The sequence below is a fragment of the Haliotis cracherodii genome, unplaced genomic scaffold (genome assembly GCF_022045235.1).
Source record: "Haliotis cracherodii isolate W230 unplaced genomic scaffold, xgHalCrac1.p SCAF_17, whole genome shotgun sequence".
NCBI classification, from domain to species: domain Eukaryota; kingdom Metazoa; phylum Mollusca; class Gastropoda; order Lepetellida; family Haliotidae; genus Haliotis; species Haliotis cracherodii.
Window position 1 is genome coordinate 12,643,827 of NW_027266272.1, and position 60,948 is coordinate 12,704,774.

At 41.4% G+C, this 60,948-nt stretch overlaps 2 protein-coding genes across 2 annotated transcripts in view; one reads left to right on the forward strand and one right to left on the reverse strand.

The window, feature by feature from the left end:
• The window catches only part of LOC139464796 (uncharacterized), an 18,230-nt gene extending 9,605 nt beyond the window's left edge, over window positions 1–8,625 (forward strand). The window contains exons 7-10 of the mRNA XM_071246304.1: window positions 4,302–4,793; window positions 5,866–6,077; window positions 7,504–7,591; window positions 8,195–8,625. Of these exons, the coding sequence (XP_071102405.1) occupies window positions 4,302–4,793; window positions 5,866–6,077; window positions 7,504–7,591; window positions 8,195–8,625 (1,223 nt within the window). The remainder of the gene's footprint in view (window positions 1–4,301; window positions 4,794–5,865; window positions 6,078–7,503; window positions 7,592–8,194) is intronic.
• A 3,574-nt stretch (window positions 8,626–12,199) lies between these two features.
• On the reverse strand, window positions 12,200–59,525 carry LOC139464902 (integrin beta-PS-like). The gene is made up of 22 exons (XM_071246481.1): window positions 59,297–59,525; window positions 48,221–48,297; window positions 44,056–44,160; window positions 43,094–43,175; window positions 39,100–39,231; window positions 36,852–36,948; window positions 33,184–33,283; window positions 32,044–32,130; window positions 31,239–31,322; window positions 30,576–30,653; window positions 29,254–29,442; window positions 28,148–28,224; window positions 27,267–27,318; window positions 25,948–26,103; window positions 24,850–24,989; window positions 23,371–23,507; window positions 22,597–22,706; window positions 21,511–21,597; window positions 19,793–19,916; window positions 19,197–19,307; window positions 17,618–17,784; window positions 12,200–17,283 (listed from the first exon to the last, which is right to left on the reverse strand). Exons 1-22 carry the CDS (start codon window positions 59,364–59,366, stop codon window positions 17,203–17,205), a joined length of 2,343 nt encoding a protein of 780 aa, XP_071102582.1. The 5' UTR covers window positions 59,367–59,525; the 3' UTR covers window positions 12,200–17,202.
• Window positions 59,526–60,948: the final 1,423 nt, after the last annotated feature.

Consider the following 60,948-nt stretch of genomic DNA (forward strand, 5'->3'; position numbering starts at 1 on the left):
GACACAATTTGGTCTTACGTCTAAATCTTAAGAGTTAAGACTAAATATGGTCTTAAGTTAGTTTCATGATCCCGGGGCCTGGTGTCATCACTGATTTTCACCACCGTTTTGCCTTTTGCCCAATGGTATCTGTTTCGGTAGATAATCGAGACTGGTTATTCTCTGGCATTGACGTTTTATATTTCTGTCATGGTTACACGGTTAACTTGATGCATGATATTTTTATTATTATCATGCTGTATGTTTACATTGTTTTAAATCTGATCATCATTTTCTGTGGTCATTTACTGTTTCCACGTCTATTGTTCGTAAACCACTGAACTTAAAATTGCAAAAATGGAAGTTTTCGTTCTCTTGTCGCATTATCCACTACGACAACATAACTGAAGGGAACGTCTGAAGTGTTAACAGAAAAGTGCAGTATACAATTAAACACTAGTGGTATACATACTGCTCAACTGGATAATTTATCATCCATGGAGGACTTCCCATGGTATTCGATATTGCCATGAAACTGACGCATTTTCAGCTTCCGTTCAAGCTACAATAAACAGAAGTTTATATATTAATTGGTTTCTGAGTGTCACAAAAGGATTAAATACCCCAGTGCTAGTATTAAACAAACAATACATTTTTATTCGATGGAAATGTATTTGATACGACTGTAAGAGTTACATTGTATGTTTTGGATCTTAAGTTTGCAGTGTTTCGGCGACTGTTTTCAGCATCGGGATCATACGTACTGATTTCACCTTCCGACAAATTTACTGATGTGCTTCTTTAGGGATATAAGCTTATGCGGCTAGGCACATCATCAGCTGTCAGATAATTACAAAACTCGAATTGATTTAACCTAATCCTTTGTGTAGGCGACTTGGACGCGTAGGCCCCAGAATGGGTTGATCCCGAACGTCTTAGAGTTCCTTTTTCAAGTAATTTAGTCAGTGAGAGAGTGAATCTTATTTAAAGCCACATCGAAAGTCTTTCTTTAATATAACGTCGTGTCAGCTTGTGTTAGAGGATAGCCGAGGTTGTGTAGGTCTTAGACGTTTATCAGGGGCGGTACTGTAGCCTAGTGATTAAATCGTTCGCTCTTCACGCCGAAGACCCGGGGTCGATTTCCCACGTCTGTACCACGTGTGAAGCCATTTATGGTGTTCCCTCCCGTGATATTAGTCGAATATTGCAAAAAGCGGCTAAAACCATACTCACTCACTCATTAGACGTTTACCAGTAAATGAAATATATTTGGTTCCCTTGGAATGTCCTTCTACGTTAAACTGACGTTCCAATATAAGAGAAATTATATTTAAAGTGGCGTTAAACCAGACTCTCTCGTATAATTTAATGTTGCTGTTCGCAAATCAACAAATGTTTCAGTTCGACATTGATGTTTGTTGAACCAGTTTTCACCCTTTGTAACGCCTAGTTTTTCAGCATAGCGCGAATTCCTGTCTGAGTAAACATATTCGACGCATTTTGCATTGAAAGGGCAAGGCAAGTGAGAACACTGACGGCAATGACCTTTGTTGACCTTTGTTCCAGGGTACGCGGTGCCCGTATGGCACTGGAAACAGTGGTCGTGCACATATGTCAGCATGCATTGTAGGACAAAGCAGGAATGTCAAACAGGATTTCATCCCAGATAAACTGCCAGCCAACAGAAAGAATACTCTTAAAAAATAGATTTCATTTGTTATCTGCATTACATCATTAAGGCTTCATCACTTGTTACCATGACAACATAAAACATGATTAACAGTAACCATGACAACATAAAACATCACTCCAATGACGACATAAATGAAAGTGTAGACTTGGAAATTGGATTTGTTCAAAGAATGGCAAACGTTATTCAGACATTACTAGGCTGAAAACAGTCATTGACTGACCTTACAAACCTTAGGTTTAAAACACAACTATGACACCCGTATCAAATACATCCAACGAATAACCATTTCTTGTTTTGTTCTATTCTAGCCGATATCAGACATAGCTGATACTTTCCTTCCCGCTGCATATGCTCGACCTTCATGAAAATATTTTATCAAGAGATAGCAGTTTTTATTTCACAAAACGATCAAATGTGTATGTTTGAAATCACCTTGTATCGTGAAATGTCTTATTGCTTATCATTCTGTTGAAAAGCGGCATAAAACCAAGCTCACTCAGCCACTATCGTCTTTTATATATATAAAGAATTTATGTATAATAATGTCCACGCCCACTTCAATAACATTATTGTAAGATGTTCACAAGCAATTCAAACATGTTAACTTAACGTCGTCATAAATTGACTGGTGTGTTACGGTTGCCACCGGTGGGGCGGGAAACAATCACCTTTTCTCGAACACCTGGGCCCACTTGCACAAAGCGATCTTAGCGTTAAGACTATTGTAAGACTATGCTAAAGTATGGGAGTTACGATCATCTTAGCCTTAAGATCGCTTTGTGCAAGTGGGCCCTGGTGTCATTAGTACCTGTATTCATCAACACATGCTTATGATATATTCGGAGTCTTACAAGGGATTCTGCATTTAGTATATATTTCTATGAATATGGAAATGGTATTGTAGTTATTTGTAAAAAAAATGGTTGGTCCACTATTACTTCAAGTGTCCCGATAGCAGTTATGTCTCTCAAGCCGTCACACATGGCGTATGATAAATTGTGTATACAAGAAGGAAGTTTAAGTGCAGTATTTCTTGTTTACATGAGCTATTCCGCTTAAAACAAAAGTAAGAAGGTACATTTGTGTATGGGCGTTGAGAGTGTCAGCACAGCCCCCACTGGGCATTCCACGTGGATGTCTAACGTACATCAGTTAATCTTTCACAGAGGTCGCGATGCATCGTAGGCCGGCTCCGAGAGTGTCACGGCCAACTCCACGTTTAAACACCGACGTGCTGATACGTCTTCTACGTCAGGGAGGGGGAGAGAGAACGCAGGGGGTTAGAGAAGAAAGCCCAACCTGCTTTTGAAGTCCACGCTGACCCTAGTGACGGGCAGGTGTTAAGAGACGTGTTGGTATAGGAATTCTGTGGAGGTGTGAAAAATATATTACTGTAGAATGACGAGTGATGGAGGGGGCGATAGAGCTTTGGCTTCAAATATGATACATTGTTGGTCAAATAGTGGACAGTTAAATCTCTATTGTTTTTAGACTTTTGTTATAATGAGTGAGCGAATATGGTTTTAAGCGGATTTTGATAATATTCCAGCAATGTTATGGATGGGATCGCACATGGTTCCTATATTAATAGTAGCTAGTGTATATGGTGGGGTGTTGTATGTATGTACATTAAGGACCAGAGATAATGAGGAGTTGGATAGTTTCTCTAACTGCTAACATAGGAATTATTTGGAGTTACCTTTCCTGTGACTTGAGCTGAGCCTTGTAGCACTGTGACACACTAATCGTAGATTGATTAAACCCATTACACCATAGATACAGTCACAAATGGAGCCATGGTTGTATGGATTGGTGCCATAACGATTGAATAATTGAATGAAAGGATGGTTGAATGATTGCGGTAGAGATACATGAAATAGATGAACAGATAAAATGGTGAGTGAGTGACCTGGGTTTAAAGCCGCTTTTAAAAGTATTCCTGTTATATCACGGCGTGTCAGCTTAATGTGGGAGGAAAGCCCGAAGTGATGCAGGTCTCAGACGTTTACCACTTCTGTGAAACCCATGAGTACGGTATGGTGCTGACAAACCTAGAAACATAATCAGGGCGAACCGGGATTCGAACACACAATCATAGGTTTCTGGCGTGCCCAAGGGACGCAACTCTGCACAGCGAATCACGGCGCCTTAGACGACTGGGCCACCCGTGCCCCCGCACCATTCTATTGAATTCTGTTTGCATTTCTTCTTAAAAGCCTCGATGTATAGCGCTGTTTACTGTTTACTGTCACCCCCACACACACACAAACACAAAACCAGACACACACACACACACACTTCTGTTCCTAAAGACGTTAAAAGAGGTTCTTGTTGTTACCCTGCCTTGCGCTCGCCATTAATGGACTAAAACAAGGACTGGTCGGCTCGGAGTTAGTTTATACTGAGTGGGGTACGTTATTCATGATAAACTGCGTCATGGTATCTCAGTGGGCTAGCAATATAAAATCGGCATTAGTCCGGACGAGTACAAGCAGCCACACACACACACACACACACACACACACACACACACACGCGCACACACGCGCACACACACACGCGCACACACACACACACACACACACACACACGGCACGGTCTTATATAACATTATCTGCTTGTCTTGAAGGCGAGGACAGATGGATGGCCACACTGATGATGATCAACGGATGGCGTCTTCGCTTCTCCGCCTTCGCCGACAACACCACCTACTGCCCCGACACATTCGAGGAATTCTTCAAACAACGACGTCGTTGGATCCTCTCCGACATCGCCAACGCTCTCCTCGTGGTCCAGAACCTTGTACGCCTCGTCCGCAACAACGACTGCTTTACCTTCGTCTACGTCAGCTACCTCGTCAACATGTTCGTCAACAACGTCATCACCCCCGGCACCGCTATTGTCATGATCACTGCTGGTCTGGAGCTGGTGTTCGACGTCCCCTACATATACACGACTGTGCCCATGGCTGTTATTGTATACGCCTATGCAATATTCTGCACCAAGGCCAGCACTCGATGGCAGACCATTGCGACATCGGTGTTGACCTTCTTTATGGGAATAGTGTTCTTTGCGGTTGCAGTGTGGGGGTCGTATAAGATCGTTGCTACAATGGTCAACGGTAGGTCGAACTTGTTAAATGTTGGATATATAAAGTAACACCTCTTTAAGTCGGAGTCCATTGGGCCAACAAAATATGTCCTGTTATTCGAAGTTCGAGACCAACAGAATGTTGAGTTTGGACCAAAGTGACCACGAAGATCTCAAACACAGAATCCAGACTATACAATTATATTTTAAGCGGTATCTCGAGTAAAAGGACTTCGATTTGACGATTATTTTGACAATGGGAATATGGGGCAATTGTGGCGGATTTACATTGTATATTCCTCCTGATGTCCGATGACGTAATTCTCTGTTTTGACTTTACCATATGTTCCCGTGTTTGTTCACTGAACAATTGACTTGCCTTTGCATGTGTTGCGCATACCCTGTTCACTTGTTTATTATACAATCGGAATCGGACAATTGGTTATGAAAAGAGTTTCATCGCTTTTTATATTAATCAACTCATCAACTGCAAATTGTGCTGAATGTAACTATTGATCTGTAAGTCATATAGAGCGTGATCAATCAGATTCAGTTGACACTTCAATTTCAGTTTTTTAAATGCGTTGATGTAATTTTACTTCAGCAATCATTTATCCTAAGAATAAGCTTGACACAATGTTACCAAACCGACAATCCAACTCAGTTTTCGGCCTGGCGAGTGAATGTTGTAACCACTAGTCGATGTCCCCATTCAGTTGATGAAAATCTGAGACGGCGATAGAAACGTCTGTCCGGAGGACGGAAGATCGGGGGTTCGATCCCTGGCTGTATCTACCAAAATGTGTTTAAAGATGGTGCTTGTGTCCCTGCCTGGCGCTCGGCATTAAGGGAATACGACAAGGGCTGCTCGACTCGGAGTGTACCGTGTCTGAGTTGGTTCTTCAGTGGGCGTTATAAAACCGGCATTAGCCTGGACAAGCAGCTGCCAATAATCCTGAACACAGTACATCTTCAATCGAAAGGTTCGACAGCGAATAATGACATGTTTCCAAATCCTTGTCGATACCACCTCGTACTGCTAGATCATGCATTTCGTAGCTATATAAATATATCAAATCTTACGCAGTTCTGTTATGTTTCAGAAATTTTCATCGGTCACTTCCGATTTCAACAACATTACGTCATTCTCATGTTGACCCTGAGTCTGGTATACGCCGCTCTGGCCCATCCCAGGGAAAGCTACCAGATTGTGTACGGCTTCGCCTACCTGTTCATCTTCCCCGCCATGCACGTCCTTCTTCCCATCTACAGCATCGCCAACATCATCGACCAGAGTTGGGGCACCCGAGACTCGGTATGTCAAGCGTAGCAAGTCCTAGATTTACTGATTACATCTCGTCAGGCTCGATGACTTGGTTGGGGCGTTGTTCATTATATCAATCACTGTTTTGTGATTTTGTGTGACTCGAGTATTAAGAGACTGATATAACTGGAATACGGTTTACAATTCATGTACTTTTCACCGCAATTTTACCTTTTACGCCCAATGGATTCTGTTTCGGTGGATAATCGAGACTGTTTATTCTCTGGCGTTGACGTTTTATACGGTTATAACGAACTAAAAGGGACCACTAATTTGAGTTCGTAAAAAAACGTAGTTCGCTATAGGCACATATGCACCCAATATACAACAAATCGACAAGACCCAACAACAGTTCGTACAAGCGGTATAAGCGTGTTCGCTATAAACGTAGTTGACTGTTGTTGAGAATGCAACGTTCTAATTTCACCTCAAATCTATGCAGCGTGAGAAGGTTCATAGTTACGTATACAGTAAACTATGGTTATAACGAACTCAAAGGGACCACTAATTGCAATTCGTTATAACCGTAGTTCGTTTTAAGCATATATACAGCAAATGGACGGGATCAAAAACAGTTCGTTACATCCGGTACAGTTTGTTATAAGTGTGTTCGTTATAAAGTTTTATGCAGCTAATAATAGTTTTATGAGAATAATTAATGTTCACATGTCTGAATGCATTTTGTGAAGAAAATAAATACATGTGTATCAACTTTAGGTTTATTATATTGAATGGGTATATGGAGGATTATTCCACTTCCAAAGTATTGAATTCAACCTTCCGTGCTGGTATAGTGAATGGGTATATGGAGGATTATTCCACTTCCACAGTATTGAATTCAACCTTCCGTGCTGGTATAGTGAATGGGTATATGGAGGATTATTCCACTTCCACAGTATTGAATTCAACCTTCCGTGCTGGTATAGTGAATGGGTATATGGAGGATTATTCCACTTCCACAGTATTGAATTCAACCTTCCGTGCTGGTATAGTGAATGGGTATATGGAGGATTATTCCACTTCCACAGTATTGAATTCAACCTTCCGCGCTGGTATAGTGAATGGGTATATGGAGGATTATTCCACCACAGTATTGAATTCAACCTTCCGTGCTGGTATAGTGAATGGGTATATGGAGGATTATTCCACCACAGTATTGAATTCAACCTTCCGTGCTGGTATAGTGAATGGGTATAGAGAGGATTATTCCACCACAGTATTGAATTCAACCTTCCGTGCTGGTATAGTGAATGGGTATATGGAGGATTATTCCACCAAAGTATTGAATTCAACCTTCCGTGCTGGTATAGTGAATGGGTATATGGAGGATTATTCCACCACAGTATTGAATTCAACCTTCCGTGCTGGTATAGTATTCAGTTTGAATCGTTCTGTAATGGCCTGTTCACTTTTTCAGACGAAGGCTAAAATACCGAAGCTGACTTGTCTGGCGCCCTTGAAGAAGTTCAGAAGGAAGAAGAAAAACAAAGGTGGACGGAACGAGGGTATGTTGTGGCTTTAACGGACCGCCTCCGTGGTCTAGTGGTAGAATGTCCGCCCTGAGAGCGGAAGGTCGTGGGTTCGATCCCCGGCCGCGTCATACCAAAAGATGGTTTAAAGATGGTTCTTGTTACCCTGGCTGGCGCTCGGCATTAAGGGGCTAAAACAAGGACTGGTCGGCTCGGAGTCAGTTTACTGTGTCTGAGTGGGGTATTCATGTTAAACTGCGGTAGGTATCTCAGTTGGCTAGCACTATAAATCGGCATCAGTTCGGACTAGTACAAGCAGCCACACACACGTGTATGCACGTCGCTATATTAGTGCAATAATCTCGGACACGACGTTAAACCTCATTTCACCTCACCTTTCACCCCGTAAGAACGCAATCATAGAAATCAAAACGCAACTTTCGCGAATACCTAGTGCCATCACTGATTTTTTGTGATTCATGCATAAAATATTTATTACTATTTTGCCTTTTTTATATAGAATCAGTTTCTACTGATAATCGAGTCTGGTTAATATCTGGCAATGCGGTTGAACACATTTTTTAATATTCCATTATATTTTCCTATAAAATTCAATCTAATATATATATTTTTTATTAGATGACAATGAACTTTTGAAAGAAACTGTGGCTTCACAAATTACCAATATGACGGACGGAAATGAAGAAGACCGGAACGAAAATGCATTCTGGGAAAACCTGCGCGGTTCTCTTCTCGGAAATGACGTCAACCTTGGACTAGAGAAAGAGGAACTGGCAGAACGCTTGCGGATAATGAGGAACAGAAGCTTGACGGCCGTGTTGGTCATAAACGCTTTATGGCTGGCCCTACTGTCGTTTTTCTATATGGGAGTGTCATCGCCTCTGTCCCGTCTTAACGTCTATGGCGTCATTAGTGGCGCCCTCTATGGTTTCACTTTGACGATACAAGTTATCGGACTTACAGTGTGCAGAGTGAACTATCTACTCCGCAAGCTCGCTAGGTGTTTATACGGTGACGTCCGGCCGATGTGGGTATGTGAGAAGAAGTGAATAGTCGATGGACATAATTCACCTGTCCTTTGTTGTCCATATGTTTAAGAATTTTGTCTGGACATCCTTACTGGTACTGCAAAAATGGACATTGTGTATATGGTCTGTGTAAATGGTCAAACGGTAAATCAAAAATCAAACTGTCTTGGACTTACGGAAGCTAATCCTAGATACAGCCCACAGCTATCTGACCGTGTGTACGTCTGTACGGGACCGTCTTGTCTAACTGTATTGTTAAAGTGTTCTTAGGGGTGTTGTTACAGCTGTCTACATCCAAAAACTTAATGACCTTAAAATGGCAAACGATTCGTGGGTCCAAATGGTCCTAAGGTTCAGCATATTGAAAAAGAACTATGAATAATATACATTGTATTATAAAGATAAGTGTTATTCCATCAATGAGATATTAACCCCAGCCAGGAGGAAATATATGTAATATTGTTTGTTTGTTGTTTAACGCCGCACTCATCAATTAACTATGAGTCTTATATTAACAGTATTTTTTTATTTCAAAAAAGCAAAACAAACAAAAGTCATGAAAACTAAATCTTTGGAGACCCAAATATTTCGACATATTGTTTGAAATACATTCGGTCCAACAAGTTAATCTTCTAATCGGTTAAAGTCATTGTTGATAAATAAAATATACCGAAGTCAGGGATCATGAATATATTTTGGGTTTATATTTATGATATTGTGTCCTCAGTCTTCACAATAAAAAATATCCTCCAAAACTTCATGACTCCTAACACTTTTTGTTCAGTTGATGTTGATGGTGATGATGAGTACAATGATGATGATACTGTCTATAATACTGTATATATTAGCTGTATTTGTATTTATATAATTGTACATTTTTATAATAAATATGATAACCAATTTTTCTTTCTTGATATTTTCTTTCTGAATATGCTATCAGATGAACTGATGCTTTGTGGATGAATGAATTCAGCGTTGTTTTGAACATTGTTTTAACTGTTGCGTCTTATGAATGGATTTGTAAAAATGTAGGTACCTACAACGTGAATGAAAACAAGTGGTGGGGAAGACTTGATTACAACCAGAGCTATCCTGCTACAGCAAAGGGAGGTAACTAAGGGATCGCGTGTTTCACGTTTAAAAAAGTCAACTTGAATTATATCTTGGTTTATGTAAGTTAGAGCATACCCAATATAACTTTGATTATGTAAGTTATAGAATACCACGACATAAGGTGTAGGTTTATAATGCGGGAAATACGGTTTGAAGGCGGATTCACTGAAAGCAGCATGATCTGCAGATATTTCTGCGATTCTTTAAATATGTTTTACCACGTGGGGCAGGATAGGTCCGCCTGTGCCAAAATACACGCATACACACATATACACAGACACTCACAGATACACAACACAGACACACACAGACACACATTTGAATACAGAATGCGTTTTATACACACACATACAGTAAACTACGTTTATAACGAACACGCTTATATGGAACTGACGGATATAAGGAACTGTTTTTCGGTCCCGTTCATTTGCTGTATATATGCTCATAACACACTGCGGTTTTAACGAACTAAAATAAGTGATCGCTTTGAGTTCGTTTGAGTTTGTCACACACACACACACACACACACACACACACACACACACACACACACACACACACACACGCACACATAGTTTGACCAGAGAAAAATGAGAATAATAAAATTGTGTATTATAGATTTATTAAGTCACAGACCAAGAGATAAGTTTGTCCAACAAACACAGCTTACCTAAAGCTACAAAACATCAAACTGTTTACTATTTTGGCAGACCATGTGTTTTCCTAATACATGCTTCAGCTTGGCATATAGCCTATCCAGAAGGTTAGAAAATCGCGAGTCATACTGTTCCAATATCCCACCACTTCTGCTTTCATATCACAAATATATTTAAGATTTTTTTTATTGATATTGTACTTCATGATTCCCAAAACATTTCAGTTGGGTTCAGCTTCGGACTGTAGCTGGGCCATTCCAGGAGTGTAATATTTTGCTCGTTAAACCATTCCCGAGAGTGCTTCGCTCTATGATTTGGATCATCGTCTTGCTGGTATACCCATTGGTCACCATACAGAACTTGTTCTGTTTGAAAGAGTTGTCCCTGTATAATATCAGTGTACACTGCACTAGTCATGTTACCTTCAAACACACATAACGGTGTGGCACCCAACACAGACACCCTACTCCACACTTGAAATTTAGGACTGTACTTTTGACACTTGTAAATTGTTTTTTTTTCTGTGCCCTTTGTCAACATTTTTATGCAGTTTGGTTAGAGCCACACTGTACTTTCATCTGAGAACATAACATTGTCCTAACTGGAATTTCTATGCTCCAAACACAAGTTTGCCGTTCAGGTTTCAAGAGTGGTGATGCGATTCCTAGTAATGTCTGCCAATCCACTGCATGGAAATGCGTTCTTATTGTCTCTTTAGAAACATGAACTGTTCGCCTATTAACAATTTCATGGCTAATATTTTCTGTGCACATGCGTCTGTTTTAGATGCCAGTATATCGAATCGCCTTCTGTCACCAACAATGAATTTCTGTGGGCTACCTGCTCCTTTTCTGTACTTAATCAGTGGTCTTGTTTGCAGTCTGCTTTCTTGTTTACCAAGGCTGACAACTCTGGTCATACTTTACAAATACGACATGCGGAGTTGAATCAAAGTCCGACTAAGTTCCACATAAACCTTCGATATGGTACATTTTGATGGCCAAAATGGTATGAAAAATTCTCAGTAATGTCTGGTCAAATTATACGCAGAAAAACACATTCGGTTACACAGACAAACAGACATACGTACATATATACAAAGACAGACACACATACTCACGGACACACGTGTACACACAGACCCAGACAAAGACACACAGATATACACATACACTACTCAGAAGCACACACACGTACCCACATACACATGCATAAAGTATTCTAAACGATTTAAAGCACATCTTTCCCGTTGACTGCTATAGAGTGCTATATCTTCTGTATGCATGAAGTTTTGTTTGTCGGGTTGTTGTTTAACGTCGCACTCAGCAATATTCCAGCTATATGACGGCGGTCTGTAAATAATCGACTCTAGACCAGACAAACCACTGATTGATAACATGAGCATCGATCCACGCAAATGGGATACGATGACGTACATCAACCAAATCAGCGAGTTAACCTCCCGATCCCGTTAGTCGCCTCTTACGACAAGCATGGGTTGCTAACCACGGGTCGTATGCATGAAATGTTTTACGCGATTAGAACATAGCTTCGAAACTGTCTGCTTTAGAATATCCAATTCCCAGGATAAATGACGTGTTAACCAAGATACAATACGTTCCAAGTGTGGAAAGTCCTTTGACTTTGTGGCCTTATAAAGATTCTAACCCGTACAGTCTCTCTACCTCGGCACATGGTGTTAACGTGCAGCAAGCAGCTCATCCGATAAGAAGATGAAAACAAAAACAAACGAATCACTGGTTTATTTTAAATTATTTTACTAAAATCATTTAAAACAGTTAAAACACATTCAACAAATCAAGCTAAAACAGTAATTATATAAATAGCGCTATACATCGAGGCTTTTAAGAAGAAATGCAAACAGCATTCAATAGAATGATGTGGGGGCACGGGTGGCCCAGTCGTCTAAGGCGCCGTGATTCGCTGTGCAGAGTTGCGTCCCTTGGGCACGACAGAAACCTATAATTGTGGGTTCGAATCCCGGTTCGCCCCGATTATGTTTCTAGGTTTGTCAGCATCATACCCGTGCTCGTGGGTTTCGCCAAAGTGGTAAACGTCTGAGTCCTGCATCATTTCGGGCTTTCCTTCCACATTAAGCTGACACGCCGTGATATACCTGGAATACTGTTAAAAGCGGCGTTAAACCCAAATAACTCACCCCAATAGAATTATGTATCACGTCACATGTAATGGGTCATATCAGACATGGACTGCTCATTGTTCACTGGGAAATACATGCTATTCTACTCAATCTTTGATAGAGATATTCTGAGTGTCCAGTTGTCATCTGAATGATTGTTTGGAGACGCCCACAGACGAATACTATACGATATAGCCATGTTACTAGCGTATTTTCTGCTTCATTGAAAATCAGTTGGACTTCAATACAGTTAAATACTTTTTAAAGTACAGTAAACTACGTTTATAACGATCACGCTTACAACGAACTTACCGATATAACGAAATTATCTTTTTAGGCCCGGACATTTGTTGTATATATGCTTGCTTTTTACGAACTAAATATGTGGTCCCTTTGAGTTCGTTATAACCGTAGTTTACTGTATTGATTAGAGTGGGATGTACGTGTGAACATTTGAAAAATGAAAACAATGGTATTTCGTAAAAATGGAAATCTGAAACAGAATATAAACTTGGGCGAATGATAATAGTCATATTGAAATTGTCAACCAGTTTAATTGGAGCGGTCGGGTAGCCTAGTGGTTAAAGCGTTCGCTCGTCACGCCGAAGACCCGGGGTCGATTCCCGACATGGGTACAATGTGTGAAGCCCATTTCTGGTGTCCCCCGCCGTGATATTGCTGGAATATTGCTAAAAGCGGCGTAAAACCATACTCACTCACTCAACCAGTTTAACTATCCGGGTAATATGTTGTACAGGTAGTAGTTCAGTTACACAGAAATCTTCATTTGGCAAGGGACTCTAAACTAAAGAACATAACATTTTTTAAGAGAATTTTTATTTTTCAAATTTTGAATTTTTTTTGAAGCAGCAATCCTGCAGTATGGTTGTAAAATAAAGGGAATAACAAAGACGTGTGACTTTGAGCTGAAAACGAATTTTTAATAAATCCCAAACACAGTAAATCAAACCCTGCAATGACCTCACTGAAGGTACAAGTAGTTATACAAGTGAAACGTTAGGCAACAAGGAACATTTGTTTATGCAAATTGTGAGTGGTGGGTTCTACCGGTCGAGCAGGACTGCTTCCTTTTTTCGTGAACACCTGGTGTCATCAATTTTTAGCGTTCCAGTCACATAACGTTTATAACAATTTTGCCTTTCACTCTCAACGTAATCTGTTTCGACAGATGACCGAGACTGAATATTCCCTTGATTTACGTTGTATATTTTGGTAAGGAAAACACAGATCCCATGGTCTTAAGGGGCATCTCTGCGCATCGACTTGTTTCAGCATCAATGACACATGTGGCTATGATTACTACTGATCTCTGAGATACAACGCGAGTTTAACGTGTAAAAGTGTAAGCGTAGGATAATTTTATCGCAACACTGAAAGTGTCAAATGTCTGAAAACCAAATGAGTCCAGACAAAAACGCAGTAACAGTATATATAAGTAAAACGATCAACTTTGGTATACAAAAATAACACGTAGCGATAGATATGGAACTGTTCGTCTAATATACAATATATACAATTACATCATAAGTCATCAATAGACTCCCACGTCATCTGTACATGAGAGCTGGTCGTCGAATAGAAATGTATAAACATTTCACCAATTTAAATTCTTTGGAAAACTTATGAATATATTACTGATACATCACAATAGTTATTAAGATACTGCGGTGAATTCCCCCTTTTCCTGTTTCTTTGTTTATTCTCAGAAGTCCGCGGTTCCTCGGCATCACTTCACGAATATTTGGACGGATTTTTGTGTGGGAAGGGTCAAGAATTCCCAAAGTGGAACTTTAGATAAAAACAATACCATCCACTTCGCGCGTATGTTGTCCTCTGACCTAGTCTTGTAAGTGGGTGGGTACTACGTCACCAGTACACACGAAACAGTGACCTTTAACCGTGGAGAATGCAGTCGTAACGTAGTACCCAAACTTTATAGTTATTGGGTAATGAATTGACCGGTTTGTTTAAATCGGATGGAATCATTTTATGTGATAATTCATTCACCAAAGTTGTGAGAAATATACATCAACTACTACAAACAAATTACATGAGATCACACTACCGCTTCCGAAGAATTCTGTTTCCGTATCAAGCCAGGATGCTGAGTCAGTTCTAACTGCATGTGAATCTGACATGCCGTGACATAAGTGAAATACTGTTGTTTAAAAGCGGCGTAAAATACAACTCACTCACTGTGTCAAAACGTTACCCATCATCAAAATCTGTCCAAATATTCGCATGTGCTGAGTCGCCCGGGATTACCCGCTTTCTACTACAAGGAATGTTCTGACTAAGAATGCTAAACACATACCCCTGGGAAAAAGTCAAGCATCACTATATATTTCCATATGATATATTGTGAAATCATATGTTAACTTTATGATGAAAAACATTTCTTTTTGCTTACAAAGGAACAAAGTCATACTTAATGCACAAAACTAAAAAGATTAAAAATAGTTTTGGAAATACGGCTATCGGTATTTGACTACAAAACACGAAAATATGATGAAAAATGAGAGTTGATTGATGTTCTTAGCCTCAAATAGAAGGATTGTATAACAGTGAAACATGTTGTTGCGGTCATCACATGATATCACAGAAGTATATCCAGAAAGACACTCAAGTCAAGGGGCGGTCGAGGAGCCTAGTGGTTAAAGCATTCGCCCGTCACTCCGAAGACCCAGGTTCGATTCCCGACATCGGTACAATGTGTGAAGCCCATTTGTGGTGTCTCCCGCCGTGATATTGCTGGAATATTGCTAAAGCGGCGTAAAACTATACTCACTCACTTACTCAAACTCAAGTCCTTTGAGCGAATTGTTTCGCTGTGACGAGTCAGTAACCTAAGCAGGGATCTGTGACCTTTGGAAAATGGACAAACTTAAGGAACGTATAGTTATCAAGATCAGTTTTCCTATGCAAGAGCAGGACGAAGATGGGGAAAACTTTGGTGGAGGTCCGTAGTGATTCTGATGTGCAAATCACCGTTGAGCATAGGAGCGAAAAATTAATCGCAGGGGCAGTAAAATGTGTATCAGGAGATCCACAGTGTTATTGTGCCAAATTGTCATCGATGTCACCGATGGTATCATTCGTATTCCATATATAGATATACCCAAAGAATAAATTAATGGAAATTGAACATAATGAAAATATAAAAGTGGTGCTTATCTTTGTTCCAGTAGTGTTGCTATTGGAATGACACATTCTTCGGGGAGGGGTATACTATGATACGAGCTGACGTCTCAGCACTGGAATGCTGGCAGTGTTATAGTTTAATTAACCAACCAATATACACAGACGGGCATTCATGTACATAACACGCTTCCAATATATACAAATATTTGCTGTACATTCTCAACACACTTAACTCCAGACAAAACGAAGCTGGATATCTCGAACATGGGCTATCATCTTCAGTTTGTTATATCCACAGTTAAAGGGAGTCATCGATCGATACAGTAAAGACTGGAAGATGTGAAGTATCACGTGATGTACTACGTCAAATTGGAATTCCTTTTTGAACACATCTTGAATGGGAAGAGAAAAACGTAACTTTAAATATCGCAATGATGTAAAAATACGTCCCATTATCGCAATAAGCATAATGACGTTTCGATTTCGGATTAAACAGTGCTTGAAAAGACCGATCGCTATCTACCTTTAACTATTCATAGGATGATAGTCGGACATGAAACACATCTTAGCAGTGATTATTAATTGAACATATTCTAATAACATTGAAATATACTCCCGATGAGAAACTTTCAATTTCAAATATTCGCCATAATTACATAATCAAAGTAGTTGTTTTGAAACTAAGATAAATGTTAAACATGTTTTGATTATATAATTTTTAATATTATTATATGTTAATGTGATTTTTTTTACAGTTTACATATTTCAGGTCGACATTATAGCAAACTGCTTTTCAATTTTTAAGATTTAATTATTTTTTTTTAATTTAAGATTTAAATATTTAAAAAGAGTCGGTTGACCCTAAAAATGGCTACATTATACCATATGGTGGAGTTCCCCTGTGAAATGTTTTTTTTACGATAACATGGCATGATGTTATCATACAAATATCTCTTGCATATAAAAAAATGAAGGCACATTTTGATCAAATAGATTACCAGAGATTGCACACGAATATTGAAGAGACTTTTATATACACTGAAATCGTTTCCAAGTATTTGTCCTAAATACAGTGCAGTAAAGACCAATACTTATTTAGAATTATTTAGTGTTGGAGATTTAATTCTTCAGTTTTATCATTCTGCATTTCATGATGGCAATATAACATCTTCTTCATCAAATAAATATACGATGCACATTGCCGATTGCGGTGTTGAGAGTTGGAGTTTGGAGCGGGTATATTTTTAAAGAAAGAGCCGGATTATGCAGGTTCATATTATTCTGCGTTCTGCTTGGTCGATACTGCTGGTTAAATGAGAGGGTCGTATTACATAGGGGCTACTTTGGACTGAGTGTATGTTCATCTTGTATTGTGATTCCCTGTTATTTGATTGTAATCAAATCTCGTTCTCGGTCAAGACACCGACGTTTGAATTTAGGTACCTTCAACTGCAAGACAACATGAGTATTATGAATGATGATAGGTCTTCCTTTAACTCTCGGCTATTAATCCGCCAAAGGTTCACTTCTTTCAAAATTTGGATTGTTGAAAGTTGTTGTAGGGTCTCTAAAAATTGGATTCCTCGCCTGCAAGGAAAAATATTGAACAACTTTAACGCAATACAGAACATAATGAAGCGCATATAAAATATCATCAACGTGTCCATTTTACACCTCATAAAAGGGAGACAACTCGTGTCTGTCGTGCGCTTCTTTGATGTTATCGTTATTGTTTTTGAGCGATGATCAATACGCGACATTGTAGATACATTATACCATCAATAGGCAGTAGACATGGCCTTAATTTACATATATTAGTGTTTAGTTGAAGGTAAATTCAAACTCTGTTTAGAAATAGCCAACAGAGATGCACAGAGCCATGAGGACTAGGTCAGACAGTCAGAAGACGACGAGACAGTACCTGTCCCCATTTGGGGTTATTTATTTCCTCCTTAAAGCGGGCGTACTCTATCTCGTCATATCGGGACGTCAATATTTTCCATAATATCAACAGCAGTATTCCGACCCCCAGAATTCCTCCGACAACCCCCAGTACAATGGGGAGGATGTCCACCTCTTTCGGGCAGTCTGCAAAATAACTTGGTAATATTTATCTCATTAAACGTGATATAGTGATTCAGTGTGGTTTCACGCCTCTACGAGCAGTATGCAGGCAGCATCACAGCGAGGACGACCCGTGAAGATCCGGGGTAAAATAGGTCTTCAGCAACCCATGCTTGCCGTAAAAGGCGACTATGCTTGTCGTAAGAGGCGACTAACGGGATCGGGTTGTCATGCTCGCTGACCTGGTTGATGCATGTCATCGATCCCAATTGCGTGGATCGATGCTCATGATGTCAATCACTGGATTACCTGGTCCAGACTCGATTATTTACTGACCGCCGTCGTATAGCTGGAATATTGTTGAGTGCGGCGTTAAACAACAAATAAACGAACAAACAAAAACGGCGAGGCCCCTGACCTGGCAACAGAAGGATTTAACCACTCCTCGGCTACCCCTGGGCTACCCCTCTGCTACCCCTGGGCTACCTCTCTCTGCTATACATGATGAATGAGACGGCATCCAGTCCATAAAAGGATAGAAGTTGTATTCGTTGACTTTCACCAGCTGATGAATACAGTGCCTCACGTGATCAAATTCCATGATGCGCGAAGTAATTCCATGGCAAAGAAAGCAATCATTGATTTGTAAAACTCACAGCAGGGTATATTCATCAGTGAATAAATACACAGAGCACACGCCATGGAGCACACGCGTATCTTTTCGTGCTTGTGTACATAGAGAGCCCAATAACTCTGTCAGGATAACTGATGAAGATGAAGATAATTGTTTGATTGGCATTCTAGAAGATTGTGAGTAAATAGGAAAACATACAACTTTATGAATACAACTTCTGGTTTATTGCATATAGCGACGTTTCGATGTAGATTCTTTCACCGTTATCAAGCGTGAGGGACTACAGCCAAGTGGCGAGATAATACTTCTTTTCAAGCCGGTTGAGGGTGCTGATGATGTTGACTGCCACGTCTCCATGTAGACGTCTAGTTGGCTGTAGTTATTTCAGCTTGATAACGGTGTACGACTCCACATCGAAACGCAATAGAGCCGTGAAGATCCGGGGTAGAATAGGTCTTCAGCATCCCATGCTGGCCGTAAAAGGCTACTATGCGTGTCGTAAGGGGCCTCTAACGGGATCTGGTGGTCAGGCTCGCAGACTTGAAATCAATCACTGGATTGTCTGGTCCAGACTCGATTATTTACAGACCGCCGTCATATAGCTGGAATATTGCTGAGTGCGGCGTTGAACAAGAAACAAACAAACAAAAAATATGTTTGAGGGATATGGACTTTCTTGCGACAACAGTACCAATATCAGATGACACCGCCGTTGGATTATCAAATATTTTCAACGGAAAAAATGGATAGTTCAACACTTTATGAGAAAACATTATGTGCTCTAGATTGGTTCCGCCCTCACCTTTAGCGTCTTGTACCAGTATCGTTGTGTTACGCTCACTGTTGTAAATGACCTTGAACTTCATCGTGCATCTGTCTTCGTCCTTGAGTTTACATGTACCATTGTCGTCTTCTGTACAAAGGAATGACACTTAGTATAAGTACATTATTCCCAGGTGTGTAAAACCTCTGAACCAGAAACATGGCTTGAACTATTAGTACTGCGCCAGATAGGGTAACAAATACAATCTTTTAACGTCTTCTCCTTGCAGATGCTCTACCACTAGATCACGGAGGCAGTCAGGTTAATCATTGGCGATTAAATCATAACCATTGTATAGATTATGTTTTTTAGTTAGATTACTGTGTTTAATAATCTGGCCTGTTACTGGGGTCGGGTCGGTGAGATCTTAGGAATTGGGGGGGGGGGGGGGGGGGGGGGGGGGGGTTCCATTAAAGCATAAAACAGCGAGGAAGGGGATGGGAGCGCTAAAATGTATCACAAAAATAATTAGGAGCGTAAAAAATGTAACAGTTCTATATTTTCAAATATTTTACTTTAATTAATTGTAAATTATCAGTCCCTAATTCATTTAAAATATTACGTATTAGTAATACCGTCTATGTTTTCCACCTTCACCACGTGACCACACTTGTTAAGGCAGTCGATTTCCGGAAGTCCGGTCCCGAACGCTACACACTCTGCGCATGTGCGACTGTCGGCACATACACCTGGGCATGTCTGTAACACAACAAACACTCGTGTTGTCATAGCAACAAGAAAATCAAAATTTTTCAAAGAGACAAGAAATGAAATCTGCGTGTTGTCATTAATACTATAGATGCCAAACGTTCGTAGTGTTATGTTGGCAAGTTCATGTTGTCATAGGAAAACAATCGCTATCCATACATCCTACGTCCGGGGAACAAGTAATTAAACACCTACTTTATCATAGGGACAAGGTATCAGTGTTGTCATATTATATAAATTCAAGCTTTTATATCCCGGGGACGGGAAATTCATATAAACTGTCGGGCAAAAGAAAGTATACACCAATGTTTGATGGTGGTTAAAATGAAACAAACGAGAAATGGTTATTCGATTGCGATGAATTTGATACGGGTATCATAGTGTTTTGGACCTAAGGTTTGCGTGAAGGTGCCTGTTTTCAGCACAGTATACGTAACGTATACATATATATATAAACCTATAACTTCAAACTGTGGGACGCTGTAATGAGAAAACAGATAACACATGGAAGAGAGAGAGAGAGAGAGAGAGAGAGAGAGAGAGAGAGAGAGAGAGAGAGAGAGAGAGAGAGGCCATAATTTCCTCCAGAAAACAGGTTCCTATTACATCATACGTTTTGAGACGGCCCCTCATTTCCAGGTTACAAAATACACCGTTATCATGACACGCCACGTATCCCAATCAGTAATGTCTGAATGAGTGGTGGGGTTGTTCTCATAATGTTTATCGGGGTTATACAACAGCTGCTTATCGCAACTATGATGATTTTCACGAAGATGAGAGACACCTCAACCCAGTTAGATCTAGTCTTTCTGCCATCACACTGGACACAGCACTTCCAGCTTCCGAGGTCATTCAACCCATGCATGTATAGGTACCGCTATGTGAGGGTCCGTATCAATCAGTTATTATTTGGATCTGAAATTGAGTCAATTCATTCATTCATTGCAGGGTTGCGTACCTTGGGCACGCCAGAGATCTATGATCATAGGTCGAATCCCGGGTCGCCCGGATTATGTTTAGGTTTGTCAGCACCATACCCGTGCTCGTGGGTTCCACCAAAGTGGTAAACGTCTGAGACCTGCGTCACTTCGGGCTTTCCTCCCAAATTAAGCTGACAAGCCGTGATATAACGGGAATACTGTCGAAAGTGGCGTTAAACCCAATTCACTCATCAATAATTCATTCGTCTTTTAAACATGGCAGCTATACGCAGGGGTGACGATTCGGGGAATGTATAAGAGGGAATACTCTCGACGCTGGAAAATAATACTTTGTATAAGGAAACAGTGGAAAAAATCTGCCTCAGGTTTTGCAAAGAGCAATGTGTGTATGAACTGATAAAAATGGCGTGTGAAAACACTCTAACAAATATCTTTTTTCAGGACGACCAGCATGTCTGGAGAACAGTTATTTTTTTGTCATGCGCCATATGATGTGAGAGCTTCATTTGCAAGTGTAAACAAAACAAGTATTGTTTGACAACACCAGCCGACATATAAAGTTTATGTCTGTGAACAAGATGGCTCATTTAGAACATACAGTATGTTAATATTTTCTTGAGAGATAGTGGTTGTTGACCTACCGGGCACTTGTCGCAGAGTCGGCCAACGTACCCCTCCCGGCACTTGCATTGTCCGCACACACAGGTTCCGTTACCACTACACAGTTCCTGGAACATAGTGAGTGAGTGAGTCGGGTGTGAGTGAGTGAGTGAGTCGGGTATGAGTGTGTGAGTGAGTGAGTGAGTGAGTGCAATAGGCAGTGCACGGTTCCACTACACAGTTCCTGGAACAGTGAGTTAGTGAGTTCAGGAGTGAGTGAGTGAGTGAGTGAGTGAGTGGGTGGCAGGTTGGGTGGGTTTGAGTGAGTGAGTGAGTCGGGTGTGAGTGAGTCGGGTATGAGTGTGTGAGTGAGTGAGTGCAATAGGCAGTGCACGGTTCCACTACACAGTTCCTGGAACAGTGAGTTCAGGAGTGAGTGAGTGAGTGAGTGAGTGAGTGGGTGGCAGGTTGGGTGGGTTTGAGTGAGTGAGTGAGTAAGTGGGTGGTTGAGTGAGTGAATGGGTGAGTGAGTGAGTGAGTTCAGTGCAACAGGCAGTGCAGAGTTCCACTACACAGTTCCTGGAACAGTGAGTTAGTGAGTTAAGGAGTGAGTGAGTGAGTGGGTGGGTGGGTGGGTGGGTGGGTGAGTGAGTGAGTGAGTGAGTGAGTGAGTGAGTGAGTGAGTGAGTGAGTGAGTGAGTGAGTGAGTGAGTTCAGTGCAATAGGCAGTGCACAGTTCCACTACACAGTTCCTGGAACAGTGAGTTAGTGAGTTAGTGAGTTGAGGGGTAAGTTGGTGAATGAGTGGGTGAGTGGTTGGTTGGTTGGGTGGGTTTGAGTGAGTGAGTGAGTGGGTGGTTGAGTGAGTGAGTGAGTGAATGAGTGAGTGAGTGAGTGAGTGAGTGAGTGAGTGAGTGAGTTAGTGAGTGAGTGAGTGAGTCAGTGAGTGAGTCAGTGAGTTCAGTACAAAAGGCAGTAATGTTTCAGCTGTATTGTGTATCATCGAGGACCAGCTCGATCACGGTGTTAGAATCTACATGGAAACGCCGCTACATGCAATAAACCAGAAGTTGTTATCCACAAAGTTTACGTTTTCTTACTTAAACTACAAGTCATTAGCCAAGTACCTGTTTGTCGTCTCGGCAGGTGACGTCGCTGATGGCGCACTCACAGCTGTTGCCGGTGTAGCCGTCGTTGCAGAAACACGTCCCGCACGAACATCGGCCTTGTGTCGGCCCTGCAAAAAACAACATGTCAAGCAGTGCTCTAAAAGTTCACTGTTCACCTTTTCGTCACTCAGTATGTCGTCTTAAACAATGTAACTTCATGTGAGTGTCCAAATGGTCTGATATTGTCGCGCTGCTTATGTCTGTCTACGAATAAGACGATACCATACTTTCTGGAACACAAATACAAAGTGATATTATCTTGAACCCTGATTCGGAAGGTATCGCGGCGAATTGGTCCAGAATATTAATCGCAATAGAATAGAGAAACAATACACTCGATAAGCGAGGACACAGGATACTGACTCCGAGCCCTTGATTAAGCCCCTTAATGCCGAGAGCCAGGCAGGGCAACAATAAGTCCCATATTTTATCATTTTGGCATGACGCAACCGGGGATCGAACCAAATACTACTACTACTACTACTACCACTACTACTACCACTACTACTTCTGCTACTACTACTACTATTACTACTACTACTACTACTACTACTACTTCTACTACTACTACTACTGTTACCACTACTACTACTTCTACTACTACTACTGTTACTACTACTACTACGACTAATCATAATAACAACATTAGACACCTATGCACAGTGGAGGGTCGTGAATGTCTAACACAGCAGGGTGAAACCGGGTGAAACACAGCATGTTCTATCGACTCACCCCCACACGTGCTTCCCGCGTAGGTGGGGCAGGCGTTGTCATGACACTGGCAGTAGGATCCGCTGTAACCCCGTCTACAGACGCACTGTCCACACTCGCACTTCCCAACACCGGAACACTGCACAGTCGAGTTTGGGCTGCAGACATCAAAACATACAGTTGAACCCCATTACTCCGGACGGGGCGGTTACAAATATGAGTGAGTGATATTCCAGCAATATCACTGCGGGGGATACCAGAAATGGGCTTCACACATTGTACCCATGTCGGGATTCGAACCAGGGTTTTCGGCGTGACGAGCAAACGCTTTAACCACTAGGCTACCCGACCGCCCCTGTTACAAATATGAACTATGGGTACAGAGAAAAGTCGCGTTCTATGTGTTGGCGCTGTAAAACGACGACATATGAGGGGGACAACGGGAATAACGGGATCAGGACTAACGGTTTCATCGTTGTTGAATCATTTGCGTGTAACTGTAAGACAAGGTGGTTAAAATTGCACTTTTGAGACACTAGAAATGGTAACGTTAACAGATGGGATCCTCTTTAAAGAGTCATGAGATAATATGACTAATATCAAAATAATAAAATGACAACAATGTGTTTTCCTACATGGTTTCTAGGATCAAACGAAAAACATATCCATGTTATAATTGTGTAAATATAAAAACAGTTTACAGGAAACTCTTTTGAAGCCAAGTCTTTTCCTGTGCTTATGTACCGACATCGCCATTATGGGGAAAATGTCCTGTGAAAGTAACAGGAGGCTTCATATATAGACGTCAGTTTTTTCTCAGTTATGACAACTTTCCTGCTTTAATAGCTAAGGGAATTGCAAGTGTAAAAATAATTTCTCCCTTAGAGAGTTCTCCCTTGAAAGTTGGGCAATTCCGTTGAATAAAGGAGGTGGCGGTGTGGTTTGTGTGTGTGTGTGGTGGTGGTGGTGGTGGTGGTGGTGTGTGTGTGTGTGGGGGGGGGGGGGGGGGCATGCTTTCTAAATCTACAACACCAAAGTCTAAACAATAAACGGTTTTGCTGTGAACCTCAAAATAGACCAGTGATTAATCAACCAATCTAAACTCCTAAAGTGAGTATGTGAGTTGTGTTTGACGCCGCTTTGAACAGTATTCAGGCTACATCAAGGCGTGTCGGCTACATGCAGGAGGAAAGCCAGAAGTGATGCAGGTCTCAAATGTTTACCACTTCGGTGAAACCCGCGAGCACGGGTATGGTGCTGACAAACCTAGAAACATAATTGGGGCGAACAGGGATTCGAACCTACGCTCATAGGTTTCTGGGGTGACAGAGGGTCGCAACCTTCCATAGCGAATTGCGGCGTCTTAGACGACTGGGCCACCCGTGCCCCTCAATTGAAAGCTGCTCCAGGGTAATGCAATTTCATAAATAGCCGTCATGTAGTTGGAATATTGCTGAGTGTGGCGTTAAACAATAAACAAACAAACAAACAAACACCTACCCTTGACATGACTCCGTCTCGCTTGTTGACAAATCTCCTTTACTGCATTCGCAGGTTTTACCGAAACGACCCTCGTTGCAGGAACAAATCCCGCACTGGTAGGTGCCATTACCACCACTGCATCGCGAGCTGTTCACCTCCTGTAATAATAATAATAATAATAATAATAATAATAATAATAATAATAATAATGATGATGATGATGATGATGATGATGATGATCATCATCATCATCATCATCATCATCAATATCTGTAGACGAAAAGGAAGTCCATTTATAAAGCATCATAAATGAATGCTCATTATTATTACCCCGGTCAGTGGATCCGTGTACATTTCATTCTCAGCTCCCTGAGGTGTATACATACCATGCTGCTATGAGGTGCTATGTGCATATAAATATCTTCTTTTTTTAACAAAACACTTCGCAACAATTGTTGTTCTCCACAGTCCGAAGCATCATTATTTTTTTCCATAATTATTTTCTGGAAGAATTTATTATTTCTATAACATTCCAGCACACATACCCCCTCCCCGCTTATTACTTGTCGAATGGTGCGACTAAATTGGTGGTCAGACTCGTTGACCCGGCCGTTTCTTGTCTTTATTCAAAGAGACCCGATGGTGTCATTTGTTGCTCATGTTTTCAATCACTGGTTTGCCTTGTCCAGACTCGATTACTTCTGTCTGACTGCGGCGTAAAACAACATTCTTGACTTTGTCCAACCTAACATTAATCTATAAAAGATGCAAGTAATTGAGTAAATGTTGTTCTTATGTTGCTGGGGACCCATTATAACCCGGTTCCCCCCAGCGTGAGACATCCGTGAAGATCCGGGGTAGAATAGGTCTTCAGGAACCCATGCTTGCCGTAAAAGGCAACTATGCTTGTCGCAAGAGGCGACTAACGGGATCGGGTGGTCAGGCTCGCTGACTTGGTCGATGCACGTCATCGTATCCCAATTGCGAACATCGACGCTCATGATATGGTTGTCTGGTCAAGATGTAATTATTTACAGATCGCCGTCATAGAGCTGGAATATTGCTGAGTGTGGCGGTAAACAGCAAACAAACAAACAAATGACCAAACCAACTTACTCCTCTCCCGGGTTTCTCACAGTCACACTGACATATGAACTCCAAGGTGACAGTCATTGTCTCGGGCAGATTGACCGGCGTTATCGTGATGTTCTGTACCCGGTCAGCGGGGTCAGCCGGACAATTAGTGGCCAGAATCTCAACCTCAAAGTCTAACTGAAACATAGCATAACATATACAGTAAACTACAGTTATAACGAACACGCTTATAACGAACTGACAGATATAACGAACTGACTTTTTGGTCCCGACTACTTGCTGTAGTCATGCTGTGTATGTACTTATAACGAACTACGGATATAACGAACTAAAATTAGTAGTCCCTTTGAGTTCGTTATAACCGTAGTTTACTGTATTCATAACTTGTACTTCTGTCAACTTCATTCATTTCCTGAGCTATTTCACGAGGGGCGGCATTTTGATCACATCCCACGTTATTGTACTGTCCTCTCTAGGCATTCATTGTATCCATCTAATCCCCATTAAGGCATCTGTTTCAGCAACGCAAAAATTACCTTGGAAACGAAACACCACCAAAGGTTGCTTTGATAGGATTGGGTAAAAGATATATTCCCGTTTATCCGAGTGGTAAATATTTCTGGATTAACGTATTGGTTTTGAGCGTCACCTGTGTGTAGGAAAGCGCACAATGTTGAGTGAGTATGGTTTTACGCCGTTTTTAGCAATATTCCAGCAATATCACGGCGGGGGGACACCAGAAATGGGCTTCACGCATTTTACCCATGTCGGGAATCGACCCCGGGTCTTCGGCGTGACGAGCTAACGCTTTAACCACTTTGCTACTTGAACGCCCCTGAAATTTCAAGATATATGCTAAGTTGAAATTTTAACTTAGTATCTTGAAATTTTAATAAGTTGAAATTTCAAGTTATAATCTTAAAAGTTCGATTTATCATCTTGAAATTTCAAGATCATTATCTTGAGATTTCAAGATCATTATCTTGAAATTTCAACTTAGTAACTATGTATCTTGAAATTACAAGAAAAAAACAAAATAAATGGCCCTAAAAGGCTTCCGTAAAATACCCATGGTAAAGATTTTAGTTGATTGCGAGTGAGTGATATTGGCTTATATAACAGTATTCCAGTTATTTTATGGTGTGTCAGCTTAATGTGTGCGTGTCTCAGATATTTACCACTTTGGTAAGCACGGAAACACAATCGGGTCGAACCGGGATTGGAACCCACGATTTCTGGCGTGCCCAAGGGACGCAACTCTGCACAGCGAATTGCGGCGCCTGAGACGAGTGGGCCACCCGTGCCCTCTCTCAGTTTATAAGAATCAAGTTCATGTTTACCGGCTGTCCTATTGTTATTCCTTTACACTGTTCCGGTAAATCCTTGTTTTTCCTGAAAATAACACACACAAATGAATAAAAAGAACAATATTTACATATTTACATATTTACACCATGATCCTAAAATACATAGACACATGTTGAACTTCTAATAAAGATGAATGTGATCAGAATTTGTTGAATATTTTTGGAATTTCTTTTTAAATATTTTTATTTCAATTCAGTAGACATATATCTGTAACATAGGTACATGAGGTATAGAAGTTCAGCAATACACAGGATCTTAAAACATGATCAAGATATCGGTAATACACATATATTGGATTGATACATTATGATAAGTAGCAGATAATTCTTCCATTTTCGGTCAAATTTATTAATATAATTAAACAGTAATTCTAATTTAAAGGGAAATAACCTACTCTTTCGACGATAACTGAAACACTGGTAGTTTTAAGCACATAAGGGGTTATTCCAGTGCACGTACTTCCAATTAATAAAACAACAAAGTCCATTTTCATTATTATTATAATTATCTCATGAGCATAAGTTTTTGAATCACTATTAAATAGTGATGACACCAGGTGTTTGCCAAACGGTTAGCGTATCATGTACCATAGCCTAAGTATCAGTGCATACATTTTGGACACCTACAAACTGTTTTTTAAACTGTAGAAATCACATACACTGATGAATTTTCTTTCGCTGCATAAGAAACCCTGAGATATCTCCACATGGAACATACGCATAAACACAAACTAATGTTGAGTTAAACAACTATTTTGATTAAATGATTTATTTTATAGAACATGACTGACCCTAATACGGTGCGTTTTTTCCCCACCAGTACATAAAAAAGGTCATCAACCATGCATACTCACGAGGTACAATCCGGAACAAGAGTAACCGTTACATTCGGCGGTGCGTCCACTTTCAGCGTCACTTCCGATATGATAGCCTATACGGATAAAAATAGAAATTAGTATTGTATTACACTGCGTGGCTGGCTGTTTCACAGCCGGAAGCTATCAGTTACAGCGCTCTGCACTTGGAGAGACCTCATTAACACGAACTCAATTAGCTCGAGGCTTCGCTTAAAGCGGAGTAGTTGTCACCTTAACAATCACATTACCTTGTCATTCTACCGGGTACCCATTCACTGCTGGGTGAACAGAGACATATTTCGAACAAAGCCACTTTACTTAGAAGGCACCACATGTCCTGAGGCTCGCAGTATGGTTTTACGCCGCTTTTAGCAATATTCCAGCAATATCACTGCGGGGGACACCAGAAATGGGCTTCACACATTGTACCCATGTCGGGAATCGAACCCGGGTCTTCGGCGTGACGAGCGAACGCTTTAACCACTAGGCTACCCAACCGCCCCCACAGTTGGTAAAAGAGCTGTGAGTGTAAAGCGCGTTTTTCTGTCCAGCTTGGCGTATGGTTCCTCTATGCCAAAATTGTCCAAACTTTATTCCAAGCGTTTAGTGCATTGAGTGTTTACTATCAAATTTCAGTGTCAAAGATATTTGTGTTTATAATCTGTTCGCCAGGCCAAGAAGCGATCGTCGAGCCGTGGCTTCTATTTTTAACATGGATTTACAGTCACAGAGCTATAGCCGTCCCTTGTTCCGCTCTACAAAATGGTTTTAGATGTGCAATATATCACTGTAGTAACTCCATCCTTCATGAAACTACGACAGTCTTATATCTACATCCGTCTGCGACTAGAACCCATGGTTACCGCTCAACAAGGCAGTCTCAGAACTAGCTACGACTGGCGCAAGTATCCGAGTTACAGTCGAAGTTTCGCTAAGATCGCTTTGAGGAACGATATCCCGTTCCACAAGGCAATCTTAGAACTACGACTATCGTAAGCATACATTAATGTAGGGGAGTTACGATCATCTTAGCGCTAAGATCGCTTTGACTTTGGACTTGAAAATTAAGAAATAGCCAGCAAGACGTTAACTGGGCAACAAACCTCGTAGTTGTCCTTCACTATCTTGATGACGTTGCTGGAGTCTGCGTCCAGGACGTCGACGCTTGAACCCACGATGACTTCACTCAGTTTGTCATAGTCCTGCTTGGCTTCTTGTTTGGCAATGGCGAAAATAATGTTGACTTTCCTTTTGGACACCCAGTAGGCGATCTGACCCACGGACGGGTAATCCTGAAAATACACCATGTGCAAGTATCAGACGGGCTACCTAAGTCCAATACTGTGAGACCTCGTTAACCCGGACTCACTCGTTCACTGAAATCGTCCGGATTGACAAATGTCCGGATAAACAAGGTGAGGCGAGGTAAAAAGGGGGTTAACGTCGCGTCCAAGATGATTGCACTTATATGGCGACGTACATGCACGTGTGTGTGTGTGTGTGTGTGTGTGTGTGTGTGTGTGTGTGTGTGTGTGTGTGTGTGTGTGTGTGTGTGTGTGTGTTTGTGTGTGTGTGTGAGAGAGAGAGTGTGTGTGTGTGAGTGTGTGTGTGGCTGCTTGTACTCGTCCGGACTAATGCCGATTTTATAGTGCTAGTCCACTGAGATACCATGACGCAGTTTATCATGAATAAATAACGCACCCCACTCCGAGCCGACCAGTCCTTGTTTTAGTCCATTAATGGCGCGCGCCAGGCAGGGTAACAACAAGAACCGTATTTAACGTCTTTAGGAATAGAACCCACGATCTTCCGCTCTACCACTAGACCACAGACGCGGTCCCAGAAACACAAGCACGGATAGTCTTTGAATGACATTGAGAAGTGATACACAGAACTGAGAGAATTTGTGGATGTCAACTTCTTTATAATAAAGAACACAACGTTTTGGATTATAACCTTATTCCTAAATCAGGTAAATTTCTCATTACGCCTTCATTGACATGATGGGCTAAGCATCTACTCCGAAACATCCATACATTCTCTCTCTTAAGTCATGACTATTTGAGTATGTCCTCAAAGGCGAGGTTTCCGGATGAACCTGATGAGTCCAGATGAACCAGATTTCCCTGTAGACAGTACCATTCTTACGTTCTACAATACATACATCTTTTCTCGATTTTCTATTTAATCAGTGAGCGTAAATCCAACATGAATTTCCTATCTACGAAAGTAACGTTTTAATAGTCATTGACTAGCTTTAAAAATATTCAAGATATAACAGAACATAACACAATATATATATATATATATATATATATATATATATATATATATATATATATATATATATATATTAAATATCCAAAGTCTCTCTGAGAGTTTATCTCTAATTCTGTGTTTTTTTAATACAGGAAGCAGTTCTTACCTGGATTAATTCTTGTGGGTTTTCCCCACTCTTGTCCAGGTGACACTGTCCGTCATTAGGGATGACAATACCCGCCAGCTGTAACACACACAACCAGCAGAGTTGACGTCAATGCAGGCAGCTAGGCATGAAGGCAGGTTTCTATACTGGGGTATGCATTCCAGAGTGTCACATCGGCATTATCTTAGTCGTATATTGACGAGTCTTTGTTCACGATAATGATTATCATGAACAGAACACTAAAACCACATATATGTTAACAAAACACGCACGATGAACGGATGGCGTTCAGTGCTGCTTGTCTGTGCCTTATCCACTCGCCCGCCGTGCAACAGTTGGCCTTTATCATCGGTATTATCCTGATGTATTTCTGTTCACGTCTCCTACATATTATTGGTTGTATCGTGCATATCAGAATTTCTCACATATATATCAGAACTCGCTCTCTTGTATATCAGTACTCGCCCTGATCTACAACAGTTATCTCACATCCCTACATCAGTACTCGCCCTACTATACATCAGTACTCGTCCTACTCTACATCAGTACTTATCCTTCTCTACATTAGTACTCGCCCTTCTCTACATAAGTACACGCCCTGCTCCACATCAGTACTCGCCCTTCTCTACATCAGTACTCGCCCTTCTCTACATCAGTACTCACCCTTCCATCCCCTGCTGCATGGAACGTGGAGTCGGAGGAGTAGATGAGAAGTTTCCTTGCGGACTCGCGCCATCCCAGCTGCTTCTGCAATTGAGTCAGTGACGTCACAATGTTATTTGCTCTATGTGTACGTACCGTACCGCCATTCGAATGTACTGAGGCAAGGTAGATATGAGCAAGACATTTCTGTGTACCGGTATATGTGGACCAAAAGCAATAGGTGCAGACATTATATGACTTATCCACAACAAACATCATAGCATGATTAAGGAGAAAAATCTACTGTGTTTTGAAATTTGAGGTAGTCTCAATGTAGATTAGGTATAATTTACTTTAATTTGGAACCATTCGCTTTAGGCATGCTAAATTTGAGGTATCGAATGGAATTAGATACCTAATTTTACTATTTTGGCCAATCAGAATCAAGTATTCTTCAGTGTCATTGTAGACTAAAATACACCAAAGGTGAAGAGATATAGCAGATTTCAATTTTTCTGATGGGGACATATCTGTACATGCTGGACCACTTGTCTTTTTCTTCTTTTTTTGAAATTACAAGATAGTAAGTCGAAATTTCAAGATTCTATGTTTAAATTTCAGGATACTCACTTGAAATTTCAGGTGATAATCTTAAAATATCAAAAATTCAAGTAGAAAGCAAGTGGCCCTGAAAGGTTTCCGTACTTTTGGTCCAGCATGTACACATATATCCCATTCAGAAAATTCGCCCGAAAAGGCTTCCGTACAAAAGAGCTGTAGCAACTGAAACACCTGGCAATGTTACAACTGCAGAATCTGTACTGACCTCACATGTTACAGCCTGCATGATGGCGTCGAGGCCTCCTTCAGGCGTATCTATATTCCCAGTGACGTTGGCGGTTTTCACACTCTCCTGGTTAAAAAGAGACAGAAACATTCCGAAACAAATCATTAAGAATAATTGAGGGGTCAAGGACACAGGAAACAGTGGATGCGCGATAAAATATAATTTTGTCAGAGTAATGAAACCTCGTTGAACAGATTAACATGGACACATTAACATTCTGCCGCGACTTCCAGTAGCTATTTATAAGTACAGTAAACTACGGTTATAACGAACACGCTTATAAAGAACTGACGGATATAACGAACTAACTTTTTAGTCCCGACTATTTGCTGAGGTTATGCTGTATATATGCTTATAACGAACTACGGTTATAACGAACTAAAAATAGTAGTCCCTTTGAGTTCGTTATAACCGTAGTTTACTGAATATGTGTACTGACAATAAGAAAGCCTCTTGGCGAGTGAGTGAGTGAGTGAGTGAGTGAGTGAGTATGTTTTTACGCCACTTTTAGCAATATTCCAGTAATATTAGGGCGGGGGACGCCAGAAACGGGTTTCACACACTATACCCTTGTAGGAAATCGAACCCGTCCTTCGATGTGGCCAGCGAACGCTTTAACAACTAGACTACTCAACACCACTTTGGGCTCTGAGAACCTATTCCGAGTTAGTGAGTAGTGAGAGAGTGAGCATAATTTTACGTCGCGTTTAGCATAATTCCAGCAAAATCACGGCGAGGACCATCACGAATTGAATTCAAAGATTGTATTCATTTTCTAAAGCAAACTCTTACGAGACAAGAGAACGCTTTAACCTTGTCACCTTAATTCAGAATGTTTACAGAACGCATTGGGCCACACACACGCCAGACTCTCTTGAACTCCTGACAAAACGAATTCGTGTTTCAAGAAAATAGATTTAACTCGAAAGTGTCGAAATATACGTAAGCCTTTTAGGGCCATTTAAAAAAAAACAATTTCGATACTATCTTGAAATTTTAACTAAGTATGTGTCTTGAAATTTCAACTTATTATCTTGAAATTTCAACATAACATCTTGAAATTTAAATATATATTTTTTTAAAATGGCCCTAAAAGTCCTTCGTAGAAATACTACTTACCACGAACATCGACACGTTCTTCGTGAAGTTCAGGCGATGTCGATAGCCGTATGGAGCCGAACATCTGGGTTTCTCGTTTGCATTACATGGGTCCTGTAGTCTGCAACATACACGCACGTGTAAACGTTGGCACGGGTTAATAAACACGACAAAATTAATTCCATGATTATAAACAAGTCCTTGTTAAAAGTCGAGTCGATCGTACGATTCCGACAATATCATGATCATGTGTTTATGAATCACCATCACTAGTCACGATACCAGGTATTCACGAAAAGGTGAACATATCCTGCTCCATCGGGGGCACCCGTCACAAACACATGCAAGGGCAAGCAAATTGTGTGCACTTGAGACGAACACGGGAACATATGGTACAAGTCAATATAGGGAATTGCATCGGACATAATTTTTGTCACTGATGCGTCAATTGTGTCTAGAACATGGCTTTATATACAGTTTCATATAAAATGGCCATTTTCAAATACGTGTCCACTATGTATTTACGACAAAGCACCAGTTTTTGTTTACAAAGGAACAGCAATATCACGGCGGGGTACACCAGAAATGGGCTTCACACATTGTACCCATGTCGGGAATCCAACCAGGTATTCGGCGTTAACCACTGGGAAAAGTGTCCACTGCTCTTCTACCATCATTTCAGCAGCTATCGGGTGTTTATTAAATATTTATCAACGGCATATGTATATATTTCCAAAAGATGAATGGAAGTTCGGAATGTTTTAAATTTGCATGTTTCTACGTGTATATATACTGACTGCACTAATTAAGGGGTCAGATAAAAAAGTAAAGATAAAAATATATATTGGACGTGCTCCATTTCATATACAGGACACCCGTTAATCCAGACGGTTGAGTTCAAAGGAATAATAAGAGAAGACAAATAAATGAAACCTTTAAAGTAATGTCAAGAAAAAAATATCAATCGAGATGTATGGTGTGGTGCCCTGTACTTATTGACGAAGACGCACCAGTCTATTATTTGGATGACCTTTAAATATCTGACATTGACGCAGATGGGGGTGAGACGGCACCCAGTCACTCCGGTGACCTTCTGGCATTATCAGTTATTACCGCGGCTATTATCACAGCTCTCGAATAATTGGTTTAGTTTACACTACGATTCAACATGTGAGCTCGTGATGATAACACGGCCAACTACTGGCGGACCAAGCTTGGAAAAGTGATACAAAGTGGTTTCGGTTAAACAGTATTTCAGCCGTATTTCGACTGTCAACTTAATGTCGGTGGAACGTCCGAGTACGTCCGAGTGGGATGTACAGAACCCCCCCCCCCCCCCCCCCCCCCCAACAAACACACACACAGAGAGTAGGAGTGGTAAGTTGCTGAAATGAAATGATCATAATCTGAGCGAATCTGGGAACCGAACCCACCATCAGCGGATCAGGTTATAACTAAGGGGCATAACTCTGCACAACATGTTGCTTCATCTTAGACCACTGGGTCTCCCTGGCCTGCACGAAACATCACCATATTTTATCCGCAAACGTCATCTGCATGTGTTTGCATTAGTAGCGTTGAGTGTACGGATGCCATCAACTGTTACAGCAACCTCAACTAAACTAAAACCCTGTAGCCTGTCTCAAAGTCTCTGAGCCATATTATCCTTACAGTAATGTTACCCCTAAGTGAAGCAAATCAAGATTTCCAACAGGATCGGAAACTCCAATATTACTGGTCTTTATCTATTTAAATATAGTTGCTTGTGTTTCCATCAAAATTTCATATATAAAGCGACCGTCAGTCCATGAAGCCCCCTTAGAGAACAGTTTTAAATAACACAATCTGTTTATCCAGACATGTGTTAGAACGGGCCGATGTCCGGATTGTTACCGTCCGGATGAACGAAATTTCACTCCGTACATCTGTCGGTTTAAAACTATATTTACACAGCTAGTTTCGATAGACGAAACACGGTGTTATTCGGCCATGTTCCAGTATACGATATACAGGAAGTACAAATGACGCCAGTAATACTGGTATTTGTTTATCGCCAGAAGATAAAATGCTATGATTATACTTAACCATAGGTTGTAGGGCCACAGTCGGGTCACTAGTGTGTAAATAGCCCACCATGGGGGAAGCCGACATGTGGTACAAATAGCACTGTCCCGATCGCATTACTAAGTAGGGCGTTGAGGTTTATTGTGACTGAATGTACGCTGGCGGGTTTCCTGGTTCATGAGCTCTACAAGGATCATTTCCTACACGGATCCTTTACTTGGACCCTTCAGGACAGGGACCTTTACTACACGGACCCTTTACTTGGACCCTTTAGGACAGGGACCATTTACTACATGGATCCTTTACTTGGACCCTTTAGGACAGGGGCCATTAACTACACGGACTCTTTAATAAAATGACACTTTACTACATGGATATTTTACTTGGACCCTTTAGGACAAGGATCATTAACTATATCGACCCTTTACTTGGACCCTTTAGGACAGGGACCATTAACTACACGGACCCTTTAATAAAATGACTCTTTTGTAAAAGGACACTTTTCTACATGGATCCTTTACTTGGACCCTTTAGGACAAGGACCATCAACTACATGGACCCGTAAGTATAAGTACCATTTGGGACAAGGACCATTAACTATATCGACCCTTTACTTGGACCCTTTAGGACAGGGGCCATTAACTACACGGACTCTTTAATAAAATGACACTTTACTACATGGATATTTTACTTGGACCCTTTAGGACAAGGACCATTAACTATATCGACCCTTTACTTGGACCCTTTAGGACAGGGACCATTAACTACACGGACCCTTTAATAAAATGACTATTTTGTAAAAGGACACTTTTCTACAGGGATCCTTTACTTGGACCCTTTAGGACAAGGACCATCAACTACATGGACCCGTAAGTATAAGGACCATTTAGGACAAGGACCATTAACTACAAGGACCCTTTATCACACACGAACAGTTTTGTTGTTTTACCTCACCCCTCAAGGGCCTCCCTGTATAAGTAAAGTTGCAATCACGAATAAAACAAGACTTCACTGACTTCATGAGCCTTCATTGCAACACATTCATGCACACAGAAGTGTCAGGCTCATGGACATATTCCAACCTATTTTTAGATCAATAGGTTTAATATGAAATATGATTTTGAGATGTGTTAAAATTGGGTTTTTTATATCAAAAGATGACGAAGGACAACACATTTTTTAATCATATTAACATCATGTCATCATTTCAATCAAGCGAAGCATAGTAATCACTTCTGTACTATCCTATACTGATTTTACATTCATCTCGAACTCTTCTGCTTAACGGGGGGCACGGGTGGCCCAGTCGTCTAAGGCGCCGCGATTCGCTGTGCAGAGTTGCGTCCCTTGGGCACGCAGGAAAACTATGATTGTGGGTTCGAATCCCGCTTCGCCCCGGTTATGTTTCTAGGTTTCATACTGAGAAAATAATTTTCCCTCGGTTTTAGGAACAATTATTATTTGACTTGCTGGCTGCTGTGTCAAGTGTTCTGTCTCTAAAATAGTCACTTCATCTTCAAAATCCACTCTATTACAATATCCAAAGCACTTATGAATTCTGGCTTTTCATAGAAGTGAACCGGCAACCGATCCTGAAACGTAAACATAACCTTCATCCAACTTACCGACTGGGAACTGTATTGGTGAACGGCAGAATGACCTTGTCTTGAAAATAACCAAAACCAAGCCGGTAATTGTTTGAAATATTTCCTATTTTGCTAGCTGCAAAAGAAGAACGGGCCATATTATTTTACAACATCCATCAGTGAATATAGAGAAAAAAAATAAATTTGTGCATCAATTTTTTTGTCATACTTTTGTCATTGTTTCGAATTACATGTTATATTCTTAAATCAAATGTAGGGGTTTGACAAGTTGGTTAAATTTTTCCTCGAGCAGTAAGACTGTGTTCGAAACAATTTTGTCACAGATTAACTAACTTCAGAAGTATCAGTGCGTTCACCGCACTTACGGACACGAGGCGTTCCAAATGCAAGAGAATATTCCATTTCCAGTGAACAGGGGACAGAGGTGTTGTTTGACGCGGTGCACGTGGAAATCATGCTCAACGAGTATTCGTCAAAGCCCACGTGTTAACCTTCCACCCTGTTGTTATTGTATATGGCAGTATAATTAATTGTTGACAATATTTCAGTTATATTACATTGTTTCTCTTAAGATTAAGTAGAGGTTCATAACATTGTGTTTCGACAATGGTAAGTTGTCAGGAATGTATTACTATTTAATATAAGCTGTGATGTGGAAGTTAAAATATTTAGATATTTTGGAGTCAAGTATAATTTTGAATCTTCTGATAGAGCTGGAGTGAGTGAGTGAGTGAGTGAGTATGGTTTTGCGCCGTTTGTAGCAATATTCCAGCAACATCACGGCGGGGGACACCAGAAATGGGCTTTACACATTGTACCCATGTCGGGAATCGAACCCGGGTCTTCGGCGTGACGAGCGAACGCTTTAACCACTAGGCTACCCGACCGCCCCTCATACAGCTGGACTAATCCAGTATGTTATATAATCTGATATAAGTATTTAGAATATTTAGCAAGTGCGTGTCTCTATCATATCTTATACTACATAATTATAATCACTTTATAGTAATTTGTATTGATTTGAAACATAATTAATTTTATAAAACAATTGGTAATTGTATATTAACATTTTTGTGTTGTTTGTCAATTCCACACTAAAATCTGAAGTTCATTTCTGGGTGAAATTATTGTTTCAATTTGGGAGTCGACTCGTAACATTATCACCTGCATGGATTATGTAGATCCGCGGGTTATTTGTAAGGCTTTGTGTAGCCGGAAATGTTCCAGGGATGCCTTGAATTCCTTCACGTGAGGGTGATTCCAGCAAGAATCGCGCCATTTGTACCAGTAAGGTGATCATTGGTTTTACTCATGTTTTATTTGCACACATAGCTCTCGTTATCATTCTTTCGGCGAAAGCACAAGGATAATTCTCTTTGGCCTTCTCGAAATACATATTTTACGTTCAAATATGAAACTCAACTTAGATCTAAGACTTTACAGAGGCATTTTTATGAGCATTAATTAGATATTTTAACCTTTTACATTTGATTCCGATAAGAAATAATAACGTATACGTTAAGGGTTGTTAATTAGGCGTATTTCGAAAACATGGGAGTGTTGCTATAAACAAAGTCGAAATCTCCTGAATTCGTTAAAACATCTGATAAATTTCAAATTTATATGTTGCTGTCCTTATGTTTTAGATTATGTATAACGTATGGACCTAAAGGAGCTACTATCCACTGTCGGGTACAGGTGATGCGCAACCCCTCCCCAAGTGTTTTGAGACATCTTACATGTTGACTGAACCCTCGTGCAAGTCACTTCCTGACATGGGGCGGTCGGGTAGCCTAGTGGTTAAAGTGTTCGCTCGTCACGCCGAAGACCCGGGTTCAATCCCCGGCATGGGTACAATGTGTGAAGCCCATTTCTGGTGTCCCTGGCCTGATATTGCTGGAATATTGCTAAAAGCGGCGTAAAACCATATTCGCTCACTCACTTACTCACTTCCTGACTTGGGGATCATGTGAACAAACCCATTTGACAAAATCCTGGATCCACCTCTAAATTATCACAGGGGCGGTAGGGTAGCCCAGTGGTGAAAGCGTTCTCTCGTCACACCAAAGACCCGGGTTCTATTCCCCACATGGGTTCAATGTGTGATGCCCATTTCTGGTTTCCTCCGCCTTGATACTGCTGGAATATTGCAAAAAGCGGCGTAAAACTATACTCACTCAGATAACAATTCCTTGTCCGTTGACAGTTTTGTTTCGTAGCACGGCTGGTTTTATGGCACATAATTTTATGTGACTTATGTACTCACCTATTTGTCCGGCTAAGTTGCCCAGTTTCTGCTTATGAGTGTTCATGGTGAAGGATAAGTCAAAGAGGAAGTATAGATCCACCGGGTAGTTCCTGGCAGCTTGGTACCGCATGGGAACGCTCACTTTGGAATCTGGAAGATAAATAATACATCTTGGACGTATTGAATGTGGCGATTGGGATTTGAACGTCGGAGCTTACGTATTTGTTCTTAGTATCTGGTATCTTTTCAGGAGATTGGTTGTTCGAGGCATTCAATAACGTCCCAGGGGGCACGGGTGGCCCAGTCGTCTAAGGCGCCGCGATTCACTGTGCAGAGTTGCCTCCCTTTGGCACGCCAGAAACCTATGATTGTGGGTTCGAATCCCGGTTCGCCTCGATTATGTTTCTAGGTTTGTCAGCACCATACCCGTGCTCGTGGGTTTCACCGAAGTGGTAAACGTCTGTGACCTGCATCACTTCGGGCTTTCCTCCCCCATTAAGCTGACACTCTGTGATATAACTGGAATACTGTTAAAAGAGGCGTTAAACCCAACTCACTCACTCAATAACGTCCCATCGGCGGCATCACTTTCAGTGTACATATAATATGTCAACGCTAGAGAACAACCAGTCCCGAATATCCACCGAGACAGATTCCACTGGGTGAGGTAATGTGAGGTGAAATGGGGTTTAACGTCGCGTCCAAGATTATTGCACTTCTATAGCGACGTGCATGCACGTGTATGTGTGTGTGTGTGGCTGCTTGTACTAGTCCGGACTGATGCCGATATATAGTGCTAGCACACTGAGATACCATGCCGCAGTTTAACATGAATACCCCACTCAGACACAGTATACTGACTCCGAGCCGACCAGTCCTTGTTTTAGCCCCTTAATGCCGAGCGCCAGACAGGGTAACAACAAGTACCATCTTTTAACGTCTTTTGGTATGACGCATCTGGGGATCGAACCCCGGACATTCCGCTCTCCGGGCGGACGCTCTACCATTAGACCACGGAGGCGGTCCGATTCCACTAGGAGTAAAAGGCAAAAAGGCGATGAATACCACATGAATGGATACCCAGTGATGACACCAACATGTAGGCTATGAAATATTTTATCACCAAATGCATTTCTCTCCTCTAAAATTAAACGAAAAAAACATTCTGAAATATTTTCCTGATGCTGAGTCAATGTGGAATAGAGCTGGCTAGAGCCCACTAGAGCTGGCTAGAGCTGGCTAGAATAGCCTTTATATATATCTAGATTTGTTTTTGTTTTTTTATGAAATACACGTATGCCACAGTCATGGCGCGGGAATAAATGAAATACATGTGGCTCTTTGTACGTTATTCGTCTTTTAAAACAATCAACAGTAAGTTTAAGCTGAAGGCGATTTCTCTAATGGTAACGGACGTTGCGCCGACCAGCACTGTTCATAACCTGTTTGTCTCAATATTGAGTGGAATGTAGAGTTCTGAAGACTTGTAACATTGCTAAGATGCTAAGATGTTTCCCTATGTAAACACACGAATGAGCTCCTGTGTCGATCACCGAGTGTTTTATTAAGTAAAAAATGTAAATAATCACACCTTCCTGCGGTGCGAAATGTATGTTGGGGAGGACAATTAAAGACAAACAACAAACTAGTGGCACAATTCAGTAATTAGAGAATGAAACGTTTATGAATGTTTCGCTTATGGTTTTACGAATCTAGGCAAACGAATGGCGAATAATGTTCTAACTTCCGAATGCAACAGTGTGTGACCTGCATAGACAAGTGCGCGTCCCACTGAGTGGATATTTGCTCATGCTATTAACCTCTGGTTTATATGGCCAGGTCTGTCTCACAGTCCCTTAACTATATGATCGTCCTTCCGACTATCCCTAACTGTGATGTTATAGCCTAATATAAAGCAAGTCTAGATTTTCCACAGGTTCGCCTCCCATCGCACTGGGGCTCCCTATCAATTTAAATGCATCTGCTTGTTTTTATCAGAGACAGAATGTTAGTTTATACCTGGAGCAGAATCATTTTTATAGGTACAATACAAGTGGAATATTGCCGACCGGCGTAAAACAACATTCACCAACACCATCATAAAGGTTTAAAAGGTAATACGAAAAAATATTAGTCCGTTTCCGTGTATGTTAACTCATGCATCTCAGAAAAATGACCTCATACGTGCGATCATATCTCAAAGCAAGAAATATAAGTACATTGTAATATCACACTGTTTTTTTCCATCAGTTTGTGTACGTCAGTTCATGGGACGCTTCTGAACAATGTACGACAAATATATTTTTTAATGTTTTAACTGACATTTTTTTTATCAGTGAAGCCAATTACAATACATTAAAGCATCTTCTAATTTGTTTTCACTGTTTCCATGACAGATGGTGCTACCCCCTGACCTGTTGGAGCACTGACAATACTCCAACTGCATAACTGCTTTTGTTCCTTGTCCCATGTTAAAGACCCCAGTAACACGGTTATTGTGCTCACGTGTGTGTAAATGTCACACATGCCGATTTGTCATCCTGACTCGGGACGACGCATCTTAAATTGCCAGTAATTGCAGACAGACAGACACATCTCCGGTACCCTCGCTGCCATATGTTTGTAATATACCCCCGTGGATGACACGATAAACATTATAATGACTTAATACCATTGGTCGTAATTTGTAAATTGTGTAATGATGACAACCCACAGACCAGAACAAAGGATAATTGCTGCATTGTGTGAAATGTGTATCGCCGTTTGTAAGTCAATAGTATGTCAATGTACACACAAAGGCTGGTGTGGTAGATCCGTTATGGCAGCAAATATACCTTTGTTATACACGTTGAATTCATTTCAATGAGAAGGGGAATCTAGTACGTCTCGGTCATCTATCAGTGGAATAACAGTGAAATACCAGTGAAATACCAGCAAATACCAGTGCGATACCAGTGAAATACCAGTATATACCAGTGCAATAACAGTGAAACACCAGTGAAATATCAGTGAAATATCAGTAAATACCAGTGCAATACCAGTAAATACCAGTGAAATACCAGTAAATAACAGTGGAATAACAGTGGAATAACAGTGAAATACCAGTAAATACCAGTGAAATACCAGTACATAACAGTGAAATAACAGTGTAATAACAGTGAATCAATAGTAAATACCAGTGAAATGCCAGTGAAATAACAGTAAATAATCGAGTTTAGACCAGGTAAAGTAGTGACCTAAAATGTGCAACAACCCATCGCCTGGGGCCTGTTCTGTAACCCTTAGATAGCAGGGGTGGCCCAGTCGTCTAAGGCGCCGCAATGCGCTGTGCGTCCCTGAGTTGCGTCCCTTGGACATACCAGAGTCCTATGATTGTGGGTTCCAACCCTGGTTCGCCCCGATTATGTTTCTAGGTTTGTCATCACCATACCCGTGCTCGTGGGTTTCACCAAAGAGGTAAACGTCTTAGACCTACATCACTTCGGGTTTTTTCCTCCCACATTAAGCTGACACGCCGTGATATATAACTGGAATACTGTTAAAAGCCACTCACTAACTTAATTACCAGAACCATATAATGTTTTCAACATGTTCTTGTTACAAGTTGGCAGCCATTATGTTCGATGAGAAATATATCGGACTAATGGATGTTGTAATCCTGTGCAAACGTGAGCAAACATTCACACAAATTCTAACCGTGACATTTCCCCCTTCTAAGCGGTAAAGAGGAACGAAAATTATTTCATACCTAATTGTGTCGAATACCATATTGGCCCATCCTGACGAGGTTCCTAGGGATGGTGTAGTCTCGGCTTAGGACGTCGTTTGTCAACATGATACCTGATGTGCGATACTATCCCATACTGTGACCTTTGCATGGAGTTTTCACACGTGTTACAACTCACTGGTCTTGTAAATGTGGTTGATCGCGTGGTGGATAGGGGATCTACTGTGTATGTATATGTTGCGTTATTTATACCCATGAGTATATATGTGCAATCAGTCTACTCACTGGGGCGGATCTGCAGTGTCAGTCGTTGTGGCTGCAGTTGCACCGATTCCTTGCCGTTTACGCCGTCTGTTACGTCGTTGTCCTGGAAGCAAGACAAGGAGATCAAGAGATCCACGAGCTCTTGTTTTGGACGCAATACGACAACGAATACGAAGTCAACACCGAAAGATGTATGGTCTATTTATACATGTTTCACAAAGCAAACAACAATATCATGCACCCACATCGGTAATTCTTGAACGTTTAGAAGAAAACAGTCTATATGTAATGCTGCCTAGAATACCGACTGATTTGGTAAATATATTCTAACTAGTGCCTCGTGTTAAACATTGCAATGTTCGACCCATGAAGAATCGGGTAAGAATCCCTACCCATGCATGTCGCAGGATCCGGGGTAGAATAGGTCTTCAGCAACCCATGCTTGCCGTAAAAGGCGACAATGCTTGTCGTAAGAGGCGACTAACGGGATCGGGTGGTCAGGCTCGCTGATTTGGTTGATGCATGTCATCGTATCCCAATTGCATGGATCGATGCTCATAATGTCAATCACTGGGATGGCTGGTCCACACTCGATTATCTACAGACCGCCGTCATATAGCTGGATTATTGCTGAGTGCGGCGTTAAACAAGGCACTAACAAACAATGTTCACAAAGTTTGGTATACAGTAGAGCCGCTATGGCAGAAGATATCCCTGTGTTAATCCATTTGAATGAGTAGATTAGCTTGTTTGTTTGTTGTTTAACGCCGCAATATTACAGCTATATGACGGTTGCCGACTATTCATCTGGACCAGGCAATCCAGTGATTGACATCATTAGTACAAACTAGTACAAACAGACACACACACACGTCAGCGAGCCCGACCATCCCATCCCGTTAGTCGCCCCTTACGACAAGCATGCTTGTTGAAGACCTATTGTAACCAAGATATTTGTGGGAGTATGAGCAGGCGGTACCCACCTCGTTGTATTCGATGTTGTTGCTGGGGAAGGTGATGTTCCCAAGGGAACAGGTCTTGTTGATCTCCTCTATCGTGCCACATCGGTCCTCTGGGTTGACAATCACCTGGAACATAGACTGGACATGAGAGGCCAGTTAGGTCATGATGGTGAGTTTGCTTGACCAAGCTAGAAATCATCATCATCATCCTCATCCTCGTCATCATTTTTAGGGGGCACGGGTGCAGAGTTGCGTACCTTGGGCACGCCAGAAACCTATGCTTGTGGGTTCAATTCTCAGTTCGTCCTGATTATGTTTCTAGGTTTGCCAGCACCATACCCGTGCTCGTGGGTTTATTTTATTATCATTATTTACAGATTAAAATAAATAAATGAGGGTTTGGGTTTGGGTTAATATTATTATTATCATAATTATTAGTATAATAATCATTATTATTATTGTTGTTGTTGTTATTGCTGTTGTTGTTGCTCTTGTCAGCCATCAAATATACCTTTTAGAATAAACAGAGACATTCGTTATATAACTTGCAGTGTGCCCAGATGAGATATACTGTGTGTATCACGGTGACCTCATGCGGCAGCTGTACATGCGTACTAGGCATACCATCGACTTCCTGTTGGCCAAGTGCTATTTCCGACCATGATTTGTCTCGGCAACACGACAGCGGGCTACACTCTCCATGGCCATGAGTTAAAAGCTAAGCGTCTCGATCGCCTCCGACATGTGAGAAGGGACAATGGCGAAGAAGGAAACCAGTGGTTGTGTCAATATCAGGAGATAATCACTCAAACGAAGATTCATTTAGATAATATGCGCATTTAAGTTGGGTCAATGTGAAGTAAAAATATTGCAAAGAAGGTATGTTAAGGAACAATTTATTTTACCGATAAATGCCAGGCATTGCAAGAGATCAAATGGGCGAAAAATACATAAATAAACAGAAAACCTGTTTTTGACTTATTGTGTGACGTATTTTAAGACATTTTAAAGTTTACAACACTTGGTATAGGACTTTAAATTAACTTATTACGCATATCGAGTAGTTCTGCATCGGAAACGAATATATATATATATATATATATATATATATATATATATATATATATAACTGAAGAAAGATCAAGCTGACCTGAGTTTGTTAGAAGTGTGCAATGGTAGAATTTATTTTTTTTACCCCATTAATTAATTTCCGCAGCGGAGGGGAAAACTAACAAAAGGAAACTTTTGTTATTATTTGACGTCGGAATATAAATTCAGATGGGAAACAGGAAAATACGGACATCCTTACTTTTAATTATTCTTTGATAGCACCTGATAATTTATGTTTGTTTACGAACTATTGTTCTAAGCTGAACACATGGCAAGAGAGGTAATTAATTCCAATTATGTTAATGACGGGGTGAGTTGACATTTAAGAGATAGCGATTTGCCAGAACTGAGCCAAACATTTGTCTTGCTGATAAACAGTCGAAGTTCCGCATGAGAGTAATTGGCTAATTGTGCATGTGGTTTAAGTGCTGCCTGGGAGTGAAGATGTCTGGTGATGCTGACGGTGACTGATGCTGCGCATGGCGTACACTCATAACGCACTCGTGAAATGGCTGGAAGCGTTAAATGGCATTGCTGAATCGGTCATCAATCTCCCTTATGCCAATCATTGTACTTGATGACCCACGCCAGATACGTTCATATTGAACATCACTGTTCTTCTGACATTCCCTGAACCAACATCAACAGGTCCCCGACATAATGTTATAAGGTTAAATAGAAATAGTTCTCCAGTGGAATCCACAAGTATTAACATGAGATGAGTATAGGCTCGTTGAGCTGTGAAGGGGATGAGTATATGTTGCTTGAGCAGAGAAGGGGATGAGTATATGCTGCTTGAGCAGAAAAGGGGATGAGTGTAGGCTGCTTGTGCAGAGAAGGGGATGAGTATAGGCGGGTTGAGCTGAGAAGGGGATGAGTATAGGCTGCTTGAGCAGAGAAGGGGATGAGTATTGGCTGCTTGAACAGAGAAGGGGATGAGTATAGGCTGCTTGAGCAGAGAAGGGGATGAGTATAGGCTGCTTGAACAGAGAAGGGGATGAGTAGAGGCTGCTTGAGCAGAGAAGGGGATGAGTATAGACGACGGGGATGAGTTTAGGCTGCTAGAGCTGAGAAGGGGGTGAGTACAGACTATTAGAGCCGAGAAGGGGGTGAGTACAGACTGCTAGAGCCGAGAAGGGGGTGAGTACAGACTACTAGAGCCGAGAAGGGGATGGTATTGACTCCTAGAGCTGAGAAGTGGGTGATTATAGACTGCTTGAGCTGAGAAGGGGACGGTATTGAGGGACACACCATCACCCCAAAGATACTTGTCATTCCGAGGGGTAAAGATCCTTACCCCGAGGACACCCCCACCCCCCTACCCCCACCCCCACCCCATGTGGCACACAATCACCCCTAGGACACACCCTCACCTCTAGAACACACCTCACCCCTAGGACGCACCCTCACTTCTAGAACACACACTCACCCCAAGGACACACCCTCACCACTAGAACACACCCTCACCCCTAGGACACACTCTCACCCTTAGAACACATCCACACCCCTAGGACACACCCTCACCCCTAGAACACACCCTCACCCCAAGGACACACGTTCATCGGGAATAAACATTCCATGAATATGTAAGTGAGTGAATGAATGTTGCGTTTATGACACAGTCAGCAATATTACGCGACTATCATGGTGGCTGGTAAACAATCCAGATTCGGCCAGGCAAACACGTGACTGGCGGCATGAGCCGGGCCATCGGGGCAAGATGACACATATTCAGCCATTTACAAGTTGGAACACCAGTACGTCCTCAGTGGAATGTTATTGTGAGCATTGGGGATATGTTGTCTCCAGAATCTTAACGTTTGCTTCGTTATCAAATAAGTTCAGTAAGGTATCTCGTACATGTCATTGTAGTGAGGTATCAGATAATTTCAGTAAGGTATCTCATACATGTCATTGTAGTGAGGTATCAGATAAGTTCAGTAAGGTATCTCATACATGTCATTGTAGTGAGGTATCAGATAAGTTCAGTAAGGTATCTCATACATGTCATTATAGTGAGGTATCAGATAAGTTCAGTAAGGTATCTCATACATGTCATTGTAGTGAGGTATCAGATAATTTCAGTAAGGTATCTCATACATGTCATTGTAGTGAGGTATCAGATAAGTTCAGTAAGGTATCTCATACATGTCATTGTTGTGAGGTATCAGATAAGTTCAGTAAGGTATCTAATACGTTTATTGAGGTCTCAAACACAAATCAGTGTAGGAAGGTATCAAATATGTTCAGTAAGGTATCTAATAAGTTTATTAAGGTATCAAACAAATGTCATTGTAGTGAGGTATCAAATAAGTTCAGTAAGGTATCTAATACGTTTATTAGGGTATCAAAAACATTTTAGTGCGGAAAGGTATCAAATATGTTCAGTGAGGTATCTAATATGTGTAATATGGTATCAAACAAATGTCATTGTAGTGAGGTACCAAATGTACGTTGGGTCAGTTATCTAATACGTATATTAGGGTATGAAATATAAGTCAGTGTCGAAAGGTATCAAATAAGTTCAGTAAGGTATCTAATACGTTTATTAGGGTATCAAAAACATTTTAGTGCGGAAAGGTATCAAATATGTTCAGTAAGGTCTATCTAATATGTGTAATTTTGTTATCAAACAAATGTCATTGTAGTGAGGTATCAAATATGTTGGGTCAGTTATCTAATACGTATATTAAGGTATCAAACACATGGTAATGTAGTAAGGTATCAAATAAGTTTAGTAAGGCATCTAATAAGTCTATTAAGGGATCAAGTACATCTAAATTTAGTAAAGTATCAAATTAATTCAGTAAGGTAGTCAAATATGTTTAGTAACGTTTTAAATACATGTACATGTAATGTAAGCTATCCAATAAGATTTTTAAGGGACAAACTCATGGGACATGGGATTTCGCATTGTCATCATCGCTAAGGCGTATTTCGACCTGTTAGTACATAATGTACAATTAGAAAATTTTGTCACATCACTCCACGCCCTCCGAGATACCATCCGCTATCACCCGATCTTATTGTGAGACACGACGTATTTTGACTGAAGGATGTGAATGACCCAACCTACCAGTTCAGAGCACCAGGCGCAGTTTCCTCCCGACGTCACACACTGGGCGCAAGTCCTTCCTTGACACGCATAGCAGGCTGCAACACATACCACACAATAAATAACAGTCTCTGGAATGAAAATATGTTTGTAAAGATATGTGCGGTTTAATTGTTCCTGGAATGAAAATATGTTTGTAAATGTATTTGTGGTTTACATGTCTGTGGAATTAACATATTTTGGTAACGATTTGTGTAGTTATTTGTCTACTAATATATAATATAAATTAACCCAAAGAATACTTTCAGTTTCATTATTGCAGACTTGCGTGGGAGTTTTCGGATATTTATGTTTCAGAGGCTGCACGTATCACATCCCCGATGATCTTGACTGTTGGTGGCATTCGAGGCCTTTCTACTACTGCAGAGGAGGTCACACACATACCACAAACAGAAAAACACATACTACACAGACACACATTGCAGACACAGATACACACCTTTACTACACAGACACAAATCACACATACATATACACAAATACAGACACCACATAGACACATCACACGCACAGACGCACACCACACAGCCACACACACATACCGCACAGACACATCACACGCACAGACGCACACCACACAGACACATCACACACACAGACGCACACCACACAGCCACGTCACACAGAGATACATATACCACAAAGACATACATTAAACATACAAATAGACATCTAAATCACACATATAGACGCACACACACACGTCACAGACACACATACCACACAAAGACACACACACGCCACACAGACGCACACCACATTTACCATTAACGTATCGCGATAAATCAGTTATATCTTAATTTTCAAAAGAGCTTTTCCCACTTCGATATAGCAAGACAAATACATGAGACTGAAAAATTCGACACAACCGATTTTGAATCTAGAAGGCATACAAAGTGCACATGCTACTGACTACAGAAACACAGGTAACCATGGCAACGGGACAGGAAGCATAGCATAACGTATGTTATCAACACCTGCCATCGGAAATATATCTCCGGTTACTGATCGCGCGAAATAAATCTGCCCATCTATCATTATATTAAAGAGACGGGGATTTATTCCCTTAACGCCCTGCACCGAAAAGGCATGCTACGATAGCAAGTGCCGGTGCCTGTTCTGTCAAGGATCTCAGTTTCACATTTATCTGTATGAGGTCAATGTGAGGTCATGACATAATTATTATATATTTTTTCAATTATTTCCACATATACAAATTATGTTGAAAAATAACAGCACCTTCTTGACACGCCAGCGCTACGCCAGGAGTTATACATTAATGTAAACGAATAAAGCTCCAACATGTCAGGTCTCTGGATGCGAACCACCTGTTCACCTACAAAGATACTTTAACACCTTATTGCTAGTAGTTTCCTTGATGGAATTACAGACAAATCGATATGCTATCATTGCACTGGAACATCTGATGTGTTAGAAGACAAGTTTGTGACCCATTAATGACATTTATCACAGGAATATGAGTTTACAAATGCCAGACGCCATCTTCCCGAGGCAAGAAAGTTAACTGACTTTAAAAGTCCACTTTCCCCCCTTGCCGAACTAGGCTGGAATTCCTGGGCTCGATCGCAGCGCCACCAGTGGCTATTACGAGTTGTGTCCTTTCTATGCCTCTCCTATTGACCAATCAGATTCATCCTCTCGTATCACTGGCGTTTGCTTCAAACAAACAAGACCATCTGATCGATAATCAAGATCTATATTGTGATAAAACGAGTCTTACATCGCGAAGTGCATCAAATCACGTGAGCACCTTGATTAAAAACAAGAAAAGATTTAGAAAATATCTGTTGACAACGAGTTAGCGGTGCACATGCTTTGCAAATCTCGATTTCGGTGCGCGATTTTGATTGGACTATGCATAGACTCGTTAGTCCAGCCAAAATGTAACTCCATAATACCAGCCTAGTTCGGCAAGGGTGGAAACTTGACTTTTATAGTCAGTTAACTCTTTTGCCTCGGGAAGATGGCCAGACGCAAGCTTCAAACAACAATATGTACCAAGATCTGTGCGGAGAAACCTGGTTGCTTAAACTTGGATTCGAACCACGTGCGGATCCCGGCGTTGCTACGCGACAAGTGATCCACTCGCGCCCTATGTAAGAAGGTAGGAACTATAGTCTGACTTAACTGGTATTACAGTAAACTACGGTTATAACGAACTCAAATAGACCACTAATGTTAGTTCGTTATAACCAGAGTTCGTAGCAAGCATATGTACATCATATATACAGCAAATGGTCGGGACAAAACAGTTCGTTATATCCGTCAGTTCGTTATAAGCGTGTTCGTTATAAACGAACTTCCCTTTAAGACACAAATACCTCAGAAAATCTCTATTGAGAAACATAGGATAGTGAGTTGGTTTGTCGCCTCGTGGAAGATTGCTCGCCTTTTTGCGAACACCTGGTATCACAGCTATTTCATGATTATTATTATTCATAAATACATGTTTGTGATAATGGTCGGAATCGTACAATCGACTCTGCTTTTAGCCGGGACTTCTTGTGATTATAAAATGAATTTTGTCACTTTTACTTACCGCTTTTGTGAAACCAACAAACACGGGGATACATATATATATAACTTATAATATATAACGAGGCGACAAACCCTTATAAATATGTATGCCCGTGTTCGTTGGTTTCACCAAAGTGGTAAATAAAAGTGAAAAAATTCATAAACCCAGGATCATAATCGTACTGTATCTACTTGTGTTTACAAACAACGGATTCTGGCAAGCCGCTTGATAGATTTGTGAGGCCTCTGGGGGCCTTTTGGTCTCCCCTGGCTTAACATTTGTTTTAAACATATGGATATCACATTAATGTACCCCGTGAAGTTCCGGGTCAGAATCCGTCTTCAGCAACTGATGCTTGTCGTAAGAGACGACTAACCGGGTCGGGTGGGCAGGCTCGGTGGCTTGGCTGATGCATGTCGTCATATCCATATTGCGTAGATCGATGCTCATCATGTCAATCACTGAACTGTCTGGTCCACACTCGATTAGTTTGAGACCGTCGTCATATAGCTAGTACAGTATGTCCAAAGTGCAACTGAAAATACTGTTGATAAAATGAAGCGTGTGGTTTGTTTTATGTGAAAAAATATATAACGTCAGAGAATTATAATTATCTCGATTATGTGTTAAAAAGATTTTCCACAGGGCGTGAAAGGTAAAACAGCAGTGAAAAGTATACGAAGGGATAACTGGAAATTATTTATGACACCTGGTGTTCGTGAGTAACCATGTCCTACTCTACCAGTAGCACCCACCACTCATTGATAGCGCCCAATAGTACTGACGTCACGCGACGGGCTGTCCACAATCGAGGCTTGACCAGACACGAAATGGACCAAGACACACCATGTTGCAGAACTGTTTGTTTGTTTGTTGTTTAACGCCGCACTCAGCAATATTCCAGCTACATGGCGGCGGTCAGTAAATAATCGAGTCTGGACCAGACAATGCAGTGATAGAGGTCATGAGCATCGGTCCAAGCAATTGGGATACGATGTACATGCATCAACCAAGTCAGCGAGCATGACCACCCGATCCCGTTAGTCGCCTCTTACGCGTACGACAAGCATAGTCACCTTTTACGGCACGCTTGGCTTCCTGAAGACCTATTCTATCCCGGATCTTCACGGGGCTAGTAAAATACACAGCGGGGCTGGCTCTAGACTAACATTTAGTCTATGAAATCTTATATTACACAATACCCTTCTCGACTCTAAAATTAAACAAATAATTTTCGCGATGCTGACCTGGCTAGACTTGCTTTTGTATACATAATCTAGATTTTTTTTCATTAAATAAATATATTCAACAGTCATTGTGCAGGACTAGGCAAGCCCGTGCTTTAGCACATTAGAATGTCACGTCGCATATAAAACAAAGTTATACTCTCGTAAAGTGTAGTTATATAAGGTTCACTTGGTTCAATACACTAGAAGCCATATTTACATTCAACTGTAACCGGTACAGCACGTGCACATTAATAACAGCCTCGTCTTGATGATAACACGCATTTGCACTTTACATCTCTGTAACTAAAAGCGACATAACCATTTCCAGAATCATAACAAATCTCTGCTAAAAGCAGAGTGCATTGTGCGATTCCGCCAATGTCATAAACGTGTGTTTAGGAATCCCTATCAAATAGTGATGATACCAGGTGTTCACGAAAAGGTGAGCGTATCTTGCCCCACTGGTGGACCCCGCGACAGACGTATGTACAGAATTGTGCAGTTTACGTGAAGAGTGGGTGAGTGAGGTTTTACGCCGTTTTTAGCAATATTCCAGCAATATCACGGCGGGGACGCCCCGCGAAGACACACCAGGACCAAATGATGATGTTAGAGAGAGGCCATCACTACAGTATATTTACACACCTGATAAGTGATGACAGATTGTCGTATGTGTACATTGCAAAATACAGGTAAATTGAACAGTACCACGTGGATTGATCACTGCCCAGTGATGATGTAATATTGAAAAGGTTATTACTGGGATTGTTATGATTAAGTCAGCTCTCCCACGGGGGACTTTACAAAGGTAACGATACCTTTAACGAGGGGTTTTCAGTTTAAGATCATCTCACAAATGTTACTGCCTCTATGAGGAGGAATATCCGAAAAAAGTTCGCTCTATCTACGTTTACTGCGTCTATTGGTGTAATGAAGGCAACATGTGTCTCGGATAACGCCACGGCACGCTTACTGCTAGTCTGTCATACAGACCCTGAAACAAATATATCCAATACGGCCCATGCAAGTCTATAATGTTTGGCAAGCCTCGATTACTGCAGTATCTGAAAATAAAGAAAGTCCCTGGGCTTTTTTAAAATATTTTATAACTATAATTTAACAACTGTTTTTTTCTGTAAAATATGTTCATTTCAGAGACTACATGTTAGTCTAGCTTACTGCTTCCACCGCACGATGGAGCACGGCCAGCGACACATGGGCTCTGACAGACAGGTTACAGCGGGAGGTTGCGCTGGTCAGATTGCGCCTTCTGTTTGGCATTTGGCGTTAGCTTGTTGAAGCAACTTTGGCCACAGTACATTTCCGCTGCTATTTATAATTACAAGAGTTGACCTACATGTTGCCGCGTAGATAGATGACTTTATATTACAATTTCAATCTGACTTGCCCGAATTTATGAATTATCAGATTTGAAGAATTATACGTTCAATACATTAACACGGGCAGATCAGCGTAATACCCGATATTCGGCAGTGTCATAATGGGATATCAATTGATGAGGGATTACGTGGGGTGGCACGGTTGTTATCGTTGTCACGGTATTTGTCCATATTACTTTTAAAATAACGAACTAAATGGGACCACTAATGTTAGTTCACTATAACCGTAGTTCGTTTTATAAGCATATATACAGCAGTTGGCCGGGAGCTAAAAATAAGTTTGTTAAAGCGTGTCCATTATAAATGTAGTTTTACTACATTTATATCGGCATTGCTTTCACGGTGTTTATCGATACTTGTATTGCTGTCCAAATGTTTATCCGTGTTTATTATAAGAATGACTCAGTTTTGTTGTTAAAAGTATCACAGGATTTGTCTTGTCCGTGCGCAGCGTACATACGCAGATCGTCAGCAGAACACATCTAATGACGACATACACAACAGTTTCTGTCACCACCATTGAGTGAATATGGTTTTACGCCGCTTTTAGCAATATTCCAGCAATATCACGGCGGGAAACACCAGATAAGGGCTCAGCACATTGTTTGTACCCACATGGGGAATCGAACCCGGGTCTTCGGCGTGACGAGCGAACGCTTTAACCACTAGGCTACCCAGCCGCCCCACGCCACCACTAACATTCCACTTAAAGGGTCTCGATGTTCTCTTATACTACCGGGTAACCGCGGTAGACATGGTCTCCACTATACAAAGCTGTTACAGCGCTACTACTTTCGTAACTCACATAATTAAACATAGACTCACGACAGTCGCCTTTAAGCAACTGTCATTGGTAGAATGCACAAACTAAGAAAGAGGCAGCAGAATTGGAATAAACCCATTCTGTCCCAGCCAGCTGTCATCCAAAGGCTGGCTGTCCTCACGAACTGTTTGTAGTTGTTTCCAAAGACAAGGCCTCAAATAACATTACCATTATATGTAGGCATCACTACATTAATTGTTTGATCAAAGAACTTGATATAAATGACATATCAAATAATGTCACATATAAGGCCAGTATGTTAATTTATGAAGACATCTGCCAAAACCATGCGTCAGTACCATCAATGATTATATTGACTGTCAAACCTGAGGACATGTCCATTCCTCTTTGTACTGGATTCCAAAGCTCTTGACAAACCCCAGTCTTTGATCCACGAGATTGTTGTTACAAAACGTGGTGAGGTGAGGTGAAATGGGGTTTAACGTCGCGTCTAAGATTATTGCACTTATATAGCGACGTGCATGCAATAGTGTGTGTGTGGCTGCTTGTACTACGCCGGACTGATGTCGATTTATAGTGCTAGCTCACTGAGATACCATGCCGCAGTTTAGCATGAATACCCCCACTCAGACACAGTATACTGACTCCGAGCCCACCAGTCCTTGTTTTAGCCCCTTAATGCCGAGCGCCAGACAGGGTAACAACAAGTACCATCTTTCAACGTATTTTGGTATGACGCGGTCGGGGATCGAACCCCTGTCCTTCCGCTCTTCGGGCGGACGCTCTACCATTAGACCACGCCGGCGGTCAAAACCTGGTGACCCTAGATACAATCACATATTTATCTTCAGAGGTTCGGGATAACTTGTCAGAAATGAAACCCAATGTCATATGAAGTTTACTGAGAAAATAATATGTGAAACGTTGGAGACCTCCTCATCTATAACATCTAAGTACAAGTTTTGGGTGAGACAGTTAGGAAAGAGCTAGGCACCCCCCATTTGCACCCCCTGTTGCTCCCATTCTTGCGGGTCTGTTTCTGAATGCATATGAGTCGGAATTTCTACTCCGATTACCCAAGGTGATGTGGCCAAGAAGTTTACCTTTAGCTTCAGGTTTATCGATGATCTGATATCGCCCAAAAACCATCAAATAGCCAATTCTTTTCCACTGATAAACCCACCTAAACTAGAGGTGAGGTGAGGTGAAATTGGGTTTAACGTCGCGTCCAAGATTATTGCACTTATATAGCGACGTGCATGCAAGTGTATGTGTGTGGCTGCTTGTACTAGTCCGGACTGATGCCGATTTATAGTGCTAGCTCACTGAGATACCATGCCGCAGTTTAATATGAATACCCCACTCAGACACAGTATACTGACTCCGAGCTGACCAGTCCTTGTTTTAGCCCCTTAATGCCGAGCGCCAGACAGGGTAACAACAGGTATAATCTTTTAACGTCTTTTTGTATGACGCGGCCCGGGATCGAACCCTGGACCTTCCGCTCTCTGGGCGGACGCTCTACCACTAGACCACGGAGGCGGTCCACCTAAACTAGAAATAAAGGAGACCAGTGAGACCGCCTCATCTGTTTCATATTTAGATCTATGCATAAAGATTCAGGGTGATAAAACACTCCCCACAATACTGTATGACAAGAGGGATTGCTTCAACTTTTCAAAGGTCAATTTGTTTATGTCGAGCAATATTCCAGCAGCTCCAGCCTTTGGTGTTTACATTTCACAACCTTTGAGGTACAAAAGGGCATTCTCTTTCAATGAGGATTTCAAAGCGCGTCAAATGGCTCTTGCTCAGAGTGTGTGAGTGAGTGAGTACGGTTTTACGCCGCTTTTAGCAATATTCCAGCAATATCACGGCGGGGGACACCAGAAATGGGCTTCACACATTTTACCCATGTCGGGAATCGAACCCGGGTTTTCGGCGTGACGAGCGAACGCTTTAACCACTTGGCTACCCGACCGCCCCTCCCTTGCTCGGAAGTTTAGAAGGTTACAACATTCAAGGCCTCAGAAAAGCTTTCAAAAAGTTTCATGGTGGACATGTGGACATTTCCAAATTTGACGCATAAGTGACAAAAATGTCCAATTTGATGTACCTCATGTTCCGGTGTTTTTGCAGAACACTTGACCTGCCTCTGCATATATTTATGACGGGTGTCACCCGTGGGGAAGGATACGCCTTTTCGTGAACACCTGGTATCATCACTATTTGATGTTGATTCATAAACACATGCTCAGATATAATCAGAATCGACTCTGCTCTTGGCAGAGATTTCTTTTTGGTATGGAAACGGTTTTGTCGCTTTTTAAAAGCTACCAATGAGAAAATGGTATGATATTGTTCGCTACGATATTATAGCAGGTCAACGGAAAGTGAATGCGGGGTCAGACGAACCCCAAATTCATATAATCAACGTTCACCCGCCGGGCGATTGCATAGACCGATGTTTATGACGTCAATCACTGGATTGTTTGGTCCAAATTTGATTATTTTCAGACAGCCGTCATACTTGAATATTTCGGCGTTAAACAACAAACAAAACAAAAAAGAACAAGCCGTCGGGGCATAATTCTAACTCCCCAATCTTCCCTGCAGTCGGTACGCACGCTAAAGGGTACTGGAGACGTTTAGGATCCTCGGGGAGAGGGAGGGTAGGCCCCACGCATCGTGTTAACACGTGTGAATTAAGAACAGCTCTGTGCAATGTCTCGTAATGAACTAATGATTGTATACAGCGCATACTTTAAACCCTGTCACAATATACGTCCCAATCAGCTGGCATGCTACACCAGCCACTCCACTGCACTTGAACAACAGGGCATTGTCATGTTATATCGTCACAGACAGGATGCAGGAGATATATCGTGACGGTCAAGATGCAGGAGATTCTACAGCTTCAGCACCATTATGCATTGTGATTCAGCAGTAATTGAATCCAGCCCGATGTAAATCGTAGTATCAAGTTCTATACTTAAACAAGTTCAAGTACTGTTCATTGTCTTCGAGCAATTTTTTCAATATAAAAAATATAAAAGTTATATTGAGCCTTGAAATTCAAGCCGTTGATATTTGACAAACAGGAAAGTGAATGGCATCCTTTGAAAATATGCAAATAGTCCTTTGTCATTGTTGCCATAAAAAAAACACTTGAAACGAAACTTAAGTACTTTAATTTGAGGAATATAAAGCTATTCATCGGCAAAGAGGAAGCACTGTCTACAACACTGCTTGAAGTGAAAACGTCCTGGTTGCTACATTTCTGGTTTAGCAAATCATGGGTACCAGTTAATATTCATTTGAATAAAGACGTTTAGAAGTAATCATCATGACGTCTCATAAATTTGCATTCTGATTGGGTATCGACTCTTTAGTCCACGACTTGCTGACGATCGCATCACGAGTGAGAAGCTATTTATTTTAAAGACATACTTTTTTCACAAAACGACAATTTCAAATACTGAAAGTGGTATCAAATTAAATTTACAGGTATCAAACCAATGTTGGAAACCTGTAAGCTACAATCAGAGAGTTATCCTGTAATCTCCCAAAAGGGAGGGTTTCCGGATTGACGTGTTCCATTTTATACCATGTTAATATATGTACGTAATGTTAGTACACAATAACCTGGGGAAAGGGTGGTCAGTGGGCTAAGGCGCCGTAATTCGCTGTGCAGAGTTGCCTCCCTTTGGAACGTCAGGAAACTATAGTCGTGGGTTTTAATCCCGGTTCGACCGATTATGTTTCTATGTTTGTCACCATTGCCCGTGCTCGCAGGTTTCACCAAAGTGGTGAATGTCCGAGACCTGCATCACTTCGGACTTTCCTCCCACATCAGGCTGATAGGCTGTGGATTAGTGCATGTAACTGGAATAGTGCATGTAAGTGGGCTGCTTTTTAGGGCGGCCTTACTCGCACACTCACGAGCTCATCCGTACACAATGCAACATAAAAGCATTTGAGTAAACTACGGTTATAACGAACTCAAAGGGACCAAAAAATCTAGTTCGTTATAACCGTAGTTCGTTATAAGCATATTTACAACATATATACAGCAAATGGACGGGACCAAAAAAACAGTTCGTTATATCCGTCAGTTCGTTATAAGCGTGTTCGTTATAAACGTTGTTTACTGTATTCATGTGCTGCACATATGTCTATCCCAACGAGTGAGTGAGTGGGTTCAACTCCGGTTAGAACTATATTTCAGTCTTTTTAGGACGTGTCAGCTTTTTTTGGGAGGAAAACCCGAAGTGATACAGACTTTAATAAAACCGGCGATCATGGGTATGGTGCAGACAAACCAAGAAACATAACAGGGCGAACAGGGATTCGAACTCACGACCATAGGTGTCTGGCGTACCCAAGGAACCATTGAGAATATTTCGACGACTTGACCGACCGCGCCCCGACATATTACATAAAGAATATACATCCTTGTCTTGCTAACGTGAAATCCCGCATTTCCGACCCCGCTTACCGCAATACCAGTGTATAGTGAAACTCCGTAATCCGGACACAACCCACTCCAATCACAGTCAGTTCTGTCCGGATTAACGGAGTCTCACTGCATATCTTCTACTCGCCGAATCGTGAAACGACAAACTTGCAAGTACACACTGACATCGGACTAAAGCTGAGGGTAGTAAAACTGAATCTGAACGAACATTTCTTCAAGTTGACGTATTCGAGATTATAATATAAACTATAATCTTAATTTCCAATTAAATCCGTTGCAGTGAGGTAAATCAGTGTTCTACGAACCCAGACACCTGATGAGTGTCAATCAAATCTGTTGTTGCAGCCATCTGACAGAAATAAGCCTGGTATTTATGCGCACAAAGACAGATAGAGCAATATTGAAAGGGCAAAGCATCGTGAAAACACGTGGTTAACATTTACAATGGGTTGTTTTCAACAACAACACGAGCAACAGCTTTCGTGAAATCGGCATGGAAAAAAATAGCTTTGGGCATTGCAGTAAACGCACACGACCTCCGCATCCGTTGAATATCGTTAAAGCGGCTTGTTAAGGAAATGACGCCATAAACACAAAGACTCACTCACCACTTAATACAGATCCTAAAAGTATGACTTGCAGCCACATGGTCTTGCTTAGAAAACGACCTTCTCCCATCTGTGTAGTAATCCGTAGACCTCGCACACACTGTTAACGGTATGTCCGTCCGCCTTGGACTAGCCCATCATGACTAACGCTCGATCTTGCCCCGTGAACTTCAACCGGCACACGCGCGACTTATCTTCATGCCGCTGAGGACATCTGGGAGTCGTTTCCGTAACGGACATGTAGAACCAGTCTATACACTGTATAGCCCAGTCGAACGTCACCCCTGACCTTTGCCCTTCAGGTCAGTTATAAGTGGTATTTATCATAAGCTGCGTGAAATGGGTATTCATAATAAGAAATAATTGCCGGGATTGTATCGTATTGTCCCAATTTCGCCCTGCCGGGATGGTGGATGATTAATTATGGATCTCGCCGATGAGTATCAATTACGTGTAATTAAATAACGCAGCACCAGGAAGGAAGCTTGTTTACTTGTAGTTGAACGATAACAAACCCGTAGTACTTGCTTTCACTTTCAAGTCAACATGTCGCCGAAAGCCGTATTAAAAACTCCGTCGACGTAACAGTAGCTTTTTATATACAAGGACAGATTTTTAACAACGAACTGCTCATTGCCTAACGGGGGGCACGGGTGGCCCAGTCGCCTAAGGCGCCGCGATTCGCTAAGCAGAGTTGCGTCCCTTGGGCACGCCAGAAACCTATGATTATGGGTTCGAATCCTGGTTCGCCCCGATTATGTTTCTAGGTTTGTTAGCACCATACCCGTGCTCGTGGGTTTCACCGAAGTGGTAAACGTTTGAGACCTGCATCTCTTCGAGCTTTCCTCCCACATTAAGCTGACACGCGGTGATATAACTGGAATACTGTTAAAAGCGGCGCTAAGCCCAACTCACTCACTCACTCACTCATTACCTAACGCTCAGTCTCTAGAAACAAGCAACTTAATTTATATTGAAAAGGAGCCCAAGTGAGATGTATAATGTAGACTTGCTTCATTTGGGGCTACAGCATTACAGTGGGGCTGGGTTGAAGGGAAAAAAATATGGTTCAGGGTGTGTCAGATAGACTAATCTGGCACTTCCACGTTATACGGTATTTGAGAGTGATAACATTTCACAATGATCTGTTAATATTCAGGACAATACAAATAGCGACTACGACATAGTGACACACTACAAGCATCAGTTAAGCTCTTAGGGTGAGACAGTCGTGTAAATCGCCGTAATTCGACGTAAAGAGTTGCGTCCCCTGGGCAAGCCAAGACACATACGATCGTGGGTTCGAATCCCGGTACGCCCTGATTATGTTTCTAGGTTTGTCTGCATCATACCGTGCTCGTTGGTTTCACCAAAGTTGTAAACGTCTGAGACCTGCATCACTTTCCTCCACATTACGCAGACAGGCCATGGTGTGACCGAAATTCTGTTTAAAAGGACGTTAAACCCCAACTCACTCACTAACTCCAATATACATACTCCAATGGTCGATGATGTGTCATTCACTGGGAATTCCGTGTCACAACTCGTCTTCAGGAACCTTTGCTTGTCGCGACTAAGATGATGGGGTTGTCGCAATCAGAGACTCGGTTGGTTAGGTGTCTTCCTATCTGACGGACGTTGCTCATAATATT

What these genes read in the sequence shown, in the direction of transcription:
- LOC139464902 (XM_071246481.1), bottom strand. Translation starts at nt 59,366, where the DNA reads ATGGGAGAAGGTCGTTTTCTAAGCAAGACCATGTGGCTGCAAGTCATA. An exon ending in CAACTTAGCCGGACAAATAG is followed by an intron (nt 36,949 to 39,099) that starts GTGAGTACATAA and finishes CTTCTTTTGCAG; the next exon opens with CTAGCAAAATAGGAAATATT. An exon ending in CCTGCCGAGACGACAAACAG is followed by an intron (nt 21,598 to 22,596) that starts GTACTTGGCTAA and finishes ACTATGTTCCAG; the next exon opens with GAACTGTGTAGTGGTAACGG.